This window comes from Oncorhynchus tshawytscha, linkage group LG17 (assembly GCF_018296145.1).
Source record: "Oncorhynchus tshawytscha isolate Ot180627B linkage group LG17, Otsh_v2.0, whole genome shotgun sequence".
Taxonomy (NCBI): Eukaryota; Metazoa; Chordata; class Actinopteri; order Salmoniformes; family Salmonidae; genus Oncorhynchus; species Oncorhynchus tshawytscha.
In genome coordinates this window covers 1,566,207-1,627,154 of record NC_056445.1, presented here as the reverse complement: position 1 = coordinate 1,627,154, position 60,948 = coordinate 1,566,207, and the positions used below count along the sequence as shown (strand labels likewise).

At 43.7% G+C, this 60,948-nt stretch overlaps 1 protein-coding gene across 5 annotated transcripts; it reads right to left on the bottom strand.

Annotated features, from left to right (window-relative positions):
• Nucleotides 1–1,798: 1,798 nt before the first annotated feature.
• tfdp2 (transcription factor Dp-2) lies at nucleotides 1,799–46,205 on the bottom strand. 5 transcript variants are annotated; one of them, XM_024376679.2, is made up of 12 exons: nucleotides 46,055–46,205; nucleotides 32,477–32,565; nucleotides 26,447–26,568; nucleotides 26,143–26,190; nucleotides 25,233–25,265; nucleotides 10,555–10,714; nucleotides 9,337–9,483; nucleotides 7,355–7,423; nucleotides 6,411–6,562; nucleotides 3,415–3,581; nucleotides 3,293–3,320; nucleotides 1,799–2,951 (listed from the first exon to the last, which is right to left on the bottom strand). In XM_024376679.2, exons 2-12 carry the CDS (start codon nucleotides 32,546–32,548, stop codon nucleotides 2,798–2,800), a joined length of 1,152 nt encoding a protein of 383 aa, XP_024232447.1. In that variant the 5' UTR covers nucleotides 32,549–32,565; nucleotides 46,055–46,205; the 3' UTR covers nucleotides 1,799–2,797. The 5 variants fall into 5 exon arrangements, with proteins under 5 accessions (XP_024232447.1, XP_024232445.1, XP_024232446.1 ...); XM_024376677.2 differs by lacking the exon at nucleotides 46,055–46,205 and adding an exon at nucleotides 38,069–38,583; XM_024376678.2 differs by lacking the exon at nucleotides 46,055–46,205 and adding an exon at nucleotides 38,069–38,581 and having other exon boundaries at nucleotides 9,337–9,480.
• Nucleotides 46,206–60,948: the final 14,743 nt, after the last annotated feature.

Genomic DNA, 60,948 nt, shown 5'->3' with positions numbered 1-60,948 from the left:
CCCTGTGGCACCCCCATAGAGACTGCCAGAGGACCGGACAGCATGCCCTCCGATTTGACACACTGAACTCTGTCTGCAAAGTAATTGGTGAACCAGGCAAGGCAGTCATCCGAAAAGCCGAGGCTACTGAGTCTGCCGATAAGAATATGGTGATTGACAGAGTCGAAAGCCTTGGCAAGGTCAATGAAGACGGCTGCACAGTACTGTCTTTTATCGATGGCGGTTATGATATCGTTTAGTACCTTGAGTGTTGCTGAGGTGCACCCGTGACCGGCTCGGAAACCAGATTGCACAGCGGAGAAGGTACGGTGGGATTCGAGATGGTCAGTGACCTAAAACTTTTGACCGGTAGTGTATGTGGTAATTGCGTTGTTTGCTCTATAGCCTGTTAGTTCATATGCCTTGCAACCGTGATATGTAGGCCGAAGGCAGAGACAATAAGACACAGTGGCAGAATAAATTCAACCACACCTTTTTTTCATCAAAGCATATGGCATGTAACAAACAGTTCCATAACCTACAGAATCATCAAGCAAGTTAATGTTTCTGACATTTCTAACTACTAAACTATTAATTTTGAACCAGAGTTACCACAAGTCGCAAAGAAAACAGGAGCTGCCTCCACTATTCCAGCACTATTTCATCATCAAATTACCAATGCTTAGTCTAATACAGTGACAACTAAAAGATACCAAAAACAATGTAAGCTAAATATGTGGCTGTCCATGGTTCTGATGTGTGTGTGTGCGCTCATAAAAGAGCATGTTGACTCACCCTACTTGTAGAGAAATGCCAATGCCATCCTCTGTTCTTTTATGCTGACGAAATGGTCTATGACTCTGTCACACAGTACACACTTATTTTTTGTTGTCCCAGGCTACCTGGCTAAAATGCTTGCTCGCTAACCTAACTTCCTTTCATGGGCAATGCTAACTAGTTAACATTAGCCTTTTACATCTAGCTACACATTGAACTTCCATCTTCTTATTCCAGGGGCATATTCTATGAATTTATGGTTGGATCATGGATGTTTCTTTTGGCATTTACGAATTCACGCCACTGCTGAGGAGTCTGGCGGGCTTGTGGCAAGTTGCCCAGAGGTTTCCTTTTTGCACTTTCTTCTCATAACCTAGGACTAATTGCACTAATTTTGCAATGTTGGCATCATTCCTCAAACTTATTGTGCAAAATTCTTCAACTTGTGATTTTTGTGATGCAGCTGCCGGGTCCCAGATGCAAGTGTGGAGTTTCTCAATGGGTATATTCAAATAGTCTAAAGTGGTTTCCTCTCCAGTCTCTATGCCTACTCAATCTGCACTGATGTTTTCACCTATCCCATGATTTCAGATTGATGCAGATGAAGAGGAGACGATTGAGGTGCACCCATCTCTAAAACAGAGGGCTTTGGCAAGGTTGAGAGGTGATTTCTACTCTACAAGGATAAAACTCAAGGATTAAAGAACTCTTCATAACATTGTGTACCCACATAATTTAGACACTAACCAAACCAACAGCTTAACCATTAGACCAAGAGAACATTTTCTAAATCAGTGTTTCTTAATCCTGGTCCTGGGGACCCAAAAGCTGCAAAAAATGTTTTGGGCAGTAGCACCACACCCAATTCCACTAATCAATTCAATATCAAATCTTTGATTAGTGGAATCAGGTGTGTAAGATAAAAATGTGCACCCCTTTGGGTCCCCAGGACCAGGACTAAGAAACACTGTCCTAAATAGAAGGCTTACTGATCCAAGGAAATGTGGTGTCCATGAGATAAATACTTCACTTGGAGAAAATACAGGTTTAACCAAAATGGATGTTTATTTACATATATTTACAGACCCAGTCATTTCTGCAACTACATAGCATAACCTCCTAAAAGAGAGTACACACGTTTCCCCAAGTGGAATGTCCACTGAGTGTAGGGCCTAACGAGCTCAAGGGTCATGACAACATATCAAGGACGCATTCAGGAGGGTGCAACGCATTTAACAGAATAGGCCATTACATGTTGGCTCAAGGATTATATTAAAAAAGGTATTGATGAGAGACAGACTAATAATGGTTCACACTTAAAAGAGAACTACATTTACCCATAATGTACCCTTGTTTCTAGACAAGGTAGAGCTAATACCTGGGCAAAAGTTTGCTGCTGGTATCTTTCCACACAGTTGCATCAAGTGGCTAACAGTAAACTGCAAAAAGAATAAAGGAGTATCATAAGTAACGTTTGTTTGTTGTTGCGTCAAAGTTAGAACAGAACGCAAAACCACTAGCCTACATCAACACGCATACTATTCATATACGTTTCACATGTTTCAATGTAAAAAGAAAATAAATATTTAAGACATCTTTAATAATCACGAAAAACATTCAGTCGCCGAGTCTGGTGCGTCGAGACAGTGTGAGCGTTTTGATGCATAGCCACACTGCTCCTAGTGCTTACGTCTAGTAGAAAACCCCTACAAAACATTGCACTCCATCTAAAGACAACAAACCATTTTTCGAGGAGTTGAGATTACGCAGCTATCCCCTCTCTTGGCAGAAAGCGACACGGAAGTAATTTACAAAAAATAACTACAATGGAGAAATTAAGAGGGAGACCGAGATATAAATGCTTCTAAAATATCTTATTATAGACCTGAATGAATGGCAGCTTATTTCCTGTATATCTGGCCACATGCCCAGAGAACTTACATTCCCCCTGTGAACAGAGTGGGAGACAAGAGTCCTGTCCCAGAGAGGGAGCGGTATGGTGTATCACTGATGCCTGCCCGGCTGTCTGTTTGTCCGTCAGTCACTCTGGGGAAGAGGGTTCATCATCATTGTCCTCCTCTTCCTCGTTGAAGGAGCTGGGCGTCTGGCCTCGAGACTCTGAGAGGGCGGTGCAACTGTGGCTGAAGCACCGACTTCCATTCAAAGAGGCGGAGTCTAGGTCACCTGGGAAAGAGCTGAACCATGACAACCCACACCACTGGTCAGTCACTTCAGTTCTCAAATTAAAATCAATCATGTCACCTTAAGTAATTTATATTTTATGATCCCTGTGTGGCTTGAGATTTTCTGTTGTCAGTAAGGTGTGTAAAGACACATTTTGCCACACAAAAACTGGATCACTTCCTGGATACATCCCAAATGGCACCATTTTCCCTATATAGTGCACTACTTTTGAACAGAGCCCTCTGGGCCCTGGTCAAAAGTAGTGCACTATAAAGGGAAAAGGATGTTCCTGTGTGGTAGTGGATTGTGTTTAAATCACATTTTGAATTAAAAGTTATGAGAGGTAATCTACCTTGTTTGACTGGTGCCTCTTGCTATGTCTGTGGAAGGGGAGATTGAAATTACAGAAATGGCCTGCACACGCTCACACATGTCAAAAAAGCTTGTCAATGAAGGCCATTTTCCCACTCTCACCTATGACGTAGGTCTCCAGAGACCTGGGGATGAGGGACTTGGCAACAATGAGATTGTCTGCGGTGCACTTCCCACTCTCCAGGCCCAGGGACATCCCCATGCGCTTCAGAATCTCTATGTCGTCATGGATCTCAAAGGTGTTGTCAAAGTTGAAAAGGTATTCGCATCTACAGTAAGGACGTCAAATGTTCAGACTGCTGCACAGAACCTATGGACTCTAGTCTAGAGTGCATTGTTAAATTGTGCTTAGGAGCTTCTACCCCCAAGCCATTAGACAGCTGAACAATTCATAGAAATCTCCACCGGACAATTTACATCGACCCCCCCCCGTGTACACTGCTACTACTCGCTGTTTGTTTGTTACCTATGCATAGTCACTTCACCCCCACCTACATGTACAGATTACCTCAACTAGCCTGTACCCCTGCACATTGACTCAGTACCGGTGCCCCCTGTATATAGCCTCGTTATTGTGTTACTTTTTATTATTACTTTTTATTTTTGCCTACTTGGTAAATATTTTCCTCTTGAACTGCACTGTTGGTTAAGGGCTTGTAAGTAAGCATTTCACGGTAAAGTCTACACTTGTTGTATTCGGCGCATGTGGCAAATAAAGTTTGATTTGATTTATTTTACTCTCCATGGTTAAATTAGGACGTAATAGATAAAATTGAATTACTTATTTAATTATGGTATATTATGCTAATTTCTCTAGGGTGGACCAAACGCGTTACTACATTACAGACTCAAGTTTTCAACACAAGAATTACAGGAAATACATATCCTTTTACCTCAGATTGGTGATGTTAGTATTAATGTTTATAGTCATCACAATCTCAAAATCAATTGCTTAAAAACAGATCAATATCTGTTTGCCATTTTCAGACCACGGTGGCTAGGGGGGAAAAAAAAGGGCGCTCCTCCCATAAATGTCTCTGTCTCAACCTTAATTAATGGATTTGAGGGTTACACTATCTTTCAAATTAAAGACAAACCCTTTCGCTATTTAGAAACCGATGTGAGGTGGTGATTCGTTGAAATTATTCCGTCAAAAAAGTGGTTTCCTTTTCCGTATTCGCCATCTACCAAAATTATTTTCTCAGAGATATACACTGTGTACAAAACATTATCAACACCTACTCTTTCCATGATAGACTGACCAGGTGAATGCTATGATCCCTTTTTGATGTCAGTTGTTATATCCAGTTCAAATCAGTGTAGATGAAGGGAAGGAGACAGGTTAAAGAAGGATTTGCAAGCCTTGAGACAATTGAGACATGGATTGTGTATGTGTGCCATTCAGAGGGTGAATGGGCAAGACAAAATATTCAAGTGCCTTTGAACGAGGTATGGTAGTAGGTGCCAAGCACACCTGTTTGATTGTGTCAAAAACTGCAACGCTGCTGGGTTTTTCAAACAGTTTCCCATGTGTATTAAGAATGGTCCACCACCCAAAGGACATCTAGACAATTTCACACAAATGTGGGACGCACTGGAGTCAACATGGGCCAGCATCCCTGTGGAATGCTTTCTACACCTTGTAGAGTCCATGCCCCGATTAATTGAGACTGTTCTGGGGGGGGGGTGCATCGTGTGAGTTTGACCAATTGTGAGTCGACATCGCCTACTAATTGGTTGATGTCATTCTTTTTTACTAAAAAACAAACATGCCATTTTCACATATGTTGATGCTGGAGATATGAAGCTGAATATTTTTCCATTGGTTTCAATACAATATCGATGTGAGTGATTCATTTGCACATGCTATTGATTACAGTAACACAGAACAAGCTAATCAATTCCAGTTGAGTGACTGCTTGGTAAATATTGGTGTGTGTGCAGTTTATGAAGGTACTAATATAGCAAAATGCAAATAATCTGAACACAATGTGTAGGGGGTAACTTTGTATTGGTCTCCGATGAAGGCTGTGAGGCCAATATGTACCGTAATTTCCGGACTATAAGCCGCTACTTTTTTCCCCACGCTTTGAACCTCGCGGTTTATACAATGACGTGGCTAATTAAGATTCATGCCGCCAAAAAACTGAGCACCGTCACATAATGTGACGTAAATCGAGCGCGCTCAAACTTCCCATCATTCTGATTACGGTAGTCATTTTGTCACCCTCATCATGGTAAAGACACGGAGAAATGCATATGATGCAGCTTTCAAGTTGAAGGCGATCGATCTGGCTGTTGGAAAAGGAAATAGAGCTGTTGCACGGGAGCTTGGCCTTAATGAGTCGATGATAAGACGTTGGAAACAGCAGCGTGAGGAACTGACTCAGTGCAAAAAGACAACAGAAGCTTTCAGAGGGAAGACAAGCAGATGGCCCGAACTAGAAAATGAGCTTGAAGACTGGGTCAACACACAGAGAGCAGACGGCCGAGGTGTTTCAACTGTGCAGATCCGACTGAAAGCAAAATCGCCACCGCAATGAAGTTTGAGGATTTTAGGAGGTGGACCATCGTGGCGTCTAAGATTTATGAGACGTAAAGGCCTGTCCATCAGGGTACGGACGAGTCTGTCAGCAGCTCCCTCCCGACTTCGAGGAAAAAGTTTCAAACTTCCGCAAATTCACTGATGCAAAGATGGAATGCTCCTCTATCGGCCCGCACGACATCATAATTATGGATGACCTACCTGAATTTACTTTCAGCACTGTAGGAGAAATGTTGGCGTTTCAATGATGGGGCGGCAGTGTAGCCTAGTGGTTAGAGCATTGGACTAGTAACCGAAAGGTTGCAAGTTCAAATCCCCGAGCTGACAAGGTACAAAATCTGTCGTTCTGCCCCTGAACAGGCAGTTAACCCACTGTTCCTAGGCCATCATTGAAAATAAGAATTTGTTCTTAACTGACTTGCCTAGTAAAATAAAGGTTAAAAAAAAAATGATAAAGGCGCAATGAACATGTGTATTATATTACAGTGGCAATTCAGTAGTGAGTGACCTAGTTGTCTTTGCATTAGGGTGAAGACATTGCAGTGACACATACTTGTCACTGGAGATGGAGCAGTCTATGACGGTGCGTACGTCTGTGTTGAGGATGATGAAGGGGAGCTGGATGACAGAGCCGGAAGGGGGAGGGGCCAGGGAGGAAGTTTCGCTGACTTTGTTTCTCTGCACCAGGTTCTTGAATGCGATTTGCTGTTTGAGAAGAGATGAGCAATATTCAGAAACATATCGATTTAGTTCGCCTTGCTATGGTATTTCATTGGTCTTCCATTGGTCCTGAACTTTCGAACACAACTATCCACACAGACACATTGTTACTACAATTACAGCTAATCCTATCGATACATACTCTAAAAACATCTATCCCCACATACACAAACACACATTTTCATTCTCTGAAGTTTGAGAGTGTATGGTTCATGAGTGGAACTCCATCATGATACGTCATGGGGCAACAAGTCTATCCTGGTCAGGTTATGTGTTCAGGAAAAACACCTGGCTGTAGCATATCATGGCTAAATCAATGCTAAGTGAAAACCTCAGAGGAATCGGAGCTTAGGTTGAAGCTTAAATCTAGCTTTAGAGTAAGTTACCGTCACCAGGTCAGAGCAGTAGGGAGCCAACACACCAATCAATCAGAGATACAATGAATGAATGAAAACTATCCGTGGTGCGGTACATTTAAAGAAAAAGACTGCAAATAAAATTTGGTGATCGCAGAGTCCTTCTCTCAGGGAGAAGTAATCAATCAAGAGATCCTTGACCCCTCCCACACTCTCTGGCCTTCTGGGAACTCCACGGGGTCACACAAAGGTTCCCCGTCATATGCTAATGAGATGCTAACAAGTGTGGTGTTTTTCAATGGATTTATAGATGTTCAGCTGCCTAGCTCATCACTCACGACCAAAGTATCCGAAAAAAGATAAGCATGTGCACACCCACGAATGCATTCAAAACACACACACACCAGAGACTGCTCCGTACCTGCAGTATGAGTTCTTCCAGCTGAGTTCTCTTCTGTCTGATCCTCTTCAGGCGTTTCTGTTTCTCCACCTGATTGGGGAAACAGTTCAAGTATTTTAGAAAGGACTGGTATAACATAACTGTCTAATAGTAATAAAACTAATACATTACATAAAGAATCTCAAAGCATTCCTAATGCAAAACAAACAAGCAATTTAAAACGAAACATCGGCTTCAACAGTATCTAGATCAGCATATATAGTTATTTTTGAGTGCTTCTTGAAGGCTCCAGTTGGCAGCCACGGTCATGACATGGTCTGGAAATTAATGACTAGATGTAGATGGTCAGCGGGGGTGGTGGTCGGTGTACTGTCTTTGCCCCTCTTCCATCCAAACCCCACTTCACCCCTTGCTCCAAAAGAGCTCCAAAAGAGCCCTACCCATATCAACCACTCAGACTATCGTTATTTAAGTAACTGACCAGTGTAAAGCAAGACAATTACTATTTGTATTGTCAGACAGACAGTAGTGATGGCATGCTAAAGTGCTCTTCTGTCAAAACAGCCCAGCGGTGGGAGTACTCCACTCTGTCTCCCCACTACCCCTCTTTCTCATTGTCACCATCATGCCCAGTCCTCCACCAGAATGGGTCTCTGCTTTATCGTACAAATCTATGCTCTGCAGAAAGTTGACACATGATATATAGTGCATTCGGAAATTATTCAGGCCCTTTGACTTTTTCCACAATTTGCTACGTCACAGCCTAAATTCTAAAATGGATTAAATTGTTTTTCCCCCCCATCAATCTGACAAAGTATAAACAGGTTTTTAGAAGTGTTAGCAAATATCTTTATATATATAAACTGAAATATAACATCTACATAAATATTCAGACCATTTAATCAGTACTTTGTTGAAGCACCTTTGGCAGGGATTACACCTGTATTTGGGGAGTTTCTCCCATTCTTCTCTGCAGAGCCTCTCAAGCTCTGTCAGGATGGATGGGGAGCGTAGCTGCACCGCTATTGTCAGGTCTCTCCAGAGATCAGAGAGTTTGATTGGGTTCAAGTCCGGGCTCTGGCTGGGTCACTCAAGGACATTCAGAGACTTGTCCCAAAGCTACTCCTGCATTGTCTTGGCTGTTTGCTTAGGGTCGTTATCCTGTTGGGAGGTGAACCTTCACCCCAGTCTGAGGTCCTGAGCGCTATGGAGAAGGTTTTCTTCAAGGATCTCTCAGTACTTTTCTCTGTTCATCTTTCCCTTGATCCTGACTAGTCTCCCAGTCCCTGTCGCTGAAAAACATCCCTACAGCACGATGCTGCAACCAGCATTCTTAACCGTAGGGATGGTGTCAGGTTTCCTCCAGACATGACGCTTAGCATTCAGGCCAAAGAGTTCAATCTTGGTTTCATCAGACCAGATAATCTTGTTTCTCATGGGCTGTCATGTACCTTTAACTGAGGAGTGGCTTCCGTCTGGCCACTCTACCATAAAGGCCTGATTGGTGGTGTGTTGCAGAGATGGTTGTCCTTCTGGAAGGTTCTCTCATCTCCACAGAGGATCTCTAGAGCTCTGTCAGAGTAACCATCTGGTTCATGGTTGCCTCCCTGACCAAGGCCCTTCTCCCCCAATTGCTCAGTTTGGCTGGGCGGCCAGCTCTAGGAAGAGTCTTGGTTGTTCCAAACATCTTCCTTCTAAGAATGGAGGCCACTGTGTTCTTGGGGAGAAACATCAAGGATGATCAATGGAAACAGGATGCATCTGAGCTCAATTTCAAGTCTCATAGCAAAGGGTCTGAATAAATAACGTAGTTCTATTTATTTTTTATAAATCTACAAAAATGTGAGAAAAAAAAAAAAGTTATTTGTAATTATAGGGTATTGTGTGTATATCTAGAGAGGTGACAGTGACAGATGTCAAGGAGTGGCTGTCAAGGCTCACTTTCAGCTCCCAGAGAGCTCTGCTGGTTTAAAGTATGTCTGTCTGTGTGTGTGTGTGATCACCTCCAGGTTTTGACACTCCTGGGCCGAGTTGGTGGGCAGGCCGATCCAGCGGATCTCCTTCTTCTCCTTGGAGATGATGTTCATGGCCATCAGCACGTTGAGAGCATCATACACACGCCTGCGGATGTTCTTCTGGTCATACACCTGCTGGGGAGGGAGAGGGATAGCGTGAGGAAAGAGAAAAGAAGCGAGTAAAGAAAAGATGACATAAGAGAAGAGCAAGGAAACAGATACTAGCAGAGAAGAGGTTATGATTCTAAGCTTGTCTTGGGGGGGGGGGGGTCAAGGGGCATCTCATTAGTAACTGTCCCATGGTGTGTGTGTCCCTGCCCAGGACTACTCGCTACCCCTCCTGCGGCGCACTAACTGCTAGCCCTCATGGTTAATCTGTTTTTAATGAATGATACTGTTTAACATTCCACAGGAAGTAAGCAGATTAGGTCTGGGGCCAAGCCATTTTTAAGGGGCCATGTTATTATTAATACCGGAAAGTATTCAGCGGTTGGCCCCCTCCCCACTATTAAAACAGCCTAACTTTCAGTTGGACTCCTCCAACACAATGCTTTAGGACGCAAGGGAACCGTTTGCAACATAAACAACATTCCATAGTCTCTACGAGCTCAAATGTGTAATTCGTTAATTGGTCGAACAGTTTATGAATGGAAAAACAAACTTATCTTATTTATTCAGGGTAGCCCAATTGAGACCAGGGTCTCATTCCCAATAGTGCCCTGAGTACAACAATTTTCTCAAAAACAGAAAGAAAAATGTACATAAAAAATGTAAGAATTAAAATAACCAACAGGCTAGCCTGTTGGCCAGATCGGCTTGTTCTTTAGTTATGTATGAAAAGGGACGTTAGAGGCATTGGCTAAATTATAGTCAGAAATCTGGCCACCTGGCTTGATCAGCTCAACAACCCCCTACAATACTTTATCATTCTATTGGCACAATGGGTTAGATGACCACGGTTGTGTTCATTAGGGCACGCAATGGAAAATATAACTGAAGCCAAGCACTGTTTCTCATTGCACAAGTCCAGGTAGCCCCCCCCCCCATTTCATTACATTTTCTTCTGTTTGGTGCCTAATGAACACAACCCAGGGTTGTATGTTTGATTTCTGCATGGGCCACATATACTGAATATGTGTCACTGTCAACCGTAAGTGGTTTTGGATGAAAGCGTCTGCTAAATTACCATATTATTTACGGACTCACCGAGTCTGTGGCCATGACGTTGGTGGAGTGGGTGAACTCAGCCACCAGTTCGTCGGCCACCTCGTTGTAGGACGTGGTGCCTTTCTTCTGCACCTTCTCACACACCTTCATGGAGAAATGCCTCAGGCCCTTCCCGTTCTTATCGCCCTTCAGTCGCTTGCTGTGGTGGAGAGATCACAAAGAAGCAACCGACACATTAATGACCAGACGGTCACAACATCTAGAACTAGTTGTTACACAAATTAAATAGTTTATTTGTCACATGTACAAGATACAGTAGGTGGAAAACAGTAAAGTGAAATGCTTACAAAAGATGACACGGCACACACAACTTGCGCAAAAGCACACACACACTCTAAACACACACGCTACACCTCCAACTCCACACTTACTTGTCAAATCTCACCTCACACTCAAACAATATAAACACTCAATGGACTCAGTGGATCAGACAAAACAATGTATACAATAATTCCATACTAATGTAAAATGATGAATTTCTCTAACACTTTCACAAGCAAAAGCACACTTGTGAAAACCATGACACATTAACATAAGCATGATGGAGCTTGGCATGTATGTGAAGACCATAGTGCACGCTTTGACACTCTCCTCCAATGTGCGCTCATTAGACGCACTGCTCGTTGATGCTTCAAATTAGTGTATGGTTTTATACTCGGTACACATTCAGCGCAATTCTGTCGGTGTACTCATATTTAAAGTGTATTTAAAACAATGCAGAAGGGTAATAGCACTATTGGGAATAGACAATAGTAATGGTCTGCGTTCCAAATGGCATCCTATTCCCTATATAGTGCACTACCCCATGAGGATCAAAAGTAGTGCACTATTCAGGGAACATGGTGACATTTGGGACAGATTCATGGTTGTGGTTGGAGCAACATTTTCTACCCCTCCTAAAGAATTGACTTGGGTTGCATCGAGAACCCCCACACCAGACATATTTTTATCCTCCCGTGAGACATTTATATCAAATGAATGTGTGTGTGTGTGTCTCTCTCTGGGAGTACCAATGCAGAGTCAATGTCTGGGGACACTGGTTAGAAGAGGTAAAATGTACGGGTTGAAGTCGGAAGTTTACATACACCACATTTAATCCTAGTAAACATTCCCTGTCTTAGGTCAGTTAGGATCACCACTTTATTTTAAGAATGTGAACTGTCAGAATAATAGTAGAGAGAATGAGATTTCAGCTTTTATTTTGTTCATCACATTCCCAGTTGGTCAGACGTTTACATATACTAATTGAGTGTTTGGTAGCATTACCTATAAATTGTTTAACTTGGGTCAAATGTTTTGGGTAGCCTTCCACAAGCTTCCCACAGCATGTTAGGTGAATGTTGGCCCATTCCTCCTGACAGATCTGGTGTAACTGAGTCAGTTTTGTAGGACACCTTGCTCGCACTTGTTTTTTCAGTTCTGCCCAGAAATGTTCTATGGGATTGAGGTCAGGGCTTTGTGATGGCCACTCCAATACCTTGACTTTGTTGTCCTTAAGCCATTTTGCCACAACTTTGGAAGTATGCTTGGGGTCATTGTCCATTTGGAAGACCCTTTTGCGACCAAGCTTTAACTTCCTGACTGATGTCTTGAGATGTTTCTACAATATATCCACATGATTTTCCTTCCTTGTGATGCCATCTATTTTGTGAAGTGCACCAGTCCCTCCTGCAGCAAAGCACCCCCACAACATGATGCTGCCACCCCCATGCTTCACGGTTGGGATGGTGTTCTTTGGCTTGCAAGCCTCCCCCTTTTTCCTCCAAACATAACGATGGTCAGTATGGCAAAACAGTTATATTTTTGTTTCATCAGATGAGAGGACATTTCTCCAAAAAGTACAATCTTTGTCCCAATGTGCAGTTGCAAACCGTAGTTTGGCTTTTTTTATGGTGGTTTTGGAGCAGTGGAAACTTCCTTGCTGAGCGGCCTTTCAGGTTGTGTCAATATAGGACTCGTTTTACTGTGGAAAAAGATACTTTTGTACCTGTTTCCTCCAGCATCTTCACAAGGTCCTTTGCTGTTGTTCTGGGATTGATTTGCACTTTTCGCACCAAAGTACGTTCATCTCTAGGAGACAGAAAGCGTCTCCTTCCTGAGCGGTATGACGGCTGCTTTGTCCCATGGTGTTTATACTTGTGTACTATTGTTTGTACAGATGAATGTGGTACCTTCAGGGGTTTGGAAATTGCTCCCAAGGATGAACCAGACTTGTGGGGGTCTACAATTTATTTTCTGAGGTCTTTTCCCATGATGTCAAGCAAAGAGGCACTGAGTTTTTATTTTATTTTATCTTTATTTTACTAGGCAAGTCAGTTAAGAACAAATTCTTATTTTCAATGACGGCCTAGGAACAGTGGGTTAACTGCCTGTTCAGGGGCAGAATGTAGAACTAGAACCTTCCGGTTACTAGTCCCACACTCTAACCACTAGGCTACCCTGCCGCCCCAGTTTGAAGGTAAGGCCTTGAAATACATCCACAGGTACACCTCCAATTCACTCAAATGATGTCAGTTGGCTTTAGAAGCTTCTGATAAGCTATGACCTAATTTTCTGGAATTTTCCAAACTGTTTAAAGGCACAGTCAACTTAGTGTATGGAAACTTCTGACCCACTGGAATTGTGATAGTGAATAAGTGAAATAATGTCTGTAAACAATTGTTGGAAAAATGACTTGTGTCATGCACAAAGTAGATATCCTAAAAGACATGCCAAAACTATAGTTTGTTAACAAGAAATTTGTGGAGTGGTTGAAAAACAAGTTTTAATGACTCCAACCTAAATGTATGTCAACTTCCGACTTCAACTGTACATGTAGGTAGACTTAGTGACTATAAATAGATAAACAGAGTAGCAGTAGCGTGAAAGAGGGGTCTGGGTAGCCCTTTAATTAGCTGTTCAGGAGTTTTATGGCTTGCGGGTAGAAGCTGTTAAGAAGCGTTTTGGGCCTAGACTTGGCGCTCCGGCACCGCTTGCCGTGCGGTAGCAGCGAGAATAGTCTGACTAGGGTGGCTAGAGTCTGACAAATTAAGGCCTTTCTCTGACACCGCCTGGTGTAGAGGTCCTGGATGGCAGGAAGCTTGGTGATGTACTGGGCCGTACACACTACCCTCTGTAGTGCGGTCGGAGGCGGCGCAGTTGCCATACCAGGGGGTGATGCAACCAGTCAGGATGCTCTTGATGGTGCAGCTGTAGAACATTTTGAGGATCTGAGGATCCATGCCGAAACTTTTTCCACTTCCCGAGGGGCAATAGCCATTGTCGTGCCCTCTTCACGACTGTCTTGGTATGTTTGGACCGTGATAGTTTGTTGGTGATGTGGACACCAAGGAACTTGAAGCTCTCAACCTTCTCAACTACAGCCCCATCGATTGCAATCGGGGGCGTGCTCTGTCCTCCTTTTCCTCTACTCCACAATCATCTCCTTTGTCTTGATCACATTGAGGGATATGTTGTTGTTCTGGCACCACACGGCCAGGTCTCTGACTTTCTCCCTATAGGCCGTCTCATCGTCGGTGATCAGGCCTACCACTGTTGTTTCATCGGCAAAAACGTGATGGTGTTGGAGTCATGCCTGGCCGTGCAGAGATGAGTGACAGGGAGTAGGAGGGGACTGAGCACGAACCCCTGAGGTGCCCCCGTGTTGAGGATCAGCGAGGCACACACAAACCTTGCTGATAGACCTCAATGGAAAGAACTAGCTATGTATTTGTGCTCATAGCCCCAGCCATTCAGGACAGTACAAAAAACAAAGCACTGTCTGTCGAATGCTGATGTGCTCTATGTCAGGAGTCATGGCATGCTGCCACACAAGTCCTCTGGCATATGCTGTGTTTTAGGCACACATGTCCTCTTTCTCACAACAGTTCCAGTGTAATGTGGTTTCTCTAGCTCAATAGCCCAGGGAGAGGGAAGAGAGGGATTCTTGCATTTCATTACAAACCACCACCTCCACATGCAAGTGAAGCACTATTGTTTATCATTTCACAAGGATCGCTGTGTGCGCGTGTGCATGCACACACGTACAGTCATCTCATTCTCAAATCAGCAGAAACATGGTTAACTTTTGGCAAATGTGAATACAAAATGGGATAAAATTGATGATTGACTGATGATGAACCGTTAAGCTATACGTGACGCTCCGCCCACACAGCAGTGATAGAAATCGCTCGCTTAAATCAGGGGTTCGCTCTCTGTGATTTACACACCAAGGGAAACCGAAAGGGCGGTAGTGGGGCATGGAGAAAAAGAAGAAAAAAAAAATCAGGCTAAAAAGAGATATCGCCACAAAGAAAAGAGGGTGAGAGGGGGGGTTGATATATAGACATTTTGTGTGTATGTTCAGGTGAGCGGATTATGTAACATTAGGGTTGTTAGACAGTCGTAGAGCACAACATAGATGCGTTACATTTGGCAACGTGCAATTGGCAATACCAACTATGATGTAGAAAATGTCACACACGGCAAGAGGCGCAAGCAGAATGTGCATATGCATGAGCGCATGTCAAAAGTTAGGACACACCTACTCATTGCAGTGTTTTTCTTTATTTTTACTATTTTACACATTTCAGAATAATGGTGAAGACATCAACACATATGGAATCATGTAGTAACCAGAAAGTGTTAAACAGATCAAAATAGAGAGATTCTTCAAAGTAGCCACCCTTTGCCTTGATGACAGCTTTGCACAATAGACATTCTCTCAACCAGATTCATGCGGTAGTCACCTGGAATGCATTTCAAATCAACAGGTGTGCCTTGTTAAAATTTACATTTATGGAATTTCTAATGCGTTTGAGCCAATCAGGTGTGTTGTGACAAGGCAGGGTTGGTAAACAGAAGATGGTCTTTTATCAAATAGGGCTAAGTCCATATTATGGCAAGAACAAATCAAATAAGCAAAGAGAAATGACAGTCCATCATTACTTATAGATATGAAGGTCAGTCAATCAGTAAAATGTCAAGAGCTTTGAAAGTGTCTTCAAGTGCAGTCACAAACACCATCAAGCGCTGATGAAGAAACTGGCTCTCATGAGGACCGCCACAGGAAAAGAAGACCAAGAGTTACCTTTGCTGCAGAGGAGGATGGTGGTGGTGGTGTGATGGTGCTTTGCTGGTGACACCGTCAGTGATTTATTTAGAATTCAATCAGCATGTCTACCACACCATTCTGCAGCGATGCGCAATCCCATCTGGTTGCACTTAGTGGGACTATCATTTGTTTTTCAATAGGACAATGACCCAACGCAGCCTGGAGGTGTGCATAAGGGCTATCTGACCAAGTAGGAGAGTGATGGAGTGCTGCTTCAGATGACCTGGCCTCCACAATCACCTGAACTCAACCACCTGAACTTGAGATGGTTTGGGATGAGATGGACCGCAGAGTGAAGGAAAAGCAGCCAACAAGTGCTCAGCATATGTGAGAACTCCCTCAAGACTGTTGGACCAGGCGACTACCTCATGAAGCTGGTTGAGAGAATGTCAAGAGTGTGCAAAGCTGTCATCAAGGCCAAGGGTGGCTACTTTGAAGAATCTATAATATATTTTAACTCACTTAACACTTTTGTGGTTACTACATGATTCCCTATGTGTTATTTCAGTTTTGATGTCTTCACTATTATTCAACAATGTAGAAAATAGTAAAAATAAAGAAAAACCCTTGAATGAATAGCTGTCCAAACTTTTGACTTGTACTGTAGGCGTGAGAGTAAGAGAACACAGAGAGAAGAACAGAGAGAAGGGGAGAGCGAGAGAATAGATATAGATGAAGACGAGGAAGACTATGTAAGTGGACAGGACAGAGACATGTAAAGATATAGCTGCGTGTGTGCGCCTAAGTGGTGAGCAATCGAAATGTCCATTCACAAACATCCCCCAACCCTCAAACTATAGGCACAGTACAGTTCCTTCTAACACGCAGTAGAGTAGAGAGTAGGAGACTGCAGAGCCGCTCATTACATAACTGGATCTCTGAGGAGCACACACACACGCAAATAGGAAGACCGTGTGTGTGTAGTGTATGAGGTAGGAGGTGGGGATGGCAAGCCGCTGCGGTGGAAGCTTAGGGTTACAGTTGTCAGGACAAATTAGTTCTAGAACCGCAGCTACTGTAGCTTGGATAATTTGGGAAGAATTAGAGAGAGAAGACGAGAAACAGGCTGGAAAAATGGTGGTGAATGTGCCATAATGGGTACAGGGAGAGTAGTCATGGTGTGAGGAACACGCACACACTCAGTGACGCCGAAACCACAGAGGCAGCTTTTCTCCTTAGCAAAATGCAAACATAATGCAAACATACTGTAACCGAATACAACAAAAGAAACATATTTTCCAACATTGTTACAGGCTACAGTTACAGTTGAAGTCAGAAGTTTACATACACCTTAGCCAACTACATTTAAACTCAGTTTCACAATTCCTGACATTTAATCCTAGTAAAAATTCCCAGTCTTAGGTCAGTTAGGATCCCCACTTTATTTTAAGAATGTGAAATGTCAGAATAATAGTAGAGAGAATGATTTATTTCAGCTTTTATTTATTTCATCACATTCCCAGTGGGTCAGAAGTTTACATACACTCATTTAGTATTTGGTAGCATTGCCTTTAAAACTGTTTAACAAGAAATTCGTGGAGTGGTTGAAAAATGAGTTTTAATGACTCCAACCTAAGTGTATGTAAACTTCCGACTTCAACTATATATCCTCCAAACAGCAGCTTCAAGGGCATTATCACTTTTATACAACGGGTTACCAACATATTCAAAAATTGATTGACATTCTCATAAGAAATGTTATTTTGATTAATTTATTCATACCGTTTCATCCTTCCACAAGATAGTCCCGAAACAGCTTGCCTGTCTTGCATGTTATTTTGCCATTAACCTCTCTACGCACCGAACCCGTTAGCGGGATTAAATTCGATAACATACAGTGATCGCTACATAAATAGTCATATTAAACATTCATGAAAATACAAGTCTCACACATGGTTCGAAAGCCTAGAATCTTGCTAATCCAATTGCGTTGTCAGATTTAAAAAATGATTTATTGCGAAAGAATACGCTGCAATTATCTGAGCCATATCAAACTACTTATTCAACCAGCACTTCCGTAACAAAATCACAGATTGCATTGAAATAAATCGTTTACCTTTGAAGATCTTGCTCTGGTTGCAATCCCAAGGCTCATTGTTACACAATGAATGGTCTTTTGTTCGGTTAAATCCATTTTTTATAGCCTAACACGAAACATTTTGTGAACGCTTATCTCATTGAATTTCGTGTCATTCAATTTGACGTAACATCCAATGTAAAATAGACAGACTTTCCCTGACTTTATCCAGTCATGTTTGGTTTCCTTGCAATCAACTGTTTGTTTGTAACACAACCAAAGCTGATGGGTCATTTTGCGGGACGGATTGACCCGGAAAAAACGATTGGAAGACAACAAGTGACGAGCCCATTGTGCACCAATTATATGACCACTGTCTCGTTGATTGACTGTATTTTAACCCAATGACCACTGATAGTCTTGACATCTAGCTGGGTAGATAGCCAATGAGCAGAGGTAAATGGCAATACCCCATGGTTCTTTGTTGTAAGACAAACCTTTCCATTAAATGCTGGCATAAGGACCGTTCTTTCGCCATTGCCAATTCAACCGTGAAGGAGCGCACAGCAGTATTTCGGTGACTTGCATCATCAGCTGTTTATTTATCCAACATCATGGCGAATAAGTCAAGGAAAGCTAAATCTAGTCTTAGAAATACGAATGTAGAAACAATTTTAGAGGAAATTGATCATGAAAGTGAGACAGATCTGCATTTTGAAGACTCCATTAGCTCCCAAAGCTTTGATTCTGAAACTGAGGCATATTTTTTGAACGGAGAGGATATTGTTTTGAACTGGTAAGTTGTTCTCATGCTAATGCTGTTGTTTGAAATTAATATAAAATATTATTTGTGATTGTTTTTACATTCTATTTGCAATATATAAAGATGTAATGAAATGGGTAAAGTACACGTTAGCTAGTCATTGTGAGTGAGGGTCTGTTTGTTTGTATGAGAACGACCATAGCCTATGTCTGTGTCTCTCTGTGTGTGTGTGTGTGTGTGTGTGTGTGTGTGTGTGTGTGTGTATTTATATATACTGCTCAAAAAAATAAAGGAAACACTTAAACAACACAATGTAACTCCAAGTCAATCACACTTCTGTGAAATCAAACTGTCCACTTAGGAAGCAACACTGATTGACAATAAATTTCACATGCTGTTGTGCAAATGGAATAGACAACAGGTGGAAATTATAGGCAATTAGCAAGATGCGAGCTGTGGCAAGAAGGTTTGCTGTGTCTGTCAGCGTAGTGTCCAGAGCATGGAGGCGCTACCAGGAGACAGGCCAGTACATCAGGAGACGTGGAGGAGGCCGTAGGAGGGCAAAAACCCATCAGCAGGACCGCTACCTCCGCCTTTGTGCAAGGAGGAGCAGGAGGAGCACTGCCAGAGCCCTGCAAAATGACCTCCAGCATGCCACAAATGTGCATGTGTCTGCTCAAACGGTCAGAAACAGACTCCATGAGGGTGGTATGAGGGCCCGACATCCACAGGTGGGGGTTGTGCTTACAGCCCAACACCGTGCAGGATGTTTGGCATTTGCCAGAAAACACCAAGATTGGCAAATTCGCCACTGGCGCCCTGTGCTCTTCACAGATGAAAGCAGGTTCACACTGAGCACGTGACAGAGTCTGGAGACGCCGTGGAGAACGTTCTGCTGCCTGCAACATCCTCCAGCATGACCGGTTTGGCAGTGGGTCAGTCATGGTGTGGGGTGGCATTTCTTTGGGGGCTGTCAAGCTACCTGTGTTCGCCAGAGGTAGCTTGACTGCCATTAGGTACCGAGATGAGATCCTCAGACCCCTTGTGAGACTATATGCTGGTGTGGTTGGCCCTGGGTTCCTCCTAAAGCAAGACAATGCTAGACCTCATGTGGCTGGAGTGTAGTTCCTGCAAGAGGAAGGCATTGATGCTATGGACTGGCCCGCCCGTTCCCCAGACCTGAATCCAATTGAGCACATCTGGGACATCATGTCTCGCTCCGTCCACCAACGCAACGTTGCACCACAGACTGTCCAGGAGTTGGCGGATGCTTTAGTCCAGGTCTGGGAGGAGATCCGTCAGGAGACCATCCGCCACCTCATCAGGAGCATGCCCAGGTGTTGTAGGGAGGTCATACAGGCACGTGGAGGCCACACACACTACTGAGCCTCATTTTGACTTGTTTTAACCTGTTGGAACTCTAGGGGCAGCATTTTCATTTTTGGATAAAAAACTTTCCCGTTTTAAACAAGATATTTTTTCACGAAAAGATGCTCGACTATGCATATAATTGACAGCTTTGGATAGAAAACACTTGTTTCCAAAACTGCAAAGATATTGTCTGTGAGTGCAACAGAACTGATGTTACAGGCGAAACCCAGATAAAAATCCAATCAGGAAGTGCCGCATTTAAAAAAAAACCGCCTCATGCTAATGACTCCTTATATGGCTGTGAATGAGCTACGAATGAGCTTACGTTTTCTACGTATTCCCCAAGGTGTCTACAGCATTGTGACGTCTTTTTACGCATGTTGAAGAATAGCCGTGAGGGACCACATTTAGCAAGTGGTCACATGATGGCTCCTGCAGAAAATCTTGCGTAAAGTACACAAGTAGCCATTTTTCTAATCGCTTCTTATGAGAAACCAATATTCCCGACGGATATATTATCGAATTGTTATGTGAAAAACACCTTGAGGATTGATTCTAAACAACGTTTGCCATGTTTCTGTCGATATTATGGAGCTAATTTGGAAAAAAGTGTTAGAGGTACTGTTAGAGGTGCGTGACCAGAAAGCTAGCATCAGTTTGTTTTCCTCCTGTATTGAACACAGATCATCCCGTCTTCAATTTTATCGATTATTCATGTTAAAAAAAATACCTAAAATTGTATTACAAAAGTAGTTTGAAATGTTTTGGCAAAGTTTACAGGTAACTTTTGAGATATTTTGTAGTCACGTTGCACAAGTAGGAACCGGTGTTTTTCTGGATCAAACGCACCAAATAAATTGACATTCTGGATATATATAGACAGAATTAAATCGAACAAAAAGGACCATTTGTGATGTTTATGGGACATATTGGAGTGCCAACAAAAGAAGCTCGTCAAAGGCATGATTTATATTTTTATTTCTGAAATATGCTTTCTCTTTGTTTACGGAGGTGCTACCCTCAGATAATAGCATTGTTTGCTTTCGACGAAAAGCCTTCTTGAAATCTGACATGTTGGCTGGATTCACAACAAGTGTAGCTTTAATTTGGTATCTTAAGTGTGATTTCACGAAAGTTTGATTTTTATAGTAATTTATTCGAATTTGGCGCTCTGCATTTTCACTGGCTTTTGGCCAGGTGGGATGCTAGCGTCCCACATATCCCAGAGAGGTTAAGGGCTTTGTAAGTAAGCATTTCACTGTGTTGTATTCGGCGCATGTAACAAATAACTTGATTTGATTAATACCAGCATATCAGTTTACTAACAAAAAAATACAGAGTTAATAAAGCCGCATACAAACATGGTCTCTTTTTTGTTTTCTGGAATAAGGCAGCTCCCAAATGCAGGCGTTCCAGAATGGTTCAATGCTTTCAGTGGTGGTGGGGCAAGCCAGTAGAAAATACGAAGTGTTATGTCGTGATTGGCTCAGTGTTCTGCCACTCATGGGGACACTACATCACCACCAAGTCTAAAGGTAAACCTTGGGTGCTGCCATAGAGTTGCATTAGAAGTGCCCATCCAAGAAGGCTCAAGGTCATTGGCCACAGATAAAATTACATCAAATCAAGTTATATGTACAGCAGCTTTGATTGAAATGATCATGTCAACATCATACTTTAAAAATCCTGAATCAAGTCGACAATCTACTGGCAAATCCTTTTTAATCCTTGTCATATGAAGAGAAATTATAGATAAAACGTACTGGTGCTCATCGGCCATAAACATTAGACATGTTGGAAATCGCAAAGTCAACAATGACTGGTTTGGAAGGAATCAGTGAGAGTGGCTGTGTGGTCCCAAATCTGGGAGTAAGAGTCTCTTTTCCAATTTTAAAATTATAAACATTCAACATTGACCATGCTGTCAATGAAGCATGATTTGTGCAGCTCTCAAAACAACTTAACTGAGAACTGCGAAAACTTCTGTGAGTTCAGGATGAACTCTCACTGGGAAAATATGTTTTGAATGGTCATCCAACTCAGAATTGTAAATTTGGCCTCTTTCTAGAGCTACGACCTGAAGATCAATGACGTCATCATGATTCGACCTTGTCCCCCCCCGAGTTGTCAGTTCTTTTGAAAGCACCATAAATCAAGAGAATGCCGTGCCACCTTCCTGTTCAAGTCAGCACAGCACAAGGTGAGTCCAAAAATGTATTGTATGCTGCTGCATAAATTATGTAATATGCCAGAGAGATATGTATACTGTAGCTAAGAAAGTAATACTAAGTGTATGTTGTGTAATAAGTTAGTAGCCCATGTCCCTCACCCTAATAATTTAGTCTATTTACCCCTCTTAAATGTTGTCTACTGTTCTGACATGGTGGTGCACATGTAGCCTATAACCTGTTTTAGAGAAATTTAATCATTGAATATTGTAAGAGCTTTCATTGTCTGCTTGTAGGCCCCCTTTATTTATCCTACGGTTCTGACTTGGTGTACAGGGAGAATACTGTAAGAACAGCCCATGTTCTGAATGTTCTGTCGCTGTATATTTCAAAAGTGCTAAACAAATAGTTGATTATGTCCGTTCTAGCTCGCTCATTAATGTCTTAATCGAAATTACAGATTGCACCTAATACGCTTGTCGTCCCCTTATGCCATAGTTTGTACATCTAAATTGTCATTACAAACCACATTTGTTTAAGCAAGTCAGCCATATCAGCTGTTTTTTTTTTAAAGGCAGTAAAAATGAGGCTGAATGAACTGTTTTACTGCAAGACAAGGCTCTGCTTATAGCCAAGTGTAGCAGTGGTAAGATGTTGGGACAGCTTTATGTAGGCCCTAACATTTTGTTGGCACCATTTGTCACCGTTATAGTGAAATAATGTATTGTTTAGTGTTGTGTAGTGGCTTTGCTGGCATGCATCCCACTTTTTTTAGATTTACATGCTAAAATCATCACTGTATATATCCATACAAATGATGCCAGCTGATTCATGATTTCGATGGGTTTCATGCCATTCGCTCTATTCCAACCATTATGAGCCATCCACCCTTCAGCAGCCTCCACTGGTCAGGATTTATTTTCCGTAGGCCATTACACTTGATGGCTGGTTGCAGGTGACTGAGGGGCTTTTCTGCTGTCTGCGCTTTTTTTTTTACCATGCAATCGTCAAAGAAGGGGATGGATAGTCTTCAAAGGATTAAATACCCTTTCTCTCCTCACCAGCATCTAACTGCACACTCTAAGTGAGGACACTTATTGGCCAGCATGTGCATGCCATGCAGAGTGAGAGCCTGCTTGTGATTCGTCAGCATTCTCTGTACATCTAGAGAGTGAATGAACAGAGTCTAGTGCTTCTAATTGGAGGAGGTACCGTAGTCCAGTTTTTGTTGTATTAACAAGAGTGTCAAAGAAATTAGAAAATTGCAGCCTCTTGCAATATGGATATTGCACGTCAATATTACAATTTCAAATCTGAATTTGATGAATGGTGCAGCGCTAACACACTCTGGCCCTGACACACGTACAGTTCCAGTCCAAAATTTGGATACGAATACTCATTCAAGGGGTTTACTTTATTTTTTACTATTTCTGTATTGTAGAATAATAGTGAATACATCAAAACTATGAAATAACACATGGAATAATGTAGTAACCAAAAAAGTGTTAAATCCAAATATATTTTATATTCTTCTAAGTATCCAACCTTAACCTTTTATTTTATTTAACTAGGCAGGTTAGTTAAGAACAAATTCTTATTTACAATGACGGCCTACCCCAGCCAAACCCTAACCCGGATGACGCTGGGTCAATTGTGCACCGCCCTATGTGACTCCCAATCACGGCCTGTTGCGAGACAGCTTTGCACACTCTTGGCATTCTCTCAACCAGCTTCACCTGGAATGGTTTTCCAACAGTCTTGAAGAAGTTCCCACATATGCTGAGCACTTGTTGGCTACTTTTCCTTTACTCTGCAGTGCATCCTTCACCCTGGCGTATCGCTGCAGAATGCTGTGGTAGCAATGCTGGTTAAGTGTGCCTTGAATTCTAAATAAATCACATACAGTGTCAACAGCAAAGCACCCCCACACCTCCTCCATGCTTCAAGTTTGGAACCACACATGCGGAGATCATCCGCTCAACTACTCTGCGTCTCACAAAGACATGGTGTTGGAAACAAAAATCAAACATTTGGAGTAAACAGACCAAAGGACAGATTTCCACTGGTCTAAAGTCCACTGCTTGTGTTTCTTGGCCCAAGCAAGTCTCTTCTTACCATTGGTGTCCTTTAGTAGAGGTTTCTTCTCAGCAATTCGACCATGAAGGCCTGATTCACGCCGTCTCCTCTGAACAGTTGATGTTGAGATGTGTCTGTTACTTGAACTCTGTGAAGCATTTATTTGGCCTGCAATCTGAGGTGCAGTTAAATCTAATGATCTTATCTTCTGCTGCAGAGGTAACTCTGTGTCTTCCTTTCCTGTGGCAATCCTCATGAGCCAGTTTCATCATAGCGCTTGGTTTTTGCGACTGCACTTGAAGAAACTTTCAAAGTTCTTGAAATGTTGGACTGTTGTTTCTCTTTGCTTATTTGAGCTGTTCTCGCCATAATATGGACTTGGTCTTTTACCAAATAGGGCTATCTTCTGTAATAAAATCCCTACCTTGTCACAACACAACTGATTGTCTGAAATGCATTAAGACTGAAAGAAATTCCACAAATGTACCAATAACAAGGCATAACTGTTAATTGAAATGCATTCCAGGTGACTACCTAATGTAGCTGGTTGAGAGAATGCCAAGAGTGTGCAAACCTGTCATGAAGGTGGCTACATTGAAGAATCTCAAATATATTTTGTTTAAAAAAATTTTTTGGTTACTACATGATTCCATTTGTGTTTTTTCATAGTTTTGATGTCTTCACTATTATTTGACAATGTAGAAAATAGAAAAAATAAAGTAAACCCCTTGAATGAGTAGTTGTGTCCAAACTCTTGGCTGGCACTGTACATACTACACATGTACATACAAACATACAGTACCTACACAGTCTCTGATGGTTACATAATCTGCTCACCTGAACACACACAAAAAACCTGCAGTCATGTTACGAGAGAAAAAGAGACCGCACAGGAGAAGAAATGGGACAATGAAATATAAATGGTATCCAGAGGAGATGACAGGAAGGGAACAAAAGGCAGGAGAGAGGGGAGGCATGGTGAGAGAGAGTCAGTGTTCTGCTGTAGTGAGTCAGCAGTTGCGTGATCTTTCGGGTGTGGGGGTCAGACAGATGCATTCTGGAATAACAACAAAAAAATGCCAGACTGCAGCTGAGCTCTTGAGCAGCAGCGCCCCCCTTACTACAATTGCACCATTTCACCTCCATCTACATTCTGAGCCGGGCAGTTACCTGGCTGAAGAGTCTCCTGAGCACAGCGCATCCCTGCAACACAGAGAAATCAAACTGTTTAAGATGAATTCAATATACAAGACAATGTTACTGTGTGTGTGTCAGTAGTCAGTCTTCCTAGATTAAAACTAATTCCATTGCCTAATGAGCTGGTTTGCTTTGGAAGTAATGAGACGCTTCAGCTCAATGAGATGCTGTGATGCTGACTCAGTTTCTCTCGCCCTCTGTTACTCCCTTTCTCGCCAATTCTCCTACCTCTATCCCATTTTCTAACGCCAGCTCACTATCTGTGACTTGTTTGACTGGATAGTCTTCCTGCACTCTTCCTTTCATTTAATATTTATATATTATTCCTCTATATACTGTTACTTTATACAGTGTATTCAGAAAGTATTCAGACCCCTTAATTTTCAACATTTTGTTACAGCCTTATTCTAAAATAGATTTTAAGATATGACAACAATTCATCAATTACACACACACACTACCCCATAATGACAAAGTGAAAACAGGTTTTTAGAAATATTAAAGAATGCATTTTTTTTTTTAAATGGATGAACCTGAGCTCAATTTCAAGGGTCATATCAAAGGGTCTGAATATTCATGTCAATAAGGTATCTGTTTTTATAAATTAGCAAACATTTTAAAAAATGTTTTCGCTTTGTCATTATGGAGTGTTGTGTGTAGATTGATGTGGATTTATTTGTAATCAATTTTCAAATAAGGCTGAAAATGTGGAAAAGGTCAATGGTTCTAAATACTTACTGAATGCAGTGTATATTATCTGTAAATCCATAGGCTAACTTACAGGCCGCACTAAATACATTAGATTGGAAATCTCTACCTAGCAATCCCTGCTGGGTGTGTGTGAATATTAACAACAGTAGCCAGAATAACAGAATCAACCCACCGGTCAGAGAAATATGAGTCAATGAAATCATGTGTTCGCTTCTTGGCCCTGGGAATAAAAAACAAAAAGTGATGTTAGCTAATAAAAAATAAATACTGTGGATGGTACTTTACTTAAATTCTTGTCATGTTCTGGAAACAGATCAAAGAAAATACCTCTTTACAACCATGATAATGTGCAACAAAACAGAGCAGTGGTGTGTGTGTACTCGAGCAACCAGTTGCAACCAGCAATGCAGTTATGTGTGTGTGAGAAAATGTGTATGTACTTGAGCAAATGGAAAAAAGTGTGTGTAACAGCTCACCCTGGGGTCCACTTGTTGGCATCCTGGTTGCGTCCCTGGTCAATCATAGTTGGCGTGTGTGTGCAGGGGGTACCTTTGAAGACATTCCCTGTGTGAGAAACTCTCTCTGCTGTGCTGATGATCTACACAGAAAATAAATAAGAAACAGAGGGGTGCATCAGATTGCAGGCTCATGTTCATTTGGGCACATCGTAGCAAAATGTTGCGCAATGGACATGATTGAACAGATGCAAGGATGTCAGGTGATTCGAAGAATATTGGTAGCCAGGGTGCTGTTCATTACGCACCAAATAAAGAAAGGGCAACCTGGACTCATCCAATATGAAGAGCTTATTTTCGTTTTCAGTTTCAAAACATATTCTGTTTGACGCCCTAATGAACACTATCCAGGTGAGTCATTGAGAACAGATTCTTTGCCAAGAAGTGGGCAATTCTCTTGTGTGGTGACTGAGCATGGAGCAGGTTGGGTGTAATATTTGAGAGTCCTGCTATGCAGAAGTGTCTCGAAGCCAGAGCTGAACAAAAGAGATGAGACGAGATCAGATGGATGCAGCAGAGTGCTAATAAATACCCCCAGCTAATTATAGCAAGCTAGTCACAGTCTGTAGCCCCCCACACACTTTCTTCTTCTCATCTCAGCCAGGCCTTTCTTTTACACTTCACCACACTGGCTGCCACAAATGCAAGAGGATGGGAGACCTGGGGTGTATTCATTAACACCCACCGTAGCAAAACACTTTGCAATGGAAAATGTTTTGAATTGAAAATGAGAATTTGAAATTGGACAAATTCAGACAATGTTTTCTTTGGTACCTGGGGAATACACCTCTGGTCATCGACTCTTAACTACGAAGAAAAAAAGAATCCCAACAGAGGGCTTTCATTAATAAAAAAATCTGCAGCAGGGCTCAATTTCCGTGAACTTGAAATTATAGTGGGTTGATAAGAAAAAAGCCAATTTACTAGTCTAAAGGCTCAACTCAATCACACTTACAGTGCATTCAGAAAGTATTCCGACCCCTTGACTTAAATATTTAGTTGCATTCTTTTTTTGTTCGTTTTTACCCCTTTTTCTCCAATATCGTGATAGCCAATTGGTAGTTAGTCTTGCCTCATCGCTGAAGGTCTAGATTCATGTGTCCTCCGAAACATGACTCTGCCAAGCTGCACTGTTTCTTGACACACTGCTTGCTTAACCCGGAAGCCAGCCGCACCAATGTGTCAGAAGAAACACCATACAAGTGGGGACCTTAGCGTGCATGCACCCGGCCTGCCACAAGCAGTCGCTAGAGCGCAATGGACCAAGGACATCACAGGGATCGAACCTGGGTCTGTAGTGACACCTCTCGGGAGGCCCAGACCCATTGAATTTTTATACATTTTGTTTTACGTTAAAGCCTTATTCTTAAATAGTTTCTCACCTCATCAATCAACACATTATATCACATAAAGACAAAGCAAACATTTTTTTTTTTGCAAAAACGGCAATTATCACATTTACATAACTATTCAGACCCTTCACTCAGTACTTTATTGAAGCCTCTGACAGCAATTACAGCCTCAAGTCTTCGAGTATGATGCTACAAGCCTGGTACACCTGTATTTGGGGAGCTTCTCCCATTCTTCTCTGCAGATCCTCTCAAGCTCTGTCAGGTTGGATGGGAGTGTCGCTGCACAGCTATTTTCAGGTCTCTCCAGAGATGTTCGATCGGGTTCAAGTCCGAGCTCTGGCTAGGCCATTCAATGACATTGTCTTGGCTGTGTGCTTAGGGTCGTAGTCCTGTTACAAGGTGAACCTTCGACACAGTCTGAGGTTCTGAGCACTCTGAAGCAGGTTTTCATCAAGGATCTCTCGGTGGTTTGCTCCTTTCATCTTTGCCTCGATCCTGACTTGTCTCCCTGCCGCTGACAAACATCCCCACAGCATAATGCCGCCACCACCATGCTTGACCGTAGGGATGGTGCCAGGTTTCCTTCAGACATGACGCTTGGCATTCAGGCCAAATAGTTCAATTTTGGTTTCATTGAACAGAGAATCTTGTTTCTCATGGTCGGAGAGTCTTTTGGCAAACTCCAAGCGGGCTGTCATGTGCATTTACTGAAGAGTGGCTTCCGCCTGGACACTAACATAAAGGCCTGATGGGTGGAGTATTGCAGAGATGGTTGTCCTTCTGGAAGATTCTTCCTGGAAGATTCTTCCATCTCCACAAAGGAACTCTAGAGCTCTGTCAGAGTGACCATTGGGTTCTTGGTCACCTCCCTGACCAAGGCCCTTTTCCCCAGATTGCTTGGTTTGGCAGGGCAGCCAGCTCAAAGAAGGGTCTTGGTGTTTCCAAACTTCTTCCATTTAAGAATGATGGAGGCCACTGTGTTCTTGAGGACCTTCAATGCTATAGAAATGTTTTGGTACACTTCCCCAGTGGTGTAAAGTACTGAAGTAGATCTTTAAAGTATTTTTTACTTAAGTCGTAGCTGTACTTAGCTATTTATATTTTTGACTACTTTTACTTCACTACATTCTTAAAGAAAATAATGTACTTTTTACTCCATACATTTTCTCTGACACCAAAAAGTACTAGTTATCAAGAGATCATCACTGCTCATCCCCTACTGCATCTGATTTGGCGAACTTGCTAAACACAAATGCTTCATTTGTAAAATATGTCTGAGTGTTGGAGTGTGCCCTTGACTGCACTCCCCCTCCCCCCCAAAAATATATATGTAAAATCAAATACTTTTAGAGACTTACTCAAGTAGTTTTTACTGGGTGATTTTCACTTTTACCTTAGCCATCTTCTGTTAAGGTATCTTTACTTCTACTCAAGTATGACAATTGGGTACTTTTTCAACCACCGCCCTTGCCCAGATCTGTGCTTCGACAATGCAGTCTCAGAGGTCTACGGACAATCCTTCGACCTCTGTGCATGTTAGAGCAAAAAAACCAAGCTATGTCAAGTGTGGGACCTTATACAGACGTATAAGGTGTGTGCCTTTCTAAATTGAATTTACCACAGGTGGACTCCAATCAAGTTGTAGAAAGGATGATTAATGGAAACAGGATGCACCTGAACTTTGTTTTTAATAAATGTGAAAAGGTTTCTAAAAACCTTTAACTTTGTCATTATGGGATATTGTGTGTATTTGTCATTATGGGATATTGTGTGTAGATTGCTGAGGATTTTTGTTTATTTAATCTATTTTAGAATAAGGCTGTAACATAAAATGTGGAAAAACTCAAGGGGTCTGAATACTTTCCATGTTTAATTTTTATATAATCCCAAATATTTTTATCCGCTTAATAATATTTATGGTTAGGATGGGGATTGGTGAATTTCATCTGTGGTTAGGGTATTTCATCTGTGTGTGTGTGCTTTCCCACACACACACACAACCATTAAAAAATCCAAGTTGATCATTTTAAAAAGACTAGTTGATCATTAGAAAACCCTTTTGCAATTATGTTGGCACAGCTGAAAACGGTTGTTCTGATTAAAGAAGCAATAAAACTGGCCTTCTTTAGACTAGAATTTGTTCTTATCAACTGACTTGCCTAGTTAAATAAAGGTTAAAAAAATAAAGAATCTGGAGCATCAGCATTTGTGGGTTCGATTACAGGCTCAAAATGGCCAGAAACAAGACCTTTCTTCTGAAACTCGTCAGTCTATTCTTGTTCTGAGAAACTAAGGCTATTCCATGCAAGGAATTGCCAAGAAACAGAAGACCACGTACAGCGCTCCCTTCACAGAACAGCACAAACTGGCTCTAACAAGAATAGAAGGAGTGGGAGGCCCCAGTGCACAACTGAGCAAGTGGACAAGTACACTAGAAGTGTCTAGTTTGAGAAACAGACACCTCACAAGTCGTCAACTGGCAGCTTCATTAAATAGTACCGCAAAACACCAGTCTCAAAGTCAACAGTGAAGATGCGACTCCAGAATGCTAGCCTTCTAGGCATGATTCCTCTGTCCAGTGTCTGTGTTCTTTTGCCCATCTTAATCTTTAATTTATATATTGGCCAGTCTGAGATATGGCTTTTTCTTGCAACTCTGCCTAGAAGGCCAGCATCCCAGAGTCACAGCTTTACCGTTGACATTGAGACCAGTGTTTTGCGGGTACCATTTAATGAAGCTGCCAGTAAAGGGTATAAACACGGTTTCCCATGCTTGTTCAATGAACCATAAACAATTAAATGAACATGCACCTGTGAAACGGTCGTTAACTTCACTAGGGTAGGGGGCAGCATTCGGAATTTTGGATGAAAAACATGCCCAAATTAAACTGCCTGCTACTCAGGCCCAGAAGCTATATGCATATAATTAGTAGATTTGGATAGAAAACACTCTGAAAAACACTCAGTTTCCAAAACTGTTCAAATAATGTCTGTGAGTATAACAGAACTAATATGGCAGGAGAAAATCCGAGGAAAATCCAACCAGGAAGTACTATTAGGCTGTTTTTCCATTGAAAGCCTATCCACCATACAAAGACTTAGGACCCAGTTCACGATCTCTGTGGCTTCCTCTACATGTGGCAAGTCTTTAGGCATTGTTTCAGGCTTTTACTCTGAAAAATGAGGGAGATACAGCACTTTCAATGAGAGGCCAGTGGAAATTTCCAGACATGAGCCCAGCGTGTGATCGGGAGCCCGCATTTCTTGTTTACCTTTTCTATTGACAAAGCTTTTGTCCGGTTGAAATATTGATTATGTATGGGGAAAAAAACAACCTGAAAATTGATTTTAAACATCATTTGACATGTTTCTACTAACTTTTATTGTACTTTTTGACTTTTCATCTTGATGTTGAGAGCGCGCATTGTGCCTTTAGATTTCTGAACTAAACGCACCAACAAAACGGAGGTTTTTGGACATAAAGAGGGACATTATCGAACAAAACAAACATTTATTGTCTAACATGGAGACCTGGGAGTGCCACCAGATGAAGATCAAAGGTAAGTGATTAATTTTAACGCCATTTCTGACTTTTGTGACACCTCTCCTTGGTTGGAAAATGGCTGTATGGTTTTCTGTGACTAGGCACTGACTTAAATCGCATGGTGTGATTTCTCCGTAAAGCCTTTTTGAAATTGAACACTGTGGTTGGATTTACAAGAAGTTTATCTTTAAAATGGTGTATAATACTTGTATGTTTGAGGAATTTTAATTATGGGATTTCTGTTTTGAATTTGGTGCCCTGCAATTTCACTGGCTGTTGTCGAGGTGGGAAGCTAGCGTACCAGAGGTTAAGACACTAACAGCTTACAGACGGTAGGCAATTAAGATCACAGTTATGAAAACTTAGGACACTAAAGATGCCTTTCTACTGACTCTGAAAAACACCAAAAGAAAGATGCCCAGGGTCCCTGCTCATCTGCGTGAACATGCCTGAGGCATGCTGCAAGGAGGCATGAGGACTGCAGATATGGCCAGGGCAATAAATTGCAATGTCCGTACTGTGAGACCCCTAAGACAGCGCTACAGGGAGACAGGACAGACAGCTGATCGTCCTCGCAGTGGCAGACCACGTTTAACACCTGCACAGGATCAGTACATCTGAACATCACACCTGCGGGACAGGTACAGGATGGCAACAACGACTGCCCAAGTTACCCCAGGAATGCACAATCCTTCCATCAGTGCTCAGACAGTCCAGCCTCTCTCAGCCTATTGCGGACAGAGGGCTTGTTGTAAGGCAGGTCCTCACCAGACATCACCAGCAACAAAGTCACCTATTGGCACAAACCCATTGTCGATGGACCAGACTGGGAAAAAGTGCTCTTCAATGACGAATATATTTTGATTTGTTTAACACTTTTTTGGTTACTACATGATTCCATATGTGTTATTTCATAGTTTTGACGTCTTCACAACTATGCTACAATGTAGAAAATAGTACAGAATAAAGAAAAACCCTGGAATGAGTAGGTGTGTCCAAACTTTTGACTGTGTAGGCTGGGCATACTTAACGGACTGAGACAAAAAAAGGGCTTTATAAAATAGATTTGATTAATACATTTGTACAAAACACTCACCATCTGGGTCCTCACATTGGCATTGACTGCTTCTAGTGTGATATTTGTTGCTGGGCTGTAGTCGGACGGCATCACAAGTGATATATTGCCTGAAAAACATGGTAAAGGGATAAACTATTTGAAGTGTTCCTCATTGGGTAAAAAATATCCAATGTCTGCCTACACAAATGTATATTTTACCAATTGATAAAGAAAGATCATCCAATTGGTTTAGTAAGGTTTTAAAGAAGCATTGTTTTATGCCTGGTTTTTGGGTTCCATTCCCGCTGAGGGCACCCATACGAAAAAATTATGCATTCATGACTAAGTTGCTTTGGATAAAAGCATCATTATATTATTATATCGATATCAGCAAGGCATATGTGATATTGGTGTCCTTCCTGTTAACCTACAACATTATGTAAAAACCCACATACATGACTGTTCCTGCATGCACAAAAATGTGGTTTTGTACACCAGCTGCTGAAAATACATTATTTTTGGTTATGGACAAGTTTAGACGGTACAATGATTCTCTACACTACACTTGTTTGTCGATTTCTGTATAGTGTATCTTTAAATTAGCCACTGATGGGACTTTGTGGATGGTTGCCACTTTCCATTGCAATTAAATTCAAACTGGTTTAGTAGGTTTCATTCACACCTGGCCCAACGGTCTTGAAAGTCAGAGCTGTGGAAGTGAACGGAAGAGTGCACATTCACACAGGTATAAGGAGTTGTTCCTAACCACATGACCTGATCGGCAAATGTAGCTTTTTTTTCTCTCCATAGGGCAGTGATTTGAATTAACATGTTAATAACTTGGAGCGTGACATAAAATGTTGAAAAAGCAGTGTGTTACTTTGCAGCCTTACTCTAAAATTGATTAAATAAAGCATTTCCTCATCAATATACAGACACACACACAAATATCCCATAATGACAAAGTGAACAGGTTAGAAATTTTAGCAAAATTATAAAAAGAAAGGAAAAACAGAAGTACCTTATTTACATAAGTATTCAGACACTTTGCTATGAGATTCAAAATTGAGATCACGTGCATCCTGTTTCCATCGATGGTCCTTGTTTTTATAACTTGATTAAAGTCCACCTGTGGTAAAATCAATTGATTGGACATGATTTGGAAAGGCACACACCTGTGCATATAAGGTAAAACATGAGGTTGAAGGAATTGTCTGTAGAGCTCCGACAGGATTGTGTCGAGGCACAGATCTAGGGAAAGGTACCAAAACCTCTCTGCAGCATTGAAGGTCGCCAAGAACACAGTGGCCTCCATCATTCTTAAACGGTAGAAGTTTGGAACCACCAAGACTCTTCCTAGAGCTGGCCACCCAGCCAAACAGCAATCGGGGGAAAAGGGCCTTGGTCAGGGAGGTGACCAAGAACCCGGTGGTCACTGACAGAGCTCTAGAATTCCTTTGTGTAGATGGGAGAACCTTCCAGAAGGACAACCATCTCTGCAATACTCCACCCATCAGGCCTTTATGGTAGAGCTGCCAGACAGAAGCCACTCCTCCGTAAAAGGCACGACAGACCACTTGGGAGTTTGCCAAAAGGCACCTAAAGCACTCTCAGACCACGAAGAACAAGATTCCCTGGTCTGATGAAACCAAGATTGAACGCCTTGGCCTGAATCCCAAGCATCACGTCTGGAGGAAACAGGGCACCATCCCCAGGCATTGTGGTGGCAGCATCATGCCGTGGGAATGTTTTATAGCGGCATGGACTGGGAGACTAGTCAGGATCGAGGGAAAGATAAACAGAGCAAAAAACAGAGATCTTTGATGAAAACCTGCTCCAGAATGTTCACCTTCCAACAGGACAACGAACCTAAGCACACAGCCAAGACAATGCAGGAGTGGCTTCAGGACAAGTCTCTGAATGTCCTTGAGTGGCCCAGCCAGACCCCGGACTTGAACCGGATTCAACATCTCTGGAGAGAGCAGCGATGCTCCCCATCCAACCTGACAGAGCTTGAGAGGATCTGCAGACTCCCCAAATACAAGTGTGCCAAGAAGACTTGAGGCTGTAATCTCTGCCAAAAGGTGCTTCAACAAATGTACTGAGTAAAGGGTCTAAATAATAAATGTGTTATCAGTTTGTTTTACACATTTGCAAAAATTTCTAAAAACCTATTTTTGCTTGGTCATTATGAGGTAGTGTGTGTAGATTGATTCAATTGCATTTTAGAGTAAGGTTAACATAACAAAATGTTGAAAAACTCAAGGGATCTGAATAATTTCCGAATGCACTATATATACAAAAGACGCCCCTTCAAATTAGTGGATTCGGCTATTTGAAACACGCCCGCTGTTGACAGATGTATAAAATCGAGGACACAGCCATGCAATCTCCATAGACAAACATTAGCAGTAGAATGGCCTTTCTGAAGAGCTCAGTGACTTTCAACATGGCACCGTCATAGAACGCCACCTTTCCAACAAGTCAGTTCGTAAAATTTCTGCTCTGCTAGAGCTTCCCCGGTCAACTGTAAGCGTTGTTATTGTGATGTGGAAACATCTAGGTGCAGCAAAAGGCTCAGTAGCGAAGTGGTAGGCCACACAAGAGAACAGAACGGGACCGCCGACTGCTGAAGCGCGCAGCGTGTTCAAATCATCTGTTCTCGGTTGCAACACTCACTACCGAGTTCCAAACTGCCTCTGGAAGCAATATCGGCACAAGAACTGTTCGAGAGCTTCATGAAAGTGCCAACTGTAAATTTTGGTGGAGGAGGAATAATAGTCTGGCCCTGTTTTTCATGGTTCGGGCTAGGCTCCGTAGTTCCAGTGAAGGAACTAAGGAGCCTAGGCTCCTTAGTTCCAGTGAAGGGAAATGTTAATGCTACAACATACAGTGACATTCTAGATTATTCTGTGCTTCCAACTTTGTGGCATCAGTTTGGGGAAGGCCTTTTCCTGTTTAAGCATGACAATGCCCTCATGCACAAAGCGAGACCCATACAGAAATGGTTTATTGAGATCGGTGTGGAAGAACTTGACTGGGCTGCACAGAGCCCTGACCTCAACACACTTTTAGGATGAATTGGAACTCCGACTGAGCCAGGCCTAATCGCCTAACATCAGAGCCCGACCTCACTAATGCTCTTGTGCCTGGATGGAATCAAGTCCCTGTAGCAATGTTCCAACATCTAGGGAAAGCCTTCCCAGAAGAATGGAGGCTGTTATAGCAGTAACTCCATGTCAATGCCCATGATTTTGTAATGAGAAGTTCGATGAGCAGGTGTCCACATATTTTTGGTCATGATGTGTATGTACATGTGCACAAAGGTTGTACTGATGACAGAGTAAAGAAAGATTAACAAACACACTAAGTAGAGAAGATTTTTGGCAGGATGTGGATGAAACCCCTCCCCAATCATATGACTCCTACCCACACAAACAATCCTCAACTAGTGTACACCATGAAAGCCCCACCACCTACAGCCTTCCATTATTAGAAGTGGGGCTAGCACTACAGCCTAGGACTTTGAGCTGTTCTGTTTTTCTGGGATATCGAGCAGGGCCTGATTCTTTGGGCTAACCTCGGGGGCCTGGGTCAGAACCCCACCCTGTGCAACTGAGTCCTGGACTTCCTGGCGTGCCGAAAAAGCGAGGTAACAACAAATCCACTACGCTGATCCTCAGTACGGGGGCCTCACAAGGGTGTGTACTCCCTCCCTCCTGAACTCCCTGTTCAGTGTTCACCCATGACTGCATGGCCACGCACGTCTCTAACACAATCAAGTTTGCAGACGACAACAGTGGTTGGCCTGATTACCAACAATGACAAGAACGCATACAGGGAGAAGTTGAAGGTCCTGGCGGAGTGGTGCCAGGAAAATAACCTAACCCTCAAAGTCAACAAAACAAAGGAGCTGATCATGGAGTTCAGGAGACAGTAGAGGGAGCATGACCCCATCGACGAGGCCGCAGTGGAGGGTGAAAAGCTTCAAGTTCTTCAGTGTGCACATCACTGATGAAATGAAATGTTCCATCCACACAGATAGTGTGGTGACGAAGGCGCAAAAGCGCCTCTTCAACCTGCACCACTGAGAGCATCCAGTCGGGCTGTATCACTGCCTGGTACGGCAATTGCACAGTCCGCAACCGCAGGGCAGTCCAGAGGGTGGTGAGGTCTGCCCAACGCATCACTGGGGGCACACTGCCTGCCCTACAGGACATCTACAGCACCCAGTGTCATAGAAAGACCATATACCAGCCATAATGTCTATATACACACATTATATACATACAACATATTTATATTCCGAACTCCGACATTGCTTGTTCTAAAATTTATATATTTCTTAATTCCCTTCTTTGTCTTTTCGGGTTTGCGTGTATTTTTTTGTATTGTTAGGTATTACTGCTCTGTTGGAGCTAGGAACATAAGAATCTCTCTTCACTTGCGATAACATCTGCAAAATATATGTAAGCAACGATAAAATTTGACCACCTGACAAGGAACAACTCTGGGCCCTGGTTATAGGCAATTATATTTGAAACACCCCAGGCCCTACTAGCTTCATCCAGTGAGGACCCGGATGGAGGCGGGCTGGTCCAGTGCCAGGCAGCAGGGTCAGAGTGTGTCGGTGGTGCCTTGCGCCTTCATCTGGCCCAACAGAAAGGAGGGCCCCAACCTCTCCCAGTCTCAACACTGGAATGTGGCCACCACTCTCTCCTTTAAGGCACAACAATGAGGAAGGGCTGCTTCATTAGAATACAGCTGTCGCTCTCCCCCCTTTTGACTCAAAAATATTAGGAACACTCACGCAACAGACTTACTAAAAACATGAGGTTTCATGGATTGCTTTAAAATGAATTTTAAAAAAGCAGATTTCAGTGGTGCTAGGAGAGAAACATCAGACTCACCTAGTCACTTAGGCCTTCGTATATTATAATGACCTGATAAGGTGCTTCCAGGTAGAATGCAAGGTCCATTTAAAGATTAGATGTAGAGGGGAGTTCTCAAAATGCAAAAACACCACTTTCCTGAGGATTTTTAAATCAATGATCTCATGCTTGTCTTCAATATTATTGACGTTCTTGCTGGTGCACCGTCCCTTCTCGTGCAATATATTACTCAATTGTTTTGGTTATTAGAAAGGGAAAGGGGGATACCTAGTCAGTTGTACAACTGAATGCCTTCAACTGAAATGGGTCTTCCGCATTTAACCCAACCCCTCTGAATCAGAGGTGAGGGGGCTTCCTTAATCGACATCCACATTTTATTTAATACAACGGAAAACTGCCGTTACAGGCTAAACTAATATAAAAACAAAAACGCATACACTTTGTGCAACTACATTCAAGCAAACCTCAGAGGGCAACAAAACATAAAACATCACATTAAGTGCCCAGTAATCAGAAAAAAACTCAACCACAATCAAACCTTAAAATCAAGCTATGATAAATGAACACGATGTTCACTCAGAAAGGAACACAGCCTAACCACATAGGCAGAACTAGCAAACTACATATTTGTGTAAGAGTCCAGACTAACAATTGGAAGAACAGGAGGCAAGTGCGTTAAGTCACTAAAAGTTGCTAAAAATCGTCTTGCCATTACCGTTGGAACCAGCAACTCGTTTACCTGTCTCTCTGCAGAAGGGAACCAGCAAGACCTCCATGGCTCCCTCTCCCCGTTTCTCAGTCCCAGCTAGAGTGTGCCGACCAGTCTTGCCTAACCCCCACAGACATTAAGCTAGCGAGCAACTTCCAGTAGGACAGAGGAGAGGAGGGAGGTAGTGAGTCTCTTTACTGGCCCAGAACAGAGTCTCGACCCTCCCCTTCCCCTGCTCTTGGCAAGTTGGCTAATCCGCGACACACAACCAATCCCATTTCGTCTAAACAAGACGTAGAGAGAAGAGAAGTAAAAAGGCACATTCATTTACTTGAAGAGCACGTGCCTCTCAGCACCTCGTGTAGCCTGGGATCCAGTGCCCCCCTCACAAATGCGCTCTCCCTATTTTGTTACCAGCCAATGGAAACTTCAGAGCCCCTGCCAGGCGAGTGCAGAGGAAGTCCACCTGCCTTCCCTCCAGACAATGTGGGAACACCACATTTCACTGAACGCCTGGCCTAGGAAGACCGCCACCGATGCACACACACATACACCCTCCCCAAAGGCATGACCATCTCCATGTAATGCTGCTCTCTGGTTGACAGGGAGAGGCACTGTGTGGATGGGTGATTGCTTGTTCTAGCCTGCCTGGTCTGGGAAAGGGGTTGAACAGAGAACGCCTCCAGTCAGCGTCTGTAGTCTGTCTTGTATCAAATGTAGGCTAACAAAAAAAAGGTCACTGTTCAAAAGAATACCTAAACTAAAACCAGGCAAACTGTGGATGCAAATAATAGCCTATGTAGGCTGCACAATATTAAATTAATTGAATTGAGTCATACTGTGCACATTTCCAAAGGTATATTTCCACATTTTGTGGCCAATCAGAGCATTTACACACACTAGCTTCAAATCTACACAATGCAAATCCCTCTTATAATTAAGTACAGTAGGACCTCAGTCCTGAATAGAGGTCGTTCAGAATACTGAAATGTTTTACTTTGAAACCTAATCACAGAATTTGAGTTGCATAATTAACCCATATTACACCTGTAATCTAACATTTTGCCAGTAGTGTATTCACTAGGAACCAAACAAAAGCAAACGGGACAAAATGGAGAGGGCCCCACCTGAGTTTGTCTAATGAGAAACTGCAGTTTTCATTGCAGCGTTCTGTTCCAAAATGTTTTTCTACAGTTTGCACGAATGAATACACCGCTGATGTGTTTTGGAGAATTTTGCATTATACCGTTTTCCGACAGGGTAGGACACATTTGTATAAACTTGTTCCCATATGCTAACTAAACTCAGCAAAAAAAAAAAAAAATGTCCTCTCACTGTCAACTACGTTTATTTTCAGCAAAGTTAACATGTGTAAATATTTGTATGACCATAAGATTCAACAACAGACATGAACTGAGCAAGAGCCAGAGATGTGACGAACAGAAATGGAATAATGTGTCTCTGAACAAAAGGGGACGGACGGGGGGGGTCAAAAATAGAGGTCGACCGATTATTATTTTTCAACGCCAATACCGATACCGATTATAGGAAGACCAAAAAAAGCCGATGACGATTATTCGGCCGATTTTATATTTGACCATATTAATGAAGTAACGCTCGTATTTCTGTGTGTAATATTATAATTAAGTCTATGATTTGATAGAGCAGTCCGACTTGAGCGGTGGTAGGCTTGTAAGCATTCATTCAAACAGCCCTTTCCTGCATTTGCCAGCAGCTCTTCGTTGTGCTTCAAGCACATCGCTGTTTATGACTTCAAGCCTATCAACTCCCGAGATTAGGCTGGCAATACTAAAGTGCCTATAAGAACATACAATAGTCAAATATATATGAAATACAAATGGTATAGAGAGAAATAGTCCTATAATAACTACAACCTAAAAGTTCTTAGCTGGGAATAATTGAAGACTCATGTTAAAAGGAACCACCAGCTTTCATATGTTCTCATGTTCTGAGCAAGGAACTGAAACGTTAGCTTTTTTAGATGGCAAATATTGCACTTGAACTTTCTACTCCAACACTTTGTTTTTGCATTATTTAAACCAAATTGAATATATTTCATTATTTGAGACCAAATAGATTTCATTGATGTATTAACTTAAAATAAGTGTTCATTCAGTATTGTGATAATTGTCAATATTGCAAATATATATAAAAATCGGCATCGGCTTTTTATGGTCCTCAAATAAATCGGTATCGGCGTTGAAAAATCATAAATCGGTCGACCAATCATCCATCCATACATATATATAGCATCCATCATTCCCCTGAATGTCCCAAAAGTGTGTTGACTTCTGCTCCACTCAAGTATAGTTAAAACACACACACAGCAGTAGTTTCACACCCTTTTGTGCATTAACATTTGCGTCTGTGGAGTTGAACAACGTTGGCGGATTTGGGTCGGTTGGATTCAGATGTGTTGCATCTAACCTAGTTTCAGCAATAGCGACTGTATTGAAAAACCATTGCGTGGCCATTTTCCAAATACCCCGGTATAAGCCCTAGTATTTTTTCAAAGAGCTCACGGAGTAAACGTAGCTTTCATGACGTGACGATATGCTGTTGTGCAGTGCAAGAGGTGATCAACTTAGACTTGAAATTCACTACTGGCTGCCAGCTAAATATCTTATAAGTAAAAAAATGCAAGATGTGCCAAATAAATTATTCCCATCACATGGCTCCAGCTATGCATTTGGTTTGCTAACTTGCTAGCTAGTGGCTATATTGCAAGATCAAGCTTCTTGGTTACAGCAGAGAATCAATTCCCCCCTGTGTCAAGATCCCTGTTATCTCAAATTTGATTTGTGCATGCAGCAAACATTTTGAGAGTTGTACAACTTTGAGCTGGGCTGTCTGTCCTTGCAATTAGTTTGTTCGCCTCCGCTTCTTAGCATTCAGCTAGCATCCACTAAGGCAATTCCCTAGTACTTTGTTAGCCTTTTGTTTTTTTACATTTGGAAAGCAAGTGGCCCTGTGTGCAATGCCAGTAATACCGTATACCCCTGTATGGTACAGGAATGGGAGTGCCTCAGCCTTTGTGCTCAAAGCTTGTTGAGGACCCCGGGAGGCTCATAAAGAAGCGAACAGCTGGTGAGCCTAGAAGGGCCGGAGAGGGAGATTCCATTCAAAGGATCAATGGCAGATAGAAAGGAGGTGGCGCCCACATTCCTGCCAAACAATAGCTCCCCCGTGGGCCCCAGAGGGCACTTCACAAAATGGGCTTTTGTCCAACATGGACAGAACCTATAGAAGAACCAGAGAAGCTCCAAAGTGGCTGGAGGTCTCTCTCACTTTCTCTGCACTTGCAACTCTCCATCTCTCTCTCCCACCTCTCCCTCTGATGAGATGATGGAAACATTAGATTTATGCAACATCAGGCATTAAAGTGTAACAGTGTCTTTAAACACTTGGTAAGTCTGTACACGATCAAAACATAAAATAACACCACTCTTCTAGATGAGATCATAATTATTTTTATTTTTTTAAACACTTGATACCATCTGGTGGCCCATCTTTGTAATTACCAAACCAGAAATCGTCAGTAAGTGGCACACCTCCGCAGCTTGTAAACACAGCAGTTCTGCTCTTACGAAACAGTCTCGTAAGATTTGAAAAAATTTGCATTTCCAAAATTCAATGGATGCAAAATTCTCAGAAGTCAAGAGAAGCCACAGTATAGAAACACATTATTTTTCTACAATTTTTCTTTGCCACTTGAAATAAACATCACATTTCGTATACAGTATTTAACATTGGGTGTTAAGTGATGCAAACCACATATTTATGTTGCTTAATATACAATGACTGTTTCTTTTTCACGTCAAATAAAAGTCTGGATCTCGATTAAACATATATTTGAATGTTAACTGCCTATGGGCCCCAATTTGCATGTGTAAAAAAAGTTAGCTAACTTCCCATCTTAACTGTAATATATATAATATACACCAATGAGAGTCTGGTGTTTTGAATACTGCAACTCGCATTTGAATGATATGCAATGCATTTTCAGATTGAACAACCATTTTCTCAAAAGTATTGTTTGTGTGTTAATATTTTCATGGAGTGAGCACTGTGTGAAACCTCTGGCAGGCTGTATTTCATACATGGAACACAATTTTTGAAATGCAGAAATAAAATTACACACTGAAGATAACTCTTGCAATATATACAGTGCCTTAGGAAAGTATTCAGGCCCCTTTACCTTTTCAACATAGTTACATTACAGCCTTAGTCTAAAATTCAATATCCCCCCATATCAATCTAAAGCGAAAACAGATTGACATTTTAGCACATTCATAAAAAATAAAACAAAATACCTTATTTACATAAGTATTCAGACCCTTTGCTATGAGACTCAAAATTGAGCTCAGGTGGATCCTGTTTCCATTTATCATCCTTGAGATGTTTCTACAACTTGATTAAAGTCCACCTGTGGTAAATTCAAATTGATTGGATATGATTTGGAGAGGCACACTATCTATATAAGGTCCGACAGTTGACAGCGCATGTCAGAGCAAAAACCGAGCAATGAGGTCGAAGGAATTGTCCATAGAGCTCCAAGAGAGGATTGTGTCGATGTAAAGATCTGGGGAAAGGTAACAAAAAACGTTGCAGCATTGTAGGTCCCCAAGAACACAGTGGCCTCAATCATTCTTAAATTGAAGTAGTTTGGAACCACCAAGACTCTTCCTGGACCTGGCCGCCCAGCCAAACTGAGCAATCGGGGGAGAAGGGCCTTGGTCAGGGAGGTAAGCAAGAACCCAATGGTCACTGACAGAGCTCTAGAGTTCCTTTGTGTAGATGGGAGAACCTTCCAGAAGGACAACCATCTCTGCAATACTCCACCCATCAGGCCTTTATGGTAGAGTGGCCAGACAGAAGCCATTCCTCAGTAAAAAGGCACGACAGCCCATTTGGAGTTTGCCAAAAGGCACCTAAAGGACTCTCAGACCATGAGAAACAAAATTCTCTGGTCTGATGAAACCAAGATTGAACTCTTTGGCCTGAATGTCAAGTGTAACATTTGGAAGAAACTGGGAGATTAGTCAGGATCAAGGGAAAGATGAATGGAGCAAAGTACAGAGGGATCACTGATGAAGTCCTGAGTGCTCTGGAGCTGGTTCTAAGACTGGGGTGAAGGTTCACCTTCCAACAGGACAATGGCCCTAAGCACACACCAAAGACAATGAATGAGTGGTTTCGGGACAAGTCTCTGAAGGTCCTTGAGTGGCCCTGCCAGAGCCTAGACTTGAACACGATCGAGCATCTCTGGAGAGACCTGACAATAGCTGAGCAGCGACGCTCCCTATCCAACCTCACAGAGCTTGAGAGGATCTGCAGAGAATAACTCTCCAAATACAAGTGCCACGCTTGTAACGTCATACCCAAGAAGACCTGAGGATGTAATTGCACCAAAAGGTAAATGGTCTGAATACTTATGTAAATGTGATATTTGCAGTTTTTTTTTAATTTTTTTTTTTTTTTTTACAAATATCCTACGAAAATGTCCCAAATTATAAGCAGAAACATATCTAAATCAGGCAAAGAAAATCCTGCATCCCCTGTCAAAAAAATTATTCCCCCATCTCTGGCTGTAGCCTACAGCACAAATTCTCTATTAGCGGGTTAGGGTTGGGTGCAGGCCTCAGATTAACTTTTTCACAGAGGCTGCAGATGGGTCATTAGCAAATGCGGGTGGGTGCGCCCTCAGTTTTAAGTCCAGTCACATGGAAGGAACCATAATCAAATAAAGGCCTAATATTAATTTTAATAACAAAGCAAGGTAAACAGTCAAATGAGCACCAAGCATCAGTCTGTTTTTATTTTTTTATTTTACCTTTATTTTACTAGGCATAAAAATAAATAAAATTGCCAGTGTAACAGTTTTGCTTCCGTCCCTCTCCTGGCCCTTCCCTGGGCTCGAACCAGCAACACAACGACAACTGCCACCATCGAAGCAGCGTTACCCATGCAGAGTAAGGGGAACAATTACTAGAAGGCTCAGAGGGAGTGACGTTTGAAACTCTATTAGCGCGCGCTAACTAGCTAGCCATTTCACTTCGGTTATACCAGCCATGACGCGTCGAAAATCTGTCGTTCTGCCCCTGAACAAGGCAGTTACCCCACCGTTCCTAGGCCGTCATTGAAAATAAGAATGTGTTCTTAACTGACTTGCCTAGTTAAAAAGGTATAAAAATTTAAAATGAATAAAAAAATTAAAATTGGCACCCAAAAATACCGACTTCCGATTGTTATGAAAACTTGAAATCGGCCCTAATCAATCGGCCATTCCGATTAATCGGTCGACCTCTATTACACACATACACAAAAATGTTTAAAAAATATATACATATAAAATTGGCCGATTAATCGTATCGGCTTTTTTTGGTCCAATAATTGGTATCGGTCGACCTCTAGTGTGGACACCCCTTCAAATTACTGGATTTGGCTATTTCAGCCACACCAGTTGCCAACTGGTGTATAAAATCGAGCACACAGACATGCAATCGACCATAGACAAACATTGGCAGTGGAATGGCCTTACTGAAGAGCTCAGTGACTTTCAACGTGGCACCATCATAGGATGCCACCCTTCCAACAAGTCAGTTCGTCAAATTTCTGCCCTGCTAGAGCTGCCCGGGTCAAGTGGTGTTATTGTAAAGTGGAAATGTCTAGGAGCAACAACGGCTCAGCCGTGAAGTGGTAGGCCACACAAGCTCACCGAATGGGACTCGAGATTCATGAAATTGGTTTCCATGGCCGAGCAGCTGCACACATGCCTAATATCACCATGCGCAATGCCAAGTGTCAGCTGGAGTGATGTAAAGCTTGCCGCTATTGTCCTCTGGAGCAGTGACGAATCACGCTTCACCATCTGGCAGTCTGACAAAGAATCTGGGTTTGGCGGATGACAGGAGAATGCTACCGGTCCAGATGCATAGTGCCAACTGTAAAGTTTGGAGGAATAATGGTCTGGGGCTGTTTCTCATGGTTCGGGCTAGGCCCCTTAGTTCCAGTGAAGGGAAATCTTACAACAACATTTCAGATGATTCTGTGATTCCAAGTTTATGGCTACAGTTTGGGGAAGGCTCTTTCACCTTTAAGCATGACAATGCCCCCATGCACAATGCCAGATCCATACATAAATGGTTTGTCGGGATCGATGTGGAAGAACTTGACTGGCCTGCACAGAGCCCTGACCTCAACCCCATCAAACACCTTTGGAATGAATTGGAATGCCTAATCGTCCGACCTCACTAAGTCACTGCAGCAATGTTCCAACATCTAGTGAAAAGCCTTCCCAAAAGAATGGAGGCTATTATCAAAATAAAATAAAATGATATGTCACATGCACCGAATACAACAGGTGTAGTAGACCTTACAGTGAAATGCTTACTCACAAGCCCTTAACCAACAATGCAGTTAAGAAAAATGTGTTACATAAAAGATAAGTAAAAATTAATTTAAAAAAAAAAAGTAACTAATTAAAGAGCAGCAGTAAATTAACAATAGCGGGGGTATCGGGTATAGCCGCAAAGGGTGGACCAATTCCATATTAATGCACATGATTTTGGAATTTGATGTTCGACGCGCAGGTGTCCACATAACGTTACATACACTACATGACCAAAAGTATAATTTATATACAAAATAGCAGTTAGTGGTAAACGTTGTTACGCCTCGAAGGCAATCATGTACAATTTATTTATTCGCAACGCAAATTGTACATGGCTATCGAGCTAAGATATTACGTAGTGTTGAGGCTTCATACATTTATCATAAATTACAGTATAATTATCGTAAACACTGGCTAAAAAAACAAGTGTTTGCTAGAAAGTAACGTTAGGCTAATAGCTAGGCAACCTAACGTTAGCTTACTAGCTAGCTGCTGACTGGCTACCATTACATTAGCTGGCTAACTAGATAGAAAATACACGAAGTCTTATCTATAGTAGCTCATTTCGTTAGGGAAACGTGTAAAACAAAATATGTATTTACCTTTTACATGTACTGTCGGGGAACAAAAAGTAAAAATAAAAAGGGCCGAGCGAAAATCGCTCTATTTTCTGTCAATGGAAGCGACAGCACTAGTCGGACCCCTTTTCCCAGTACACAAGCTTGGCGGCGGCTGCCAGCTGTCGTCTCTGATTGGTTACACCCGCTTGTGACGCGAAACACCAGATGGAAGCAGATTGGATGTCCCCCGACCGATGTAAACAGCAAACGCAAGCCGCTAAAAAAACGAGTCTACAATGAAAACTGTATTTGGGAGGAATCATATATATTTTCTTATTATGCGCTACTTAAAGTCTAGCACAGCCCATCGAATTCATTAGCCAGTAACCATGCACACTCCATCAATGATGTACAGTGCACTGCCCTCAAAGTATTCATATTCAGCCTGAATTCAAAATGGACTCGATTTTTTTTCTTACCCATCTACACACAATACCCCATGACTGGTGCACATTTATTGCAAATGGTGCACATTTATTGAAAATGAAATACAGAAATATCTCATATACATAAGCATTCACACCCCTAAGTCAATAGTTTTCAATAAAACGTCACAATAAGGTGTAGTGTTCAATTTGCCTGCTGGGGAGCAAGGAGACCCACAGCTCCACTAAAACCATTGACAACTGGGTGCCATTTGTGATTGTTGAATTTTTTTTTACCCCTTTTTCTCCCCAATTTCATGGTATCCAATTGGTAGTTACAGTCTTGTCTCATCGCTGTAACTCCCGTACGGACTCGGGAGAGGCGTAGGTCGAAAGCCGTGCATCCTCAGAAACACAACCCAACCAAGCCGGACTGCTTCTTGACACAATGCCCACTTAACCAGGAAGCCAGCTGCAACAATGTGTTGGAGGAAACACCACACCTGTCAATGATGTCAGCGTGCACTGCGCCGACCCGCCACAAGAGTCACTAGTGCGAGATGGGAGAAGGACATCCCTGCCGAAGAAATCCTCCCCTAACCCGGACGAAGCTGGGCCAATTGTGCACCGCCCCATGAGTCTCCCGGTCGTGGCCGGCTGCAAATCCTTTTTAATCCTTGTCATATGTAGAGAAATAATGAAGATAAATTATAGATAAAACATATCGGTGCTCATCGGCCATTGGACATAAACATTACACATTACACATTCAACAATGAGTGGTTTGGAAGGAATCAGTGACAGTGGCTAACTGCAAGCATTGCAAAGCAATCACTAGCCTGCTATTCAGTGGAGTGGCTGTGTGTCGCAAATCTGGGATTAAGTGTCTCTTTTCCAAGTTTAAAATGATAAACATTCAACATTGGCCACGCTGTCAATGAAGCATGATTTGTGCCGCACTCAAAACAACTTAACTCTGAACTGTGAAAACTTGACTTCAGTGAGTTCAAGACAACTGGGAATTCCCTAAAAAAACAAGCTCTGACTGGGAATACGTTTTGACCGGTCATCAAACTCGGGAACTCAGGCCTCTTTCTAGAGCTATGACCTGAAGATCAATGACGTCCTCATGACTGGAACTTGTTTTTTTCAGAGTTCCCAAGTTGTCTTGAAAGCATCATTAAATCCAGAGAATGCCAGACTTTGATGGCAAAATTTGCCCATGAAAGACTGCCGTGGCACCTTCCTGTTCAAGTGAGCACAACACAACAAGGTGAGTCCAAACATTTCTTGTATGCTGCATTAAAAATGTACTATGCCAGGTAGATATGTATAATTGTTGAAATTATTATGGATAAATGAATAAACAATATCCCCATTTTAAATAGAATTGTAACTAAGTAAACGCTGTTTTATAAGTGATTAACAATATGAGTTCATAAGAAGGGATTGTGTGACACGGACAAGGAGTAATAAAAAGTTAATGAACAAATCAAATCAAATTTATTTATATAGCCCTTCGTACATCAGCTGATATCTCAAAGTGCTGTACAGAAACCCAGCCTAAAACCCCAAACAGCAAGCAATGCAGGTGTAGAAGCACGGTGGCTAGGAAAAACTCCCTAGAAAGGCCAAAACCTAGGAAGAAACCTAGAGAGGAACCAGGCTATGTGGGGTGGCGAGTCCTCTTCTGGCTGTGCCGGGTGGAGATTATAACAGAACATGGCCAAGATGTTCAAATGTTCATAAATGACCAGCATGGTCGAATAATAACAAGGCAGAACAGTTGAAACTGGAGCAGCAGCACGGCCAGGTGGACTGGGTACAGCAAGGAGTCATCATGTCAGGTAGTCCTGGGGCATGGTCCTAGGGCTCAGGTCAGTTGAAACTGGAGCAGCAGCATGGCCAGGTGGACTGGGGACAGCAAGGAGTCATCATGTCAGGTAGTCCTGGGGCATGGTCCTAGGGCTCAGGTCCTCAGAGAGAGAGAGAGAAAGAGAGAATTAGAGAACGCACACTTAGATTCACACAGGACACCGAATAGGACAGGAGAGGTACTCCAGATATAACAAACTGACCCTAGCCCCCCGACACAAACTACTGCAGCATAAATACTGGAGGCTGAGACAGGAGGGGTCAGGAGACACTGTGGCCCCATCCGAGGACACCCCCGGACAGGGCCAAACAGGAAGGATATAACCCCACCCACTCTGCCAAAGCACAGCCCCCACACCACTAGACGGATATCTTCAACCACCAACTTACCATCCTGAGACAAGGTATAGCCCACAAAGATCTCCGCCATGGCACAACCCAAGGGGGGGGCGCCAACCCAGACAGGATGACCTCATCAGTGAATCAACCCACTCAGGTGACACACCCCTTCCAGGGACGGCATGAGAGAGCCCCAGTAAGCCAGTGACTCAGCCCCTGTAATAGGGTTAGAGGCAGAGAATCCCAGTGGAAAGAGGGGAACCGGCCAGGCAGAGACAGCAAGGGTGGTTCGTTGCTCCAGAGCCTTTCCGTCCACCTTCCCACTCCTGAACACCATTCCAACTAGGCAGAAACAAATGGGTTGTGGAATGTGTAAACACATAAGTCGTTAGCCTATGGTTGACCCTACTGAAACTTAGCTCTGGGGTTTTTAGATAAGGCAGTGAGTGCATTTCTAGGTTTTCTGTTAATTAAAACTGTCAGTTCAGTGGTGATCGATAATGTTGAGGGGTCAAAAGTTATCTGGGAGTGTGTTAGTAAGTTAGAATGAACTTTTCACCTTACTTTGTCCCGGTCGAGAGGAGGGGATTCTGTTAAAGCAGGGAAATGACGTCATGATCTATATATAAACTGCTGCACGTGATTAAGTGGCAGCGCGCTCCGAGAATAAATTCTATTACCTATTATTGAAAGACTGGTCTGCATCTATTTTATGCAAACAAATTCTCATAAAATAGATGGCCTTGACCAGAGAGCTGTGTAAGGACATCAGGGATAAAATTGTAAACCTTCACAAGGCTGGGATGGGCTACAGGACAATAGGCAAGCAGCTTGGTGAGAAGGCAACAACTGTTGGCGCAATTATTAGAAAATGGAAGAAGATGACGGCCAATCACCCTCGGTCAAGGGGATCCATGCGAGATCTCACCTTGTGGGGCATCAATGATCATGAGGAAGGTGAGGAATCAGCCCAGAACTACACGGCAGGACCTGGTCAATGACCTGAAGAGAGCTGGGACCACAGTCTCAAAGAAAACCATTAGTAACACACTACGCCGTCATGGAATAAAATCCTGCAGCGCACGTAAGGTCCCTCTGCTCAAGCCAGCGCATGTCCAGGCCTGTCTGAAGTTTGCCAATGACCATCTGGATGATCCAGAGGAGGAATGGGAGAAGGTCATGTGGTCTGATGAGACAAAAATAGAGCTTTTTGGTCTAAACTACACTCGCCGTGTTTGGAGGAAGAAGAAGGATGAGTACAACCCCAAGAACACCATCCCAACCATGAAGCATGGAGGTGGAAACATCATTCTTTGGGGATGCTTTTCAGCAAATGGGACAAGACGACTGCACCGTATTGAGGGGACGATGGATGGGGCCATGTATCACGAGATCTTGGCCAACAACCTCCTTCCCCGAGTAAGAGCATTGAAGATGGGTCGTTGCTGGGTCTTCCAGCGTGACAATGACCCAAAACACACAGCCAGGGCAACTAAGGAGTGGCTCCGTAAGAAGCATCTCAAGGATTTTTTGTGTGGGGGGTTTCCGTCTCTCACAGTTGAAGTGTACCTATGATAAAAATGACAGACCTCTACATGCTTTGTAAGTAGGAAAACCTGCAAAATCGGCAGTGTATCAAATACTTGTTCTCCTCATTGGGTATCACCCTAGTCACACCCTGACCTAAACAAAATAATAAAGAAAACAAACAAACAAACAAAACTAAGGTCAGGGCGCGACAGTACCCCCCCCCCCCAAAGGTGCGGACTCCCGGCCGCAAGCCTAAACCTATATGGGAGGGTCTATGTGGGCATCTAACCTCGGTGGTGGCTCTGGTTCTGGACGCCGCCCCCCTTCTTTACTCTGAGTCCGCTCTTGTAGCACTGACCCGTGGATTATCGTCCGAGGCTCTGGACTGCAGATCCTCGCCATAGGCCCCGGGCTGGGGACCCTCGCTGCGTGTATCATCGCCAGATGTTCTGGACTGGGGACCGTTGCTGGAGACCCCGGTCTGGGGACCGTCGCTGGAGGTTCCGGACTGTGGCAAGTCGTTGGAGGTTCTGGACTGTGGCCCGTCGTTGGAGGTTCCGGACTGTGGCCCATCGTTGGAGGTTCCGGTCTGTAAATCGTCGCCGGACACTCTGGACTGGGTACTGTCGCCGGACGCTCTGGACTGGGTACTGTCGCCGGACGTTCTGGACTGCCGAGGCGCACTGTAGGCCTGGTGTGTGGTGCCGGCACTGGTGGTACCGGGCTGGGGACACGCACCTCAGGGTGAGTGCGGGGAGGAGGAACAGGGCGTACTGGGCTCTGGAGGCGAACAGGAAGCCTGGTGCATGGTGCCAGAACTGGTGATACCGGGCTGGTGACACGCACCTCAGGGTGAGTGCGGGGAGGAGTAACAGGGCGTACTGGCATCTGGAGGCGAACAGGAAGCCTGGTGCGTGGTGTTGGCACTGGTGGTACTGGGCTGGTGACCCGCACCTCAAGGCGAGTGCGGGGAGCAGGAAAGAGCGTACTGGACTGCCGAGGCACACTATAGGCCTGGTGCGTGGTGCCAGCACTGGTGGTACCGGGCTGGGGACACGCACCTAAGGGCGAGTGCGAGGTGCAGGAACGGGGCGTACTGAACCCTGGAGGCGCACTGTACGCACTGTAGGCCTGGTGCGTATTTTGCCACCTCAGGGCGAGTGCGGGGAAGAGGCACAGGATACACTGGACCGTGGAGACACATTGGAGATCCAGAACATAGAGCTGGCTCAATATGTCCTGGCTGGATGACCATTCTAGCCCGGCAAATGCGAGGAGCTGGAATAGAGCGCACCGGGCTAGAATAGTGCACTGGAAACACCGTGCACATCTCTGCATAACACGGTGCCTGACCAGTTACACGCTCCCCACGGTAAGCACGAGGAATTGGCTCAGGTCTCCTACCTGACTCAGCCAATCTCCTCGTGTGCTTACCCCCCAAAAAATCTTGGGTCTGCCTCTCGGGCTTCCGTGCAACACCGTTCCTCCTGTGCTATCTCCACCTGCTTCCATGGCAGGGTCTTGTCCCCTGCCATTACCTCCTCCCAGATCCAGGATGTCCTCCACTCCTCTTTCTGCCAGGTCCAAGATGTCCACTCCTTTTTAGCACGCTGCTTGGTCCTTAGTTGGTGGGTTATTCTGTCACATTCGTCATAGTGAGGAGACCAAAGTGCAGCGTGATTAGAATACATTCTTCTTTTAATGAAGGAAGAACACGAAGAACACTTAAACCAACTAACCAACCAAAACAACAAAACGAACGTGACGCTATAAACAACGAGTGAAGACACAGGCAACTACACATAGACAATAACCCACAAAATACCCAAGGAATATGGCTACTGTTACGGCTTTCCTCCGTCGAAGGAGAGTCGGACCAAAATGCAGCATGGTTAAATCGAGACATCTTTAATGATGATAAATACGAAACATACAAAAACAACAAACGGAAATATGAAAACCTAATACAGCCTGTCTGGTGACAACTAACACAGAGACAGGAACAATCACCCACAAACACACAGTGAAACCCAGGCTACCTAAATATGGTTCCCAATCAGAGACAACGAGAATCACCTGTCTCTGATTGAGAACCGCCTCAGGCAGCCATAGACTATGGTAGACACCCCTACTAGTCACAATCCCAAAACCTACGAAAAACCCCCATACATAAACACAACACAAAATAAACCCATGTCACACCCTGGCCTGACAAATAAATATAGAAAACACAAAATACTAAGACCAGTGCGGTTTGGTGCAATCCCCCACCTGTCCAAGATCCTCTTGTGGCAGGGAGGAGACTGTGCGCCATGTCTTTTGGGACTGTGCCTTTGCCGGAGTAGTATGGGCTAGGTTTGTTAGGTTTGGTAAGGGGGGATTTTGAATTGACGTGGGCCAGGTTAGAGAGAGGTGTAGGGAGAGCGAGAGGGACGGATAGGGACAGGTTTCTGCTCTGGCTTCTCATGAGCCTCTTTAAACGGGGGCTGTGGGAAGCCAGGCAGAACATGGTGAAGACAGGGAGAGATTGGGAGGTGGAAGGGATAGTGAGGAGGGTGGAAGGAGATTTGAGGGGGAGGATGAAGAGGGAGGAACGGAAGTGGGGGCAGCATGCTGCTCGGGAGTGGTGGAAGGGGGGTTTAGGGCTGGGTGTCATTTAGATTTGTAAGGGGATAGATTAGGGACGGGGAGATAGGGAAAGGTAGTTTGTAGGGTGACGGGGAGGGAAGATGCTCCCCAGAGGTTTTGTTTGGGGTTTTTGTTTAGTTAAATTAGTTAAATTAAAATACCACTATTTGAGTATGTATGAAAATTATGAGTTGTAAAGAATGAATGGTATTGAAGATAATAAATTATTTTTTAGTAAAAAAGTATAGGTTTTCACGTTCCGTTTGTTGTTTTGTATATTTATGTTATTTCATGTTTGGTCATTTTCATTAAAGAACATGAGTAACCACCACGCTGCATTTTGGTCCGCTTCTCGTTCAACGGAAGAAAGCCCGTTACAGAATTACCCACCACAACTGGACCAAGCAGCGTGGTGACAGGCAGCGACAGCAATAGCAGCGAAAAGAGGAATGGACATGGGAGGACGTTATGGACAGCAAGAGTATAGAGTATACGACTTGGGAGGAAATAGACAGGTGGGCGGTCGAAACAGAGAGAGTGCCGGAGCCCGCCTGGGATTCGCTGGAGCAGTGCGAAGAGGGCTATAGGAGAATGGAGTCGAAGAGAGAAGCACGGCGGCGCAGAAGGAAGCCCGAGAGTCAGCCCCAAAAACTTCTTGGGGGGGGGGCTCAGGGAGAGTGCGGCAGAGTCAGGGTTCAAACCTGAGCCAACTCCTCCTGTTTATCGTGAGGAGCAGCGATCACAGGACTTCTGGACGTGGGAGGAGATATTGGACGGAAAAGGACCCTGGACACAGCCTGGAGAATATCGCCGCCCCAAAGAAGAACTGGAGGCGGCGAAAGCGGAAAAGGCGCTGGTATGAAGAGGCAGCACGGCGACGCGGATGGAAGCCCGAGAGTCCTCCCCAAAAATGTATGGGGGGCTCAGGGAGAGTGTGGCAGAGTCAGGGTTCAGACCTGAGCCAACTCCCCCTGTTTATCGTGAGGAGCCAAGGAGGAGACCAGAACCAGAGCCGGTGTTGGAGGTGAGTGAAGCAGAGACTGTGAAGGAGTTAATGGGGAAAGTGGAGGAGAGAGTTATGAGGGAGTTGCTAGTTTGGTGCTTTAGGTATGATATTCGTCCGACGGCGCGTGTCGGGGATTTGATGGCACCTGGGTCAGCGCTCCATACTCGTCCTGAGGTGCGTGTTAGTCGGCTGGTGAAGAGTGTGCCAGCCTCACGCACTAGGCCTCCTGTGTACCTACCTAGCCTTGCATGTCCTGTGCCAGTCCTGCTCTCAGGCTCTCCAGTACACCTTCACGGTCCGGTCCATCCTGTGCCACCTTCACACACCAGTTCTCCGGTGGCAGCTCCCTGTACCAGGCTTCCTGTGCGTGTCCTCGGTTCAGTACCACCAGTGCCAGCACCACGCACCAGGCCTTCAGTGTGCCTCACCTGTTCAGCGCTGTCAGAGCCTTCCTCCTCTCCAGCGCTGTCGGAGTCTCCCAGCCTGTTTAGCGCTGCCAGAGCCTTCCTTCTCTCCAGCGCTGCCGGAGTCTCCTGCCTGTTCAACGCAGCCAGAGCTGCCAGTCTGCATGGAGCAGCCAGAGCTGCCAGTCTGCATGGAGCAGCCAGATCTGCCAGTCTGCATGGAGCAGCCAGAGCTGCCAGTCTGCATGGAGCAGCCAGAGCTGCCAGTCTGCATGGAGCAGCCAGAGCTGCCAGTCTGCATGGAGCTGCCAGTCTGCATGGAGCAGCCAGAGCTGCCAGTCTGCATGGAGCTGCCAGAGCTGCCAGTCTGCATGGAGCAGCCAGAGCTGCCAGTCTACATGGAGCAGCCAGAGCTGCCAGTCTGCATGGAGCAGCCAGAGCTGCCTGTCTGCATGGAGCAGCTAGAGCCGCCAGTCAGCCAGGATCTTCCAGATCTGCCAGTCAGCCAGGATCCGCCAGTCAGTCAGGATCTTCCAGATCCGCCATTCAGCCAGGATCCACCATTCAGCCAGGATCCGCCAGTCAGCCTTGATCTTCCAGATCCGCCAGTCAGCCAGGATCCGCCAGTCAGCCATGATCCTCCAGATCCGCCATTCAGCCAGGATCTTCCAGATCCGCCAGTCAGCCAAGATCCACCAGTCAGCCAGGATCTTCCAGATCCGCCATTCAGCCAGGATCCACCATTCAGCCAGGATCCGCCAGTCAGCCAGGATCTGCCAGAGCCTACTACCTGCCTGAGTTTCCTCTCAATACTGGGCTTCCTCTCGGTACTAGGCATCCTCTCAGTGCTGAGCTTCCCCTCAGTGCTGAGCTTCCCCTCAGTGCTGAGCTTCCCTTCAGTGCTGAGCTACCCCTCAGTCCCGAGCTAACCCTCAGTCCCGAGCTACCCCTCAGTCCCGAGCTACCCCTCAGTCCCGAGCTTACTCAGTCCAGTGGGGTCCTTGGTGAGGGTTATTAGGCCAAGGTCGGCGGTGAGTTTCGCCAATCAAAGGACGCGTTACAGGGGGACTAAGACTTGGTTGGAGTGGGGTCCACGTCCCGAGCCGGAGCCGCCACCGTGGACAGACGCCCACCCGGACCCTCCCCTATGGGTTTAAGTGTGCTGCCGGGAGTCCGCACCTTGGGCGGGGGGGGTTCTGTCACGCCCTGGTCTTAGTATTTTGTGTTTATATATTTATTTGGTCAGGCCAGGGTGTGACATGGGTTTATTTTGTGTTGTGTTTTTGTATTGGGGTTTTAGTATTGGGTATTGGTATTTAGTATTGGTATTGGGATTGTGGCTGAGTAGGGTTGTCTAGTAAAGTCTATGGCTGCCAGGTGATTATCGTTGTCTCTGATTGGGAACCATATTTAGGTAGCCCGGGTTTCACTGTGTGTTTGTGGGTGATTGTTCCTGTCTCTGTGTTTGTTGTCACAAGATAGGCTGTATAGGTTTTCACGTTCCGTTTGTTGTTTTGTATATTTATGTTATTTCATGTTTGGTCATTTTCATTAAAGAACATGAGTAACCACCACGCTGCATTTTGGTCCGCTTCTTGTTCAACGGAAGAAAGCCGTTACAGTCACACCCTGACCTAACCAAAATAATAAAGAAAACAAATATCACTAAGGTCAAGGCGTGACACTGGATCATAGCAGCTAGCTAGCTGATATCTCAGTGACTACTCCGGCTAACATCGGTCCCGATGCAAGCACAAATTAGCCTAGAGCTAGCCCATGCTAGGCTCTTTCTCCCGGCTAGCTAAAGAGGCCCATCAGCCACTCCTGGGCTACAATATCCGGACCCCAGCTACTGCCGGTATGGGGCATGGAACCCCACCGATCCTTCATTCTATCCAGGTACCCAAACAATTCGAGCATATACTTTAAAAATCCACCTTTTCAAAAACAAGTCTCTCACTGTTGCCGCTTGCTATAGACCACCCTCTGCCCCTAGCTGTGCCCTGGATACCATATGTGAATTGATTGCCCCCCATCTATCTTCAGAGCTCGTGCTGCTAGGTGACCTAAACTGCTTAACACCCTGGCCATCCTACAATCTAAACTTGATACCCTCAATCTCACACAAATTATCAAGGAACCCACCAGGTACAACCTCAAATCGTAAACACGTGCACCCTCAAAGATATCATCCTAACCAACTTGCCCTGCATTAGCATCGAACCGTGATATGCAACTTTAGAGGGAAGTTAGGAACAAATATACACAGGCAGCTAAGCCTAGCTTTTTCAAACAGAAATTTGCATCCTGTAACACAAACTCAAAAAAGTTCTTGGACACTGTAAAGTCCATGGAGAATAAGAGCACCTCCACCCCCCACAGCAACTCACCCCAGCCTCCCCCATTTCTCCTTCACCCAAATCCAGTCAGCGGATGTTCTCAAAGAGCTGCAAAATATGAACCCCCCCAAATCAGCTGGGCTAGACAATCTGGACATTCTCTTTCTAAAACTATCTGCAGAAATTCTTGCAACCCCTATTACTAGCCTGTTCAACCTCTCTTTCTTATCGTCTGAAATTCCCATAGATTGGAAGGCTGCTACGGTCATCCCCTCTTCAAAGGGGGAGACACTCTAGACCAAAACTGCTACAAACCTATATCTATCCTACACTGCCTTTCTAAGGTCTTCGAAAGCCAAGTTAACAAACAGATTTCGGACCATTTCGAATCCCACCGTACCTTCTCCGCTATGCAATCTGGTTTCAGAGCTGGTCATGGGTGCACCTCAGCCACGCTCAAGGTCCTAAACAATATCATAACCGCCATCGATAAGAGACATTACTGTGCAGCCGTATTCATCACTGGCTAAGGCTTTCAATTCTGTCAATCACAACATTCTTATTGGCAGACTCAACAGCCTTGGTTTCTCAAATGATTGCCTCGACTGGTTCACCAACTACTCTGATAGAATTGAGTGTGTCAAATCGGAGGGTCTGTTGTCCGGGCCTCTGGCAGTCTCTATGGAGGTGCCACAGGGTTCAAATCTCGGGCCGACTCTCTTCTCTGTATATATCAATGATGTCGCTCTTGCTGCTGGTGATTCTCTGATCCACCTCTACGCAGACGACACCATTCTGTATACTTCTGGCCCCTCTTTGGACACTGTGTTAACTAACCTCCAGACGAGCTTCAATGCCATACAACTCTCCTTCCGTGGCCTCCAACTGCTCTTAAATGCAAGTAAAACTAAATGCATGCTATTCAATCAATCACTGCCTGCACCTGCCCGCCCGTCCAGCATCACTGTGGACGGCTCTGACTTAGAATACGTGGACTAAAAAAATACAAATACCTAGGTGTCTGGTTAGACTGTAAACTCTCCTTCCAAACTCACATCAAACATCTCCAATCCAAAGTTAAATCTAGAATTGGCTTCCTATTTCGCAACAAAGCATCCTTCACTCATGCTGCCAAACATACCCTCATAAAACCAACCATCCTACCAATCCTCGACTTCGGCGATGTCATTTACAAAATAGAATCCAACACTCTACTCAACAAATTGGATGCAGTCTATCACCGTTTTATCACCAAAGCCCCATATACTACCCACCACTGAGACCTGTATGCTCTCGTTGGCTGGCCCTGGCTTCATACTCGTCGCCAAACCCACTGGCTCCAGGTCATCTACAAGTCTCTGCTTGGCAAAGAACCGCCTTATCTCAGCTCACTGGTCCCATAGCAGCACCCACCCGTAGCACGCGCTCCAGCAGGTATATCTCACTGGTCACCCACAAAGCCAATTCTTCCTTTGGCCACCTCTCCTTCCAGTTCTCTGCTGTCAATGACTGGAACGTACTGCAAAAATCACTAAAGCTGGAGACTCTTATCTCCCTCACATGCTTTAAGCTCCAGCTGTCAGAGCAACTCACAGATCACTGCACCTGTCATTGCCCATTCAACTACCTTATCCCCATACTGTATGTATTTATTTATTTATCTTGCTCCTTTGCACCCCAGTATCTCTACATGCACATTCATCTCATGCACATTCTACCATTCCAGTGTTTAATTGCTATATTGTAATTACTTCACCACGATGGCCTATTTATTGCCTTACCTCCCTTATCCTACCTCATTTGCACATGCTGTATATAGACTTTTTCTACTGTATAATTGATTGTATGTTTGTTTGTTCCACGTGTAACTGTGTTGTTGTATGTGTCGAACTGCTTTGCTTTATCTTGGCCAGGTAGCAGTTGCAAATGAGAACTTGTTCTCAACGAGCCTACCTGGTTAAATAAAGGTGAAATATATATATATATATTTTAAATTTACTCCTCCCGCGTATGATAGTTTTTGCCTGCCTCTGTAGTGACGCCTTTTGCCTATTCCCTGCTTGAACTTCAGCCTATTGTCTGATCTCCTGGACTACGTTACTAGCCTTCTTCCTGTCTGTACTGTTGCCCTTTTGGACCCCCTGTGTAAGACCTTCTGCCTGCCCCTGGACCCAGCTACCTGCCTCCTCCTGTGGTGCTTTGCAATTAACACCTACTGCGCCCTGCACTTGAAACCAGCTCTCTGTCTCCCCTAGTGTTCATTACAGTAGGTAGCTAGCTAACAGCCATGGAGGAGGGTGAAAGGATAGCCCCAACTGTCAAAGTGAGAGAGAAAGCTATTCTGGATAGGCCAGGTACTTTTGTGTAGTTCCATTCCCTAGGAAATGAGAACGGAGATAATAGTAACATAATATTCAGTGTGGTTTAATTTGAGTATAATGAAGTATGTTTCTTGTGAGGTTTTCTGTCCTCAGATAAAGAGCACTATGAAAGCCATTCTACAGATGAAGAGGTCCCAATGAAGAGCAGTGGTTCTCAGTCCTGGGGACTCAAAGGGGTGCACATTTTTGTTTTTGCCTTATTACTACACAGCTGATTCAAATGATCAACTCATCATCAAGCTTCAAGTGGTATTTATGTATTCATTTGTGATGTGATCCCTGATATGATCCTGCTATTGTCACATCCTACACATGCACACATGCATCTATCAATCCAATGTTATCATGATGTGTTATTAGGGCTATTATAATTTAGTAATCCACAATGACCTGGGGATGTAAAATTCTAATAATGACATTATCTTCCCTATCCTACAGCTATCTTAACTGGAGATTCCTTCAAAACGATTGCCTACAGTTACTGTGTAGGGCACTGCAAGGTTGGGTGACCAGGGCCATCTGGGACTGCCTCCTGGAGGAATTCTGAAGTGTAAAGGCTACTTGTGTCCTGCATAACTTCATGAGGATGGACACGAGGACCAGGAGGGGATCTGCAGCAAGAGGCAATCTGTGTGCGGGAGATCTTCACCTCCTACTTATTTGAAGAGGGTGCTGTTCCCTGGCAACACCACAGACTACACTATGCACAACCAAAGGCTCTTTTAAGAACCATCCACATTGTAATAAGTGTATTCTTCCATTTACTTAGCTATGTCAACTACAGTTATTCAATTCTCAGTTTCTCTCCCTTTGATTTCTACTTCTCAGGTGAGGGTGCTGTTTAGGTAAGGGTGTGATGTCTGCACAAAAACAAAACAGGCTATTTTAAGTCACCCATATTATTAAACAATTAGACACCCGATAACCCACACCTACACACTCATGTATCAATCTGATTGATGGATTAACTGTGGCTCCTCCCACCTTCAAAGAATAGGCAAGAGGACCAACCATGGAGAATAGTAAGACACTTCATTATTTCTTTAACTATGCTATATTGTTTGTCCTCACGTGTCTGCATGTTTTTCAGCATAAAGGACTCTGCAGCCACTTAGTGTGGACACCAGGTGAGGCCACACACAGATTCCTGTTGAACACTCTCTTTAACTACCTTATTTTCTCAATAACAGTCTCTCTCCTTCACTTCATCCCTCTCTCCCCTTCTCCCTAAATCCTCCCCCCCCGCATCTGAACTGGCTACATAGAGGGCACAGCATGATCAGAAGTGAGAGGTCACTTGGTCGGGTCAACAGGAAGTATTATTAAAGAGATGCTTGACAATGAAATGTAGATATAGAGATGTAGTAGTCCCAGAGTTAACGATTTAAGGCTGCAGGGGGAGTATTGAGTAGCTTGGATGAAAAGGTGCCCATTGTAAATGGCCAGCTCCTCAGTCGCAGTTGCTAATATATTATTAGTAGTATTGGATAGAAAACACTCTAAAGTTTCCAAAACTGTCAAAATATTGTCTGTGAGTATAACAGAACTGATATTGCAGGTGAAACCCTGAGGAAAATCAAACCAGGAAGTGGCTTCTATTTTGAAAACTCCATGTTCCATAGCCTCCCTTTGTCCATTTAAAGGGATATGAACCAGATTCCTTTTCCTATCGCTTCCTCAAGGTGTCAACAGTCTTCAGACATAGTTTCAGGCTTTTATTTTGAGAAATGAGCCAGAACGATAACATCGCGTCAAGTGGTCACATGAGTTTTGCTCGCTCAACAGAGTTTGGGTAGGTATTGCTTTTCCCTCTCCTACTGTGAAAGACATTTGCGGTTGATATTTTATCGATTATATATTTTAAAAACAACCTGAGGATTGATTATAAAAAACGTTTGACATGTTTCTGTGGACATTATGGAAACTATTTGGAATTTGTCTGCGTTGTCGTGACCGCTCTTTCCTGTGGATTTCTGAACATAACGCGACAAACACAAACGGAGGTATTT

Excerpts from the sequence above, each read along its gene's own strand:
- tfdp2 (XM_024376677.2), bottom strand. The coding sequence starts at position 38,105 with ATGGAGGTCTTGCTGGTTCCCTTCTGCAGAGAGACAG. Across the intron at positions 3,321-3,414 it reads TCTGGAGACCTACGTCATAG|ACATAGCAAGAGGCACCAGT; the intron begins GTGAGAGTGGGA and ends CCCCTTCCACAG. Across the intron at positions 2,952-3,292 it reads AGAGGCACCAGTCAAACAAG|CTCTTTCCCAGGTGACCTAG; the intron begins GTAGATTACCTC and ends GTCATGGTTCAG.